The sequence below is a fragment of the Solanum verrucosum genome, unplaced genomic scaffold (genome assembly GCF_900185275.1).
Source record: "Solanum verrucosum unplaced genomic scaffold, falcon-dt-bn FXZP01000207.1, whole genome shotgun sequence".
In the NCBI taxonomy this organism is placed as follows: domain Eukaryota; kingdom Viridiplantae; phylum Streptophyta; class Magnoliopsida; order Solanales; family Solanaceae; genus Solanum; species Solanum verrucosum.
The window spans coordinates 4,752,254-4,824,342 of record NW_026019996.1 but is presented as its reverse complement, the minus strand read 5'-3'; positions in this window follow the sequence as shown (position 1 = coordinate 4,824,342).

The following is a 72,089-nucleotide window of genomic DNA, read 5'->3' as shown; positions in this document are numbered from 1 at the left end:
AACACCAAACCACACCTTCACTATACTAGTTTTTTCGAACTTGACCACTACGAAGAGAAGGAGAAGGAGTGAAAGGCCAAAGAGGAAATGTCTAAGAAGATCATGAAGGAAGATATCGCGGAAACAATAAAAGAACTTAATTACATTTCAGATGTTGTGGGGTTGAACTACGAAAATTTATGCATTCATCCAGATTTGGACCTTTCGGAAGGGTTCAAAGTGCCAAAGTTCATCACTTTTAATGGAATTGGAAATCCTTTAACACATCTGAGAGTTTATTGTGATCAACTCATGGGAATTGGTAAAAATGAAGCATTGTTGATGCGTCTCTTCAGTCGAAGTCTAAATGGAGAAGCTCTGGAGTGACTTACATCACAAGAACTAAAACAATGGACGAGTTGGAATGCACTCGCAAAGGATTTCACTGAAAGATTTGGACATAACATAGAAGTTTCCCCAGATCGCTACTACTTGGAGAAGATCAAATAGAGGTCTACATAAAATTATCGAGAGTATGCTCTTCGTTGCAGAAAAGAGGCCGCAAGAGTTCAACCTCCCTTGTCTGAACGTGAGATCACTGAAGTGTTTATTCGAACTCAAAAGTCTGAGTACTATGAAAGAATGTTGTGCATGATGGGACAAAAAATTGTTGAGATTGTCAAGGTGGGAGAAGATTTGGAAGATGGTTTCAAGATTGGAAAGGTCACAAACCTTATTGCATTGCGAGCTAATGACAAAGCTATCAGAATTAGTGATATGAATATGTCAAAAGGAAAAGAAGAAAAGGTATCTATGGTCACGGCTACCCATATGCAGTCAGTTCCACAAAAGAAATATCGAAACCACATTGTCAATCAGAATCAATTCCCTCATCCAAACTTTGGGAAAGCTCCTAAAGTATTTACACCACTAATGGAATCTCAAAATCAACTTTATGAAAGGTTGAAAGCAATGGGTATGCTCCATCCTATAGAGGGAAGACCAGCCAATCCTTTGGGAAAATTTTACAGGGCTGGCCACATATGTGCTTATCATTCAGGAGCTGTTGGACACGACACAAAGAATTGTTCAACTCTCAAGCACAAAATTCAAAACATGATCAACAACAATTTAATCAATATCGATTAAGCCTCCCCAAATGATAACTTATTGGATGTTAAAGAGTAAGTACAAGACATTTCTAAACAGAGTCATTTGAAGATATTCATTATCAAAGGTTGAAAAGAAGTATGCTCAACGTCGGTCAAAATTCTGCATATGAAGTTATTGTTTCTTTCTTTTTTAAATGCACATTTTATCGTATCATTTTCTTGTATTTGAACTACGCTCTACCTGAATTATCAAGAATGAGTATGTAGGCGGCCTATGTCGGCCTCGGTCATTTCCTTACCAAAATTTCCTACTTTGTTAATCCCTGAGAGGGGGAACTACGTTTGACCTGATTCTTGCCTCAACGGAATACGTTGGCGCCACAACGGGTCGGTCATATTCCTCGTAAGATTTCCATTTCTCCTTATAATAGAAACTGGGACAAATTTTTTGAGAGGATCTCAAAAATTCATTCGAAGATAGACTTCTTTAACAAGTCAAGACAGATGATCAAAATTCAATCGGGTTAGTTTTTGAGTGGATCTCAAAAAAATCAGCAAGATTAAATTTTCTAGAAAATCAAGTTTGCAACTGAAACAAAATTTTTTGAGATCATCTAAAAAAAAATCCACAAAAATGTCATTGGTTAAAGGACTTATACTTATGATTATTGAAGCAAACTGGGACAGAATTTTGAGGAGGGACCTCAAAATTCCAAAATCAGCAACCTCAGAATTAACAAAAGGAAGTTACAAGAGTTTTTCCATATATTAGACCGGGATAGAATTTTTGAGGAGGGTCCTCAAAAATTCCGTCAAGACTATCTTACAAAGGACGGACGAGCGTGTAAGCCAACTGCATGAACGAGCACGAAGACAAGACCAACACAAATCAGTTTTTCAAACTAAGAATTTTTCTTTGGATGCAGGAACATCGAAGTCACAAAAATAGCAATGTAAAGCTGTCAAGTGTGACAAAAGGCGTCATTTACACCCATCGTGGCCTCATCAACATAACATATAAAACTTTTCATCTCATTTCATCTCCATTTCATTATGTTGCCTCAAGTGATTTATAAACAATTTCTTTTTATTTTACAGGAATATTGAAGACATACGCTAATAGATTGTTTCAATGTTTTAAGAAACAATGTGTTGGAGGATCGTTAGTGACAAGTTACGATCAAAGTCACAATTAGGCTCACCAAAGCCTGATCTTGATAAGCCGAATTACTTAATCTAGAGTTTATCCTTAATTTTTTTCTTCACTTCATCATCGATACTAATGTTTGGTGTTAAGCATTGTAGGTGATAGTATGATAAAGTCAGGATCTCCTATGAAATCGACATCAAATCTAAAGATGATCAAAAGCAACACAATATTAGAAGTGTTGCAAGGGAAAATCATCTAGTCCATCGCATCAGAAAAGATGTTAGAGATCACAATATCCTCATAAGTTTTCGATAACGATCGAAGATGTTAGCAACAAACTCAAATTTTGTTGAGTTTGTCAAGAAAGACGGGATGGACTTTAATCTTTGTGTGAAATAATTAATTAATTCACCTCGATAATTCTGTCTTTTACAGAGAGAATCGTAGTTGTGATGTGCATATATGTCGATATAGTTTTTTTAAGTATGATTGGCACGTAGCAATTTAGGCATACGTGTTTCTTGACAATGTCAGGGTCAAGATTTGAAAATTTGTTGGGTATCCACCCCATAAGTGGATTATATGTTTTGATTGATGGATCAAAGACTTGGGTATATAATTTTGTTGGGTGATCCACCCTATAAGTGGTTCGTATATCTGCTTGTCCATTTTAGGTTCCTATTTTGAACTATGTTAGACTATTATCGAGCATCCACCTAGTTACAACTGGACTATTATCGAGCCTCCACCTTGTTATAGTTGGAATATTATCGAGCATCCACCTCATTACAGTTGGAATATTATTGATTCATCCACCTCGTTACAGTTGGAATATTATTGAGCCATCCACCTCGTTACAGTTGGAATATTATTGAGTATCCACCTCGTTACAATTGGAATATTATCGAGCCTCCACCTTGTTACAGTTGGATTATTATCGAGCATTCACCTCGTTACAATTGGAATACTATCGAGCATCCACCTCATTATAGTTGGAATATTATCAAGCCATCCACCTCGTTACAGTTGGAATATTATCGAGTCATCCACCTCGTTATAGTTGGAATATAATCGAGCATCCACCTCGTTACAGTTGGAATATTATCGAGCATCCATGTTGTTACAGTTGGAATATTATCAAGCCATCCGCTTCGCTCCAGTTAGATTATTATCGAGTCATCCACCTTGTTACAGTTGGATTATTATCAAGCCATATGGCTCGTTGCAGATCACCAGAGTTTGCCATGCACAAAGAAAACAATGACATCTCCAAATCCTTAACAAATCATGAGTTGTAATGCACATACGGTTTTCAAGAAAACATCATCTGTATTTTTCAAGGGAGAATTATCTTCATGCATCGCAAGAAAATCAACATCGGCTGCATCATTTTCATTGCAAGAACAACATCAAGAGAATCATCAACAACGATATCAAGAGAACTATCAACATATTACATCAGCCTATTTTATTACTTCGACATCAAAAGGAGAGTACATGGAAGATTATATTACAAATATGAAAAACGAGCGTTATTTGCTTTACGTCAAACTGGAGGAAGCTGACGTCAAATTTCCAAGGAGAGCAATTAGTGACAATACGGTAAAAGACATTATATCCTATTTGAATTACATTTTTATGCTAATGAGTTTTATCTTAGTCTTTATCGAGAGCATCCGAAAGGATGAATTCTCAAAACAAACCACAGGTGCGGACGACATAAAAAAGGATGCAGCACAACATGTAATTTTTTCTTAGCAATGAACTGGGACATAGTCCGAAGAGGAGTATCAAACTCTTAGGACGCGAGCAGAGGAGCAACTTCCACCACAATCAAACCACACCCCTATCGGAAGGCATGTGGGTTTTTCTTTAGGTTTATCGGTTTCAGTTTCGCATCTAGAAAATTTTAATTTTTCCCCAGGAGCAAATTTCCAATCCGAGTGACAATGCACTAAGAGCTTTGGAAATTATGTCCATGTAAGTTCTTACTTATGGATGTAAAGAGATCCACATTCATGGCTAAGGGGTTGCAAGCCTTTTTTTCATACTCGACTCATCTGTCACTCTTCCAGAACCAAAGGTTGTCTTGCATAATGGATTTCCTTTTCAACCGATTGAGTCGAACTACAAACTACCTGATTACTAAGGTATAAGGCTATGTAGGCAGGCTCAATGTTGAAAACTCGGGTGTAGTTCAACATTCTCTCTCAAATCTTATTCTCAAGCATTTCAGTCTCTTCATAATTTGATACTGGGATAACTTTCAAATTCTTTCACAATCGTGCATCAAATCAAGTGTATCAAACTACAAGTGGCTTGAATTCTCAAATGCCTGAGATATGTAGGAAACCCGGTACCAGGGTTCGGCCATAATTCCTAAAGTCCGTATAAAAAATACCTTTCCGAAAGGATGAAGATGTGTTCGGTCAAAATTAGATTCGTCAATTTCGTTTGCCTCGAATTTCTTTCATCAATTCAAGTCAAAATGAGGGATAGTTGTTGACACCCAATTTTGACCCTCCTCGATAATAATTAATTTCCGAGCTTATTAATTATCAAACGATTTACAATAATTAGCCTTATAAAATTCAAATGTTTTTCAAGGTTATTTTAAGAATTTCATTCGATTTTTATAGTTTTAAAACGATAAATATGTTTCATATAATTACGTATATATAATTAGTATATTTTAAGAATATTCGAAAATCATCTCAAAAATGATTTTTGCTTTAATTAAGTATTTGTTTGATTAGTTTAAGTTATGTTTACATTTTTGAGTAAATTTGTTTACAGTAAATTAATTGCTTTATTTCGTTAAGTTTAAGAAGCTCGTTGATTTTTTTTTTTTTAAATTCGCCTTGATTAAGATTTTGCCGAATTTAACTAATTAGCTCAATTTGACTAAATTCCATTTGGCTACAATTTAAATTCAAATGGTTATTTGTTTAATTACAATTTTTGCCAACATCTTAATCCCATCAAAAGATCAAGTTTTGAGCCCCTTTTTATCTTTTCTAGCAGCCCAAACAAATTTTGGGCCTATCACCCATAAGACAAACCCATTAGCCCAATATTCCCTTTATTTCCCAGCCAACAAAAACTCATCAACATTCCCTATTCCAGCAATACCAAAATGCCGCCCCACTGCCCCAATATCATCTTCTTCACGCGACAAACCTAGAAATCCAGCGAGCAAATCACACCAACAATCAGCTCACGTCCCCTTTTCCCCCCTTTTCATGGATTTCCCATCCACTTCCACTATTGTCTTGAAAAAAATCAAAGGAATTGTAATTTGAAATTCAAATTTGCACCATTTTCCCCCTAAATCGACCCCAAAATTCCTCTATATAAACCTCCATCTTCTTTAGTGTTGAGGGGGGGGGGGTGAAAAAAAATATAGTTGGAAGAAGTGGGGAAAAAGGTCTTAAGAGTAGAGAGGGATCAAAATTAAGGAAATTCATCTAAAAATAAGAGATAGTTTGGCCGATTCAGTACTTCTCAGGCGTGTTGGTGGAACCTCCTCGTAGCTAGCTCGTTCTCATTTCAGAACGCTGCCCGAAAAAAAGGTGATTTCTTCTCCTTTCCCTCTTGTTATTTACTCGATTTATTTTGTTATTATTTAGAATTATGTTTAACAGTATATACTTAGTAGTCAATGGAGTTCTGTTATCTTCTCTTTATGGATATTGCAATAAAGTTTAAATATTCAGCTCATTCCTTCACCTGTTGGCACGATAGCATTTGGTTGGTTAGGCTTCAACATTTGCCGTGTATGTTTTATACGTTAATGTATGGTCTTAAATAGTTTTCATGCGCATTTTTATGCTTGTATTATAGAAGGAAAAATGTTTTTCCTTATTCCTTTTAACAAATGCAAAAAAATAAAATAAAATAAATAAATAATGGAGAGAATATATATATATATATATATGAATGCCTTGGCAGTAGTGTCTACCGCGGAGATAATAATAATTTGGTTACTTCATCACATGAATTATGCTTTCAAGAAGGCATTTTGTTTAACTTAGATTTCAAATTACCATGTGATTTCATGTTCTTTCAAGCTTCTTTAACGGGTACAAACATTGGATTGATATATATTGTTATTTGGAGTCAAAACTTACGGTGCTTTTACTCTGCATCAGTGTGCCCTTGCTGAACCATGTCCGGGAACCTTAAATATATTTAGCTGTCTTGGATGACTCATTTGTGGAAATTTTATCCGTTTTAACTAAGATGTGTTATCTCATATTTATCCAATTTAGACATTCTGATCTATTACTTTATGACTCTGTGCTTGATTAGAATGTTTATCTTAGCATGTCACTACTCCCTTTGTTCACTAATAGTGGCCTAATCCATGTCCTAATCCTTAATCTTATCTTTCACGAAGAGTTGTTATTTCACAAATACAAGTGCTAATCTTTCATTTTTGTTATCTTTGCATGTGATACCAATCTGAGTTCACTCTGGACTCCACTCTTGCATATCCTTGAGTCGTTTTGAGTCATCCTTTTATTTGCGGTGAAAGAGAAGCTGAAATAGGGCCCGAAAAGTCCAAAAATGGGTTGTATACCTGTCATATACAACAATATACACTGGTATACATGGATAATATTGATATACAAGTCCAAAAATCAAAATACAGGTGTTGGAAGGTGATGTGGGCTGCATACATTCGGTATACAACCTAAGATACCAAAAAATGGGCTAAAATACAGCATGTATGCATAAGTATACACTCATTGTATATGCAGATTTTCAGGGGGCGGAAATGGGTCTAAGCTTATCCTTTGCACAACAGGTCTAGGCGAAAATGGGCCAAAAGGCCCACCAAATTTGGGAATTTTGGGCAAAAGGCCCACATTCTAACTTACTTATTTTACTCTTATTATTTGTATTAATCCTAACCTTTTATTTAACTTTAAATAACTTAATTAAATTTCTGAAGATGAACTATATTCTTTATGTTAGTTTATTTTAATAAAATTCATTTTTTTTATCAACTCTTATACTTTTATTGAATAACTTTAGTCAAAACTTTTATTTATTCTTCAATTAGATTAAAATAGTTTTTATACCTTAATTAATCAAATTGTTTTAAATTATTATTTTAAAATGATTCAAATCATTTCTAATTAATCTAGATTTTGTCAAGATCCTACTCACTTGCAATTTAATTCAAATATTTTAATTAATATCCTCTTTTCTTAAAATTAAAAATTAATTTTTTGTTTACTATTTTCTCAAATTAAATTTTTTTCTAAAAAATAGTCAAAATATATTTAATCTACGTCGTAGGATAACCGTGTGTTAGCGGGCGCTTCAAATGCCTTAAAAACCTTCTTGAAGCGTAAATAAAAATCTCTTACCCATTTCCTCTAAATTTTTAAAGACTTAATCTGTTAAAGTCTTTTTAAATTAAGTTTTCTTAATTTCTTTAAAAGATTAAGTGGCGACTCTTTTCTAAGTATTTTTCTCAAATTGTTTTATACTTAGAACATTTCAAAAAGTGATTTTTCTAAAGGCTTGTAAAATTACGGCATAACATTCATCCGGAGAGCCTTCTTGGTCCTTTCTAGACCGGAGTGCATAGAAACAATTTTGCTTTTGAGCATTGGGATCCCGACTACTAAGAGAAGCTTGCTTGGCCTCTTTCCCTTTAGCCATGAGCGTTGGGAAATCATGACCAATCTTTTCACACAAAAAGCAACCATCTGTGCTGGCTAGGTACTTACCCACATGTTTCTTCCCACACTCGGCACATGTAGATCTTTCAACAGAAGAACCACCTCTATTTCCTCCTTGAGGTCTAGGGTTAGACACCCTATCCTTATTGACCCTTGGGAAGCATTTGGGAGACCTTGGTTGGAGAATCTTTGTTTTAACCTTGGTTGACCTTGTTCATCAGACCTAGTATTGGAGAAGTTCCCATCACCGGTCCTAGCTCATTTCACCTCCCTATTCTTTTTCTTGAGTTTTGACTCCTCAATTTGTTGAGCATACACCATAAGCCTAAATATATCTATGTCATGAAAGAGCATTGTTGTATGACATTCTTCTTCAACCAAATCAGACGCACCCATCAAAAACCTACTCATCTCATCCCTCGAATCAGCCACCATAGATGGAGCATACTTAGATAATTGGGTAAATTTTAAGGCATACTCCTTAACACTCATGCTACCTTGCCTAAGGTTAATGAATTCTTCCACCTTAGCTTCCCTCAACTCTCAGGGAAAAAACATTTCAAGAAATGCCTTCTTAAACACTTTCAACTCTATGGGACCACTCCTACCAGCCTATTTCTCTTCCATTGATTATACCATACTTGAGCAAGACTTTTCAAATGGTAAGTGGCTAATTCCGCTTTCTCTAATGAAGTCACCCCCATGATATCAAGTATCTTATAAGCCTCTTCCACAAAATATTGATCCTTCTCCCACTTAGGAGCCATGAAATTCGGTAAGGTTCATTCTTGCAAAATCCCCAACCCTTGAAGTGGCCAAATTCACATGAGTCACAACATCTCTATTCGCCTGGGTCGTCATTGCTTGAGCTTGAGTCATCATAGCTTGAGCCAACATTTGAATAGTAGACCTAAACTCCGTATGGGTCATATTCTCAACCACGGGATCAACCATATCTTGATTAGCTTGATTAGCTTTAGGAGGATCTCCTTCATTCAAATTGTCACCCTCTATTTTTCCTGCGTTATCCCTTCGTGTATTCATATGTTGAAGACACAAGGGAAGGATTATGAGAGTGACTTTATAGAGTTAAACTCTATAACACGACTTAAGAGTAATGAAAGAAGGATAGCTTCTTCATAGTCTTATAGCCTCTCATTCATAAATGTGGCGCGCTTCACATTATGAACACGACTCTACTAGATGTGGCTTCTGAGATATCATCCTAGAATCATTCTAAACCTTGTGCTCTGATTACCAAGTTTTTCACGACCTAGGGGTACACCCTAGATGAAACATGGCGCACTACACCCCGAAAGGCCTAACACAAGACACTTAGAATATCATAACATAAAGTAAATAGAAATGATGCGGAAATTTTTAAACTTTTATTTACAATCGAAGTCTTTTATAAAACCAAGAAGAAGTCTAGACTTGTCTCAATATAGCCATCTATTACAATAGTTCAAAAGAAAAGGAACATAGCCCATACAAACATAGTCCGAAAGTGAAAACTACTAGAAATGAAATTCAAGTGAAACTCCCGTCCTCGAATCATGAGGACTCACCACAAGCAAGGAGAATGGTCGAATCCATGCTTCAACCAAATGATGACCGCCTTAAGAACCGGACCCTACACTTGGGGAAAATGTAGGAACATATGGGTTAGTACAAAAATGTACTAAGTATGATAGCCATGCATAAAAACCTTGAAAACATTCTAAAAGGGACATTTCATTTGAATGCATGCACTTTCCTAAGTTAAACAATCATTTTGAAAATAATGGAAAAACACAAGTCATAAGCATAAGAGACATCATAAATAGGCATAGGCTATAACATGGTAGACAACAATCATAACTAGTGAGCATAAGAGATATCATCATAGACATAGGAATAATCAATGTAATCTAGTTGAACATAACATAAGAGAAACATTTCATGAGCCACCTAAAGGCAAGCTTGTGCAATACATAGATAAGATCCCATATTCCCACCCATGCTAAGCAAGTCACTTTAGGTCCTCATTCATGTTTACCATCTTTTGATCTCATTCTTAGCTTAGTTCTCATAGATAATGGAACATTCACTTTTAGACAAGCATATCAAGGAAAGCAACTTATAGCAACAACCCAAGTTAAGCATCAATCATTACAAGTAGTCCTCACATCAATCATACTCAACCATAGTCAAAAGTCTATTCATTACATAATATCATTATAACATAAAGGGAATATACCATAACCACCCTCAAAGCCTACTTGTGCAATATATGTATAAGATCCCATACTCTCATTCATACTAAATAAAATTTCTTGAGTATCCATAGTTCATACTAGACTTGACCTTGTGGGAATTAGCCTTAACCGACATAGACCATGTGAGCTTAACATGGAATCCGGTGTTACCCACACCGAAAAGGGTTGCTCTACTTGCCTAAGGTAGAACCATTAACTTAGCTTTAGGTGGATCCAATAGCTAAATAACCTTCAGAGGAACATAGTTATGGGATAAGTAGATTGTTACTAGATACTCAGGCTTAACTCTTGTGAGGGTATCCATCTCAAGAGATTGCTCCTAGAAACCCGGACACAACTCATGTGAGGGATTCCATCTCTTATAAATATCCATTCGGTGCTAAGCATAATTTCAATGGAGTACATTATTAATTTATAACTTGATTCATGTTTTATCGAAGGATGTCCTTGACAATCAATCCAAAAGAGTTCATTAGGATAGCTCTTAGATCATGCGTGAGAATAACCTTTCACCGAATATGTCTTCATTTAGATTCAATAGGTGAGAAAGTCTTTCAACCTTAGAATCATCATTATGTGAGAAAACCTTTCACTTTTTATTTATTAGGTGTTCATGAGAATAGCCTTTCGATGAATCACTACAACATTACCATAATCATGGACACTTCATTCATAGTCATGCATAAGTGTGTATGTAAGAATATCCTTTCAACAACACCACAATTACATCATAGTCATAATCACTTTACTCTCAAAGCATCATTAAAGTATTTACATAATTCTCATACTTTACTCTTCAAGGATCAAATATCACATTCAATCAACCACATCTAGAATTACTAAATTAGACTTGGATAATAACATGATTCAAATAACTCAATTACTACAAGCATAATCTCACATCCTTCTTCTATCAATTCACCCACATCACATAATCATAATTGGGAATACGAGAATTTCACGGATTCTTTGGAACATTTCATCATAGAAACCATAATAATAATGAATTCAATCATAATATAAAGCAATTAAATCATTAAAATCATTTTTGAAAAGAATCCATGTCTTGGAGTCAAACCCTAGGTTTCGGAGAATTTCTATCTTTAAAATCAAGTTTTGGAGGGACTCTATGGATGAATTCTATCCATGGATCAAGAGCTACCATACCTTAATTATGAATCCCAACAAATTTGAGTAGAAAACCTTGTTCCTTCAACCCTAGCTTCCACTTTCTTCTTCTTCTTCCTTGGAGTTCTAGATAGAAGATTTTGGGGGAAAGTTGGTTTTTGATTTGGGATTTATAATTATGAGAAATATGACTAATTTTAGAAGTCTTAGATCAATATATAGTTAGTCTAAATTAATACAAAATGACGTCAGTTAATAACTAATTAAAGTGGAAAACTTCAAAATGCCCCTAGAGTCAACTGCCAAAAAGCAGTTTGAGGTAACCACCCACGATCCCACTGCCATGGTCCGTGGATGGACCCACGTGGCTTGCTGGTGGTCTGTGGGTTGGGTCCTGCAACTCACTTTCTGGGGTTTTGACCCATGAGGCGTGGGTCTACCTACTGGCCGTGGTTCCCCTCTTGAGGTGGAATGTTTTGGGCCAAATTTTTGGTTCTTCCTCAAGGACCCTTGGTTGGTCCTTGGGGAGTCTTACCTTGACATTCTAACCTAAAAAAATATATATTGAGTACAGGGAATTATTTCCGACTCTAACCCTCACGTCAAGCTCTAGTTTAGCCTACTAGTTTCCGGGGTGTTACCAGTATTTACTGATTTTAATGTTGATTTGAAGTGTGTTCAATTGATAGTTGAATTTTATTTGATGAATTGTAGTTGCAAATACAATTCTAGTCTAGCATTCTAAGCTTGCTTGAGAAAGAAGTATGAGAGTTAAATCTATTGGTTGATGACTATAGTGATTGGGTTATTGTGGACTTAGCTTGAGAGGGTGGGTCTAAATTAAATCTTACAAATCTAGCTTGAAAAAGTAGATTGATTGAGGTATTAGTCTGTTCTCATGTGTTGTGCTTGTCAAGTTTCAAGAGAACTCGCTTGATTCGTGATAGTTGATTGAGAAATAACTATTGCACCTAAGGCCTAGCCTACCCACTGAAGTTCAACGACTTTTAGTAAATATTAATAATCCATTTAGCAAAATTGACATTCAATTTATCACACTCTCAATGATCTATGTCTAATTGATTACTCCTAGTTATTCGTAGTTGTTAATGATTCACCCAATTCCCCCCATTTGACATTGACTGTCAACCCCTTGTCATTTACTCTATTTGTTGCAAAAATGTCTACATCTAAAAACGATTAGACCACCATTTTACTTCTTAATCAATTCTTTATCGTATCACTCCATGTGGGATCGACCCCAACTCTTAGCTGAGTTTATACTTGTTAGCGACCGCCTACCCTTAGAATCATATGAAATGTAGTTGAGCGTTATCACACATCTAAGCCATTGCCACTTTACCTTAAAAGCATCCTTTAGTCATAACTCATCACTTTCTAAAATAATGTACTTGAAATTAAATATAAGAATATTGTCTTGAATATAATGCACTAAAAGTAAAATGTACTTTCTTGAAACTCGTCTAAAATCACACACTTTAAAATAAAGACAATAATACTTTCTTGAAATACTTCTCGAAAATAATGTACTTAAAACTAAATATACTTTCTTGAACTCTTTCTTGAAAGACTTTTTTAAAATCTTGAACATACTTTATTTGTAAAATTAATGCGTATGAAATACTTAGATGAGATTTTTAAATAACTTTGATTAGAAAAGGGTCGATTGGAATAATAAGCATAAACCATGAATCAATAATCAATAATGACATGAATTATCATAGTTTTGATGATAAAATCAAGAATCAATAATAAGAACTAAAGAGAATTCAAAATAATATAATTTTGGGTAAAAACCCTACCTTTGATGTTATAAACATATATGTAGAAGTAGGGCATGAGGAAGAACAAAGTTCCCCACTTTAATAATCTTACATACCTTAAGCGCTTCATGAATCTTGAAGAAGAATTATCAAGAAATCTGTTCTTGAGATTCTTGAATTAGTTTCTTGAAAATCTTATGGCGAAGGGGTAAGATTTCTATTAATAATTCATGATTATCAGAATGCATTTGAATTGGAAAGATTGAAATCCTTGAAGAAGAATCTTAAAAAGGATTTGAATGAATCTTGCTTGAAAGTTTTATGCTTGCTTTTCCTTATATTTTTTCCTTAGGGTTTGAGGGAGGAGTTGAAAGATCGAATTATGATTGTTTAGGACTTTATAGAAGTAGAGAAAATCAGTTTTGAGTTTTCCTAGGGGTATAAGAACAAGAAAATTACATTATTTAGAATTTTCCTCGCAGCTAAAATGGAACTGCACTGCATTATTTAGTAAAATGATGATAACTCTCTACTCCGAACTTGGAATGATGCAAAATTGGTGGCGTTGGAAAGAAGACTCATAAGACTTTAATTTGATAGCTTATGAGCCACTTAACTCTTCATATTCTAAGAGATATTATCTCTTGAAGTTCAACCAAGGTAAAATCTTATACAAAAACTCAATTGATAAGGAAACTTACAACTCAACTTTGTATTAGAGGACTCTTCTGACTTTAATTTATCTCCAATTCTTTTCCCACACTAAATATTTGACCTTAACACCTATTAAAAATTAAGAATCCCTTGGTATGACTCTATACATTTATGAAGAATGATTCAGATCTTTGCTTAGAGATTTTTAGGGTGTTACATTAGATTTAAAAAGTAGAGACATGGACTATTGCAAAATAATTTCTTTGTTGTACAAGGGTGGTTATAACCATAAGTTCTTTTTGAGTTTCGTGAAGAGCTTGGGTTAAATATTATAGAGGAATGTTGTGACTTTTGTCTCTCATGAGCAAGAAGTTTTCCTTACTAAAATACTTATGTTTATTTACTTATTCTACAATTTACCTTCTTTCATAGTTACTCATGTAATATGGTTCTACGAATACTTGGGTGTCATCCAATTTAACTTTTAACATTAGAGTCAAATCATTCAATAAAGGCTAAAATCTTGAAACAGTGAAGATGGTTACACCTTAGAACTCAATAAGGCGAATCAATAACAACATCACAATGCTTCAATGGTAAACATTATGGATGGTGAAAAGTGGTAACGTCCAAAACAACTCTCCAATAGTGGAGGTGTCTACGATCGTATATAAAATAATTATAAAACTATGAGCCGGGGTCGAATCCCACGTAGATTTACCAAAGTTCATTTCTCTACCTACAAAAGTATGCATGTTGTATCAATAATGAATATAATTTGGGGGGTTTTGTTTGTAATAATGCTCGATTTCAGATTTCAGTTGTAAAATGCAACACAAATTTTAATAATCAAGATTGGAAAGACTAAGAGTGTGCATTTTATGTGGTGTCAATTTCTCAAGTTATTGACTAACTATCTTAGAATAAATTACCACATGGACAATATTTGGCCTAAACTACTTTCAAAGTTTTTCAACCCAATGAATGTGTTTGTTTTGGGTTATTTCAAACCCCAAAACCATACCATATAAATCTTTGAACATTACGTTGAGTGGGAATATCACGATCCAAAATGGATGTAATGTCACTCATATATTCCAACCAAGAAAAGTCAACCTTAACCCAACAATACAAAACAAATGCAGAAGTAACACAATAAAACACAAAAACGGAAATTTCATCATTCTAATATAACCCCCAAAACCTGGTTGTCACGTGTACAAGCCATTAATTTATAAATACGGAATTGAAATATAATTACAAGTCTTAATGTATTTATTTGTAGAATAGAACAAAACATGAAGTAAAAGTTTAACACATCAGAATACGGAAAAGAAAGAGAAGAAGTTTTTGGGTTGCATGTTGTGTCTATGGGTCCCATCTACGGACCGTAGAAACTTCTTCGGGCCATATATGGAAACCATTGGAAGGAGGGAAAATAAATTTTTCAATACAAATCCTAGTACTTGTTTTACGGTTCACCAGAACGGCCAGTCATCCTATGTACGAGTCCTAGATAGGTCTCGTAGGTGAGTCATAGACTTAGTGGAATTTTGACGGTTAAAGTTGGTTTCCATACTTGGTGTCTACGGTCCATAGGTTGATCTATAAGCCATAAAAAAGGTCCGTCAAAAGTAGGTCCAAATAATAATTTATAAACTTTTCTATGGTTGACCAGTACGATCCGTAGAAAGTCCCACGAACGGTACGTCTGAACTGTAGGTCGAGTCTGAAAGTTATTTCAAAGGGATTTTGGTTCTTTTCTCTAATTGTTTTAACCCAATACTACATTATTTTATGTTCTACCCTAATCCCTATATAAAACCTTTAAGCCCCAAATCATCATTTTCTATTCATTCTCTTAAATCCCCCCAATTTCTCTCAAGACTAAGGAAGAAGAAGAGCTACAACTAATCTAAATCTCCAATTCACTATTTTTTGTGGGCTTTTAGAATCAAGGTATTGGTATTCACCCTTTGATTCCTTTCCCTCATGGGGTCCCTAGGATTTCCAAATTTCTCAATTCAATTTCAAGTGTTTAAGTTAGGTTTCAATCCAATCTTGTGGGTTTCATTCAATTGTGATTAATGGATGTTAATTAAGTTTTCTAATGCATGATTCAATGTTAATACATGATATTTAGTTGAAATTATGTTGACCCCTGCCTAAATTATGATTTTCATCTATGAACCGTTATGATGAACTCATGAACCTATGAATTTTGGATTTATGAAGATATGTGTGTTTTGATGAAGTTATTATAAATGAACTGATTCTGATTTGAAAGGAAAGTATTAATGTTATTGTGAAAGGTTTCCTCACATGTTATTATGATCATGATTGTGAAAGGTAATTCTCACATGTGGATTCACATTGGTGAAAGGTTATCGCATCTATGTTGAATTATTTTTAAGGAGCTATTCTATGTTTTGATATTGAAAGATATAAGTTGGTATTGGTCATTGAATTTCCTATGTTATAATGATATTTGACTTTTATCTATTCCATTGGGATTTAGACTTAGCACCGCAAGGATTTGAGGTTGAGGATCAAATATGGTAGGCTCTAGTAGCAACCTCTAGTCCCTAACTACGTGCCCTTGTAGGATTGACTTAAATGACCTAGCTAGTAGATCTACTTTAGAAAATGATGATATGTACGAATTCTACCTTGACGAGTAGATTCTCCTTCTTTCGGTATGAGGGATATACCAGATTACATGATATAACTCTCATGGTCTTATTGTTATCAAAGCTAATATCCCACAAAATGATTATGTTTTCATCAAAACTTTCCTCATGTTCTTTATGTTAAAAGTATTTTACCATATTTCATGATGTACATGCTATTCTTCTTTAAAGCATTTAAATGTTTAAATATTGGTCATGCCTCTCATGCTTTAAGTCCTTCATTCCATCATGTCTTTTATGTAAATTGCCCCATATTTAGTACATTCCATTTACTAATGCATACTTTTGCCTATATTATCTAATGAATATAGGGTCTGATGCTGCTACCTCCCATACTCGTGGCTAGTTGACCTCGTTGATGATTCGAAGTTTCAAGAGTTGGTGAGTCCTCATGTTCTAAGGACTATGACACTAATATTGATTTCTTTACTTCTGTCATTAGATTTTGTATGTGATGTATGGGTTACATCCTAATCACTTTTCTTATAATGTATTAAATTGCTTTTGAGACTTATGTTTAGACTTCTGCTTTGTCAAATTATTTGAAATATGAAATTCTTCCTTTTGAGTTCCTTAAATTCAATCATATTTTATGATGTATGCTAAGTGGATTGTGTAGGGCCTCTTGGGGTCCTATAAGCCATGTTATGTCTAGGGTATACTTTTGGTCATGACAAACTTGGTATTTATAGAACATGGTTTAGAAAGGTCCTAAGATGTCTCATAAGCCACATCAAGTAGAGTTTTGTTCATGAGAGTGAAGCGTGCCGGATTTATGTATAGAAAGTTATGAGAAATTTAGGAAATTCCACTTCTTTCATCATACTAAATTCGTGCGATAGAGTTTAACTCTATATGTATTTATCCTAATCCTTATCTAATGATTTTCAGGATATGGACCCTTGAAGAGCATACATTAGAAAGAATGCGGGTGAGAGTGTGTAAAGAGTAGCTCCTCAAGAAGCTCCACAAATTCCAGCCAACCCTTTGGCCGACCAATAGACTTATACAAAGTTTCGAGCTACGTTTTAAGTGTTAGATCAAGCTATGACGCCTCAAGCCAATAGGGAGGTTGTGGTCCTTGTGAATTCAAATGTGGGTACGATATCAACTAGAGTGAGGGACTTCACTAGAATAAATTCCCTGGAGTTTCATGGTTCCAAGGTTGAGAAAGATCCTCAAGAGTTCATTGATGAGGTGTACAAGGTTTTGATGATTATAAGAGTGACGTCGGTGGAAAAGGCGGAATTGGCCACTTATCAACTCAAGGGTGTTGCTCAATTTTGGTTCAATTAATGGAAGGAAGAGAGGGTGGTTGATGCAGGTCATCTTGATTGGGAAACGTGTAATGTTGCTTTCCTTGATAGGTTCTATCCCCTTGAGATGAGAAAGGCAAAGGTACTTGAATTCAGTAACCTCCGTCAAGAGAATATGAGTGTGAATGAGTATGTCTTAAAGTTCACCCAATTGTCTAGGTATGCTCCTACTATGGTTGTCGACTCTAGGGCAAGGATGAGTAAGTTTATTTTGGGTTTGTCTTAAATGGTGGTTAAGGAATGTCGTACCGCTATGCTCATTAAGGAAATGGACATTTCTCGCCTAATGATTCATGCTCAACAAATTGAAAAGGAGAAACTTGAGGAAAAGTCTAAGGAGACAAAGAGAGCAAAGACCGGTGATGGTGGTTTCTCACATTGAAGGTCTGATGGACATTATCATTCTAAGTTTCGACAAAGGTTTTCTGGTTTAGGTTACAATAATGCTTCGGATCTTAAGTTCAACAAAGAAAGAGTGTTTAACCCTAAGCCTCTAGGAGAAAATGGTGGTGGAAATTGTTCTTCGGTTCACGCATGCCCAAATTGTTGTAGGAGTTATTCAGAAAAATGCTTGATGGGTACGAATATTTCTTTGGTTGTGGTAAAAGTGGTATGTGCTTGAGAGATTGTCTGTTTAGAGTTGACAATGGAAAGGATGGTAGGCAAGCTCTGCCTAGTAGTTCTAGTTCAAGTGCTCCAAAGCAAAACTGGTTTTATGCACTTCAAACTTGTCATGAACAAGAGGGTTCTCCTGATGTTGTTACTGATATGTTGAAAGTTTTTAACCTTGATTTTTATTCTTTGCTTGATCCTGGTGCTACTTTGTATTTTTTGTGATCCCATATGTGGCTATGAGGTTTGATGTTCTTCTGGATGTGTTGATAGACCCTTTCTTTGTCTCTACTCCCATCGATGAATCTATTGTGGTTAAGAGAGTCTATAGAAGTTGCCCCATTTCCTTATCTCATAGAGTCACTCAAGTTGATCTTATAGAGCTTGACATGTTAGATTTCAATTTTATTCTTGGTATGTATTGGCTCCATTCTTGTTATGCTTCTATTGATTGTAGAACTCGAGTGGTCAAGTTTCAATTCCCTAATGAGCCCGTCCTAGAGTGGAAAAAGGGAAATTATACGCCTAAGGGTCATTTCGTTTCTTGTCTTGAAGCTAGAATGATGATTTCAAAGGGTTGCTTATACAATCTAAATCAACGAAGTTGTACTTGACCTTGGGTAGGAATTTGCATGATAACTTGGTATAAACTAGTCCAAAACTACCCTTGGAACGATGGTATTTATAGTGTGTTGCTAAGTTTAACTTAATAAAGTGGGTTAGATGTCTAATTGGGTGTTTTGACTTAGGGTTTTCACTATTTGGTTTAATGAGAATTTTAAATGATTGAAACCCTAGGAATGATAGACTACCATGTAATGTGTTGAAATGCATGTTTAGACGTAATATAAGTGTTGCTTGTTGTGTTGACCATGATAATTGAAAAAATGGAAATTTATGTTTGGCACAGTTCTGGGCAACAGATTAAACCAATGGTTTTATGCACAAAACCATAGGTCGTGGTTCGTCAATTTGATGCACAAAATTGTTGGCTAAGTTGTGAACTACGATGTGGACTACGGTCCATCGTTCCATCGACAGACCATTCTGCACATTCGTGGTTCCAACATCAGAGACTTAAAATTTAACTCTCTGACCTACAGAGGGGACCCACGGCCTGCTGTTTAATTGACGGACCGTAGGTACCCATCGTGGGTCACACACCAGCTACTACCTGGAATTTTTTTTATTTTTTGTCTAAGTCCTAATCTTGTTTAAAAAAAATTTCTTGGGTCTTTTGGTGTTCTTTAGGTACTAACAGGTCTTCCAAAGGTACTATGGCCCCGAAACAAGCTCTCGTGTACTCTTAGAAGGAAAATTCCATATCTTTTGCTTCATCGAAATGCCTAATCAATGAGTCCAGGAATGACGAGTACATCCCGGAGACTACCAAAGGCTCCCCCACTGCCCCTTTGACTATGAGGAACAGAGCGACGTAGGTTATTACATCAATTGACGAGGTCGAAGTCACTACCCCCCAGCCTGAAGAGGGGGCCTCAGGTGCAGGTGAGTCGCATTTCGGCTCCGGCTTCGGTTCCAACGGTACTTCCGCTTCTTCTTCCGATGCCGATAACACGGGGGATTCCCAGGAACCCCCAGAGTTGAGATGGTTCTCAGTGCCACAGAGTCGAACAGGTGGTGCGTTAAGGGTCAATACTAGATCTATGATGACTACAAGGTGTTGAATGAGCATAGAAAGATGGATAAAATTATTACTGAGGAGCATCAAATACTGACAGGGAGCCTCCATAATGTGCCTACCATTAATGAGTTGTTCAAGAGGAATAAATGTGAGTGGATGGCACGGAGCCTGGGTAATTTTAGCGAGGAGATGACTTGTGAGTTCTACACCTCCTACGCCGCCACCGTCAGCAATACTATGCCCAAATAGGCTAAGTGACTAGGCCAGCCTCTACTTCATGCCACACTGGTGCAAAACATTTCTGAGGCTACTATTCGTCGTTTTATTTACAGCCTAGACCACACTTTGCCAATTAATACAATAGAGTATGACTACAAGATGGGTATTTTTTAGAGTGGGTCATTTCAGAAGGATGCCGAGTAGAGAGAGCCCTTACTGAGATTGATGGCTCGTCAGATAGCTGAGGATAGATAGGGCACTTAGTGGGTGCGTAATGTTTCACTACCTATCAGAAAGGCAACCTTGAGCTTCATTGCGAAGTTCTTTTGGTCCGTGGTTTGTACTAGATTGCCCCCTACACAGGCGGACAACGTTGTTACTTGGGAAAGGGTTGTGATTTTAGTAGCAATTATGGCTGGGCTGAAGCTTGATTTCTCCCGCATCTTAATTGCAAAGATCCATAAGAGGGCGTTCAAGACTACTAATACTCTGCCCTTCCCCTGCCTTATCTTTCATCTCCACAGGGAGGTTTCAGTGCCTATTTGGCATTATGACAGGTTGTTCGAGGTGACGAAAATTGTTGACGTCGGCTTTATTAAAGATGATGCTAATCCCGCCACACCACGGAAGGGACCACATATTGATATACCACCTTTGGGTTCTAATTTGGATGGAGATGTGGAGCATATTTAGGTTGAGCAGGCTACCGACATGTCCATACCTTTGACTACAACAGATGCACAGGCATCCCTTCCACCGCCACTCCCCCTTCAAGGTCCACTTTAGTTCCTCTAGCCCGAGTCCAGAAGTTGGAGGCCCAGATGGATACCTTGTTGCAGCACATGAGGCCCTGGATGCAAATATATGTTGAGGAGTTCAAGGCTCGTATGGAGTAGATGATGGATGCCAAGATTTAGGCGGGCCACAAACGGTTAGATGTGTTTGAGCTGTGAGTATAGGAGAGGCCTGTACCCACCATTGATGTGAATTCTTTCCAGACGGAGTGGGCTAGGCTCATTTCTAATGCTGATGCTCTACTAGCCCCTACTGAAGTTGTACCGGAGACTGCACATGAGGTTGAGGATGATGAGGTGGTGATGTCTGCACTCTTTGGCGATACTATGCCACCACCCGACCCTTCCTATGCGGTTGGGTAGCACTACCGCCCTTCTGAGCATACTTCTGATATTGAGAAATACGGGGAAGGAAGTGAGAGCGATAGTAGTTGGAGGCAGCCCAGAGGTAGTCTATTGTTGAGAAGGAGATACAACAGTAGAGGGCCTGTGAGATGGCTAGTGTGGGTGCATCAAGTTCGAGAAGCACCACTAATGGTGTTCCCACTATGGATGAAGGTGCTACTGATGACATTCCTATTGCTAATCTAGCAGGTTTTGGGAAACCCGACCCACCCTCTTCTTGATGGGTCATCGGCGCTTATACGCCACAGGTTTGGTTCACCCTATATTTTGTTATTTTGTGTGCATTGAGGGAAATGGCACCATTTTTTCGTGGAGGTGGGGTAAATGGGTTGTGAGTAATAGGGTGAAGTCTGAGTAACCCAACTCATAACCCATCCTTGTGGTTTTCTTGTCTGTATTCTGTTTCTCCAAGGGATTGTTTTACTTTACTGTTGAACCAACATGTGTAGGATTGTATGTGTAGAAGTAGATATAAATAATAAAAGCATATTGGCATAAGAAGTACGAAATTGATACCTACCCAAAAATGTGCTAGATCTAAAGTCTGAATGAGTTGAATGTGTTGGATCTCCATGTGACATGATAGGAACCGGTACTATAGCATGCTTAAGCTAAAACTTGGTCTGGGTGCTTCAATAATCCGATAATGAAACAGTGTGCCAAGTATGTGTGAGGTGATTTTGTAGGTTCGTGTAGTATGTGCCAATCTAGAACTTGCCCTGTTGGTCCTACTAAGATAATCTAGGTTAGGAATTTGGGTGTGATCATAGGCCCTTTTTCACCAAACCCTAAAATGATCTAACCAAAAGAAGTAAATGCTCCCTTTGATCCAAATGTTTGAGACTAATGAATAACAATTTTTTCAATACACCTAACTCGCCTTCCCTAAAAAGAAAACTGTTTTGGCCCCGATCCCTCCTTGGACATGTGCACCTTAACTTAGGCCAAAAGCCTAAGTTGAGGGTGGCTAATTTAGAAGTTACCTTAATCTCGGCCCTGGTCCGACTTAGGACATAGTGCACCTCAAATCATGCAAAATACACAAGTTGAGGGTGGCTATGAAAAAGGAAACTGAAAGAAAAGGGTATGAAAAGAGTTATGCGTAAAAGAAGAAAAAGGATATAAAAAAGATGTGACTGAATTCAAAAGAAACAAACAAAGAGTGATAATGAGGCTGAATAACAGAGAAAAAAAACAAAAAGAAAAAGAGAAGTGAAAAAGAATAATGAACTGTCAAGGAAAAGAGAAGAAATTAAAAATATGTCATAATTGGTTGAGAAAAGAGGTAAATAGTCAATGTAATGTCAAAGAGGGTAGAAAAGTCACTAAAAATACCCAAATGTATCCTACTTGACCCTGAGCCTTCGTTATAATCTAAGAAAGTCATATAGTGATCCTAGTGACTAGTCTGGAGAGTCTGTGCAGTGAAAATAAGGGAAAGCATATGGTATTGAGCACTAATTGTATTTGAATTCACTTCTGAGTGTGAGTGTTTACTGAATCCTTAAGCTTAAATATAAGATTGTTGTGTGAAAATAGGTTTTCTTTGAGGTGAGGGCACTAGTTACATTGTTCGAAAGTTGGTACCTTGGTGATTGTTCAAAGTGTATGTGGTGATATCTATTGGTCGATCTTTGTCATGTTTTGATCCTCATGAGTTAGCTTATTGAGTCTAAATGGAAAGATTTGCACCAAGTGAAGGAACTAATTCAGAAAGCCATGTGATTGCTTGAGTTTGTATGTTTTCTTGTACATAGGTGTCGTTTAGAGTTCTAGTGCGTCGCTTGAGAAAAACATCAATTTAAGTTGAGGGTGTTGATATACCGTGAGTTTACAATATTTTTGATGTATTTCACTTGGAGTTTTGTGTGAGTCTTGAGCATTTTATTAGTAGATATGATGGTGTTTATATGATTTTTGCAGGAAATTGGTTCGGAAGTGGTTGAGAGAAAAATGGATTGAAATAGTAGCTGCAACCATCGAAGAAGCCAACCACAGACTATAGGTCCTTTGATTGGTCGTAGGTAAAGCAACGTTGGTGTGGGTTAAAAGAAGTCTGACCAAATGTGGAACCATGGAGGCAAACGATGCCCCATAGATTGAATGACGGACCGTCCTACACAACCGTCATTTGTGATCAGAAAGTTGAAGATCCAATACTTGAACCACAAAGGAAAGTGACGGACCGTAGTCCAATTCCCAGACCGAAGGTGGCAACCGTCGTCTGAAGACCCTGAAATATATTCCAAGTGCTGATCCACAGAGGGAGACCACGAACTGTAGGTTGACCCACGGTCCGTAGGTCATGTCGTCGATCGAAACCGCATCATGAACTAATTTTCCTTATTTTCCTTTCCTATTATGTTTTGTATTTGTCTACTATAAATGTTAGTTGTAATTTCCATTTTTGAGGGTTAGACAATATTGGGAACCTTTGTTTTGAGCTTAGAGATTTCTTTGCAAACACTTTTGGCAATTTAAATCTTGGAGTTTGGTTTTATGAAATTTGGTTTTTGATATTCAATTGAAGATTCTGGTATTCATCTACTTTGATTGTAAGTTCATGATTCTTCTTAAAAACAACATGAATTGTGAATTATCAAGCATGAGTAGATAAATCCACAACTAGGGTTTTGGGAACCATAAGCAATTAACAACGTATGACTAATAACTAAGTAATTCTTGAATGATGTTTATGCATGTATTGTCAATTCTTTCGTTTAAAGTCTTTCTAGCGGTGTGCAATGTTAGAACTCGCCTTGTTCCAACTTACATTACCAAGGGAGTAATGAATGAGAAAAGAATTAAACAACGGAAATTTAGTTAAAGATTTGCTGCTATATAATAGTCTGACTTTAATCAGTTGACGTGACGGTTAATACCCAACTCAATTGACACGATGACTAATCTGGGGTAAAGGTAAGGGTTAGTGAAGTACACACCCGTAGACTTACCAAGTTGCGAGGTGAAAGTCTATACTTAGATTACCAATCACTTAGGGATACCCAAATTATCAGCCTTGCATGACAAACACTAGGATAGAATTGCTATTATTAGGAATACCGCGTTAAGTGCTTGTAGGGATTACATATACCCTAGTTTTCATCTTATATTGATATCTCAAATTGTGAATCTTGTTTACTGGTTACTTATTAGTTCAAATCAACAATCGGTTACTTTGTTTACAAATCCCCCCCTTTTTGTTACTTTTCTCGAAAATAGTTTGACTAAACGAAGATAAGTGTGAGTTTGCCTAAGTCTAAACCATATTCCTCATGGGATCGACCCTAACCTTAAAGTTAGGTTCTTTACTTGATAACGATCGCTTATACTTCTATCTAGAGGTGTAATTTGAACGCATCAGTGTATGGGCAATCCCTCAATCTGTGACCGGTCTAACCACATCCAAAATATCCACTAGTACCAACTATACACTCTCTCAGATGGTTCTTACCACACTTCTGATAAGCGGGGAAAGAACGTCGACTGGAAAATATGTCCAATGACTTAGAGCCTAGTGCCTTATCCTTACTAAACTTAGGCACTAGAGCATTAGAAGGAGGTGGGGCTGGACCCAAATACCTTTGGCAAAACTGAGATCGACTACCACCTCCTGATTTCTTATAATAGCAGTCCACACTATATGTCCTAGCCCTTTTAGGCCTCATTTGTTTTCATTAAGATTAAGACATCTGAATCTGAATAAGCATTTGAATATTAAGATGTGCATTAAGATCTGGATGTCTAGATCTCAATATTAAGATGGGCTTCAGGATCTGAACATTGAATGATTAAGACTATTTATTTTCAATTTCTGAATGTGCATATGAAATTAAATATTATATTAATAAAATATTATAAAAATTTCATTTCAACATAAATGTATCATTTTTTAATATAAGTAACAATTTAAATGATCATATTTGATAATAAATATAAAATTATATGATATAAAAATAAAAATATATATTAATAAAAATTATTGTAACTTTATTCCCGGTGACCTCAGTCTAATTCTTTAACTTGTGAACCTCTAGCATCATCCATGTTTTTTTTGTAGCGGTTACTTTTATAAAATATAGTAAAAGCTCTATTGTATAATGGTTATTTCCATCCAAGTTCATCTAAGAACTATATTTTTAATCAATAACTCCAAAGAAGTACTCAACTTCTCATCAATTTTCAATTGAGAAGAAGAAAGCTTCTTTTCTTTCAGCCAAAATTGAAGATTGAGATGTAGAATTGTTAGCAGCTCCATCATATTTGTCACCAACTTGGTACAGTTACAACTTGAACTTCAACTATGAACTTCTGTTGCAGTCGAACATTCAAAAAAAACTATACACAAATCTGGAAAGGATAGAGGTGAACTCTTCAATGTCATTTCTTTTAGATGGGCCCCTATTCAAAATATAAAAGATCATAGTTTTAATAGGAAATGTAAACCCCTTTTTGTAGCAAAATGAAGAAAAAATTTATTAAATAATACTACCTTTAATGTACTCATCCCACTCACTATTAGACATTAGAATAGTGAAATCATAATGATATATCTGGTGTAATCTCACAAGTGGTTTGATGATCAGAGTGTTTCAATAAAATTAATGGCGTAAAAGAAAATTTTAATAATAGACCTCAAATATGTATAAATAGTTGTTGTTTTTAATAATGGCTGCTCTTTTTCACTCTGAAACCTTGAGTTCTTGGTATACATTAATACACCCAAACCAAACGTACTTAATGAGCTGAATCTAAATAATTAGAATTCAGTTCTTCATTAAGTACAAACAAATGAGGCCTTAGTCTCTCTAGCACCCTCCTTAAGCTTTTCCACAACAATCTGTTGAGCATGAGTCACCAAATGAGAGATGTCCATCCACTTGATCAATACTACAGTCATACACTCCTTCGCAACTATCTTTTGAAACACCATAGAAAACTTACTCATGCGGGCCTTAGAGTCAACCACAATAGTTAAAGCATATTTAGAGAGTTGAGTGAACTTCAAAGAATACTCCTTCACTATCATGTTACCCTACCTCAGATTTATGATTTCATGGACCTTAGCCACTCTCATCTCAAGTGGGAAAACCTATCTAGAAAAACACCCTTGAACTTTTCCCTATCCAATGAGCCTGCATTAGAAGTCCTTTCCTCCTTCCATTATTTAAACCAAATATAATACACTCCCTTCAACGGATAAGAAAACAAATATGTACTCTCGACTTAAGTGACACTCATAATCTCAGTAATCTTTTGAATACCCTCAATGAACTCGTATAGATTCTCATCCACCTTCAAACCATGAAATTCTAGAGGGTTTATCCAAGTGAAATAGTAGACTCTAGTTGTATCCATGACCATATTCGGGTTGAATGGGGTCACAACTACCTGATTGGAGCAGTCATAGCTTGGTCTAGTACTTGGAAAGCAGTCCCAGACACGTCATGAGTGGCCTTTTCAGCCGAAGGGCCAATTAAAGCTTGAGGTACTTGTTTCTTCTTATTCCTATTCCTTCTAACATATGCTCTTCTAAGAGGCATGGTGCCAAAAAATGTGTAAAATATGAGTTAGAAGGAAACTATATAGAGTTACACTCTATTGCACGATTGACAATATGAAAGAAGTGAAGTATTTCCTAAAGTATTTCATAGCGTCTCATTCATAAATGTGGTGTGCTTCATACCAATAAAAAAGACTCTACGAAATGTGGCTTTCAGATACCCAAAGACATTTGAACCTGATGTTCTAATACAAAGATTGTCAAGGTCTGAGACTACCCCCTACATGAAACATAGTGCTTAGAGCCACAAGTGAGTCTAAGATAACTTTATTTCATGACATGACACTAAAATTAATATATTAAGGCTGAAAAAAATGAATATGGAAATAACATCTAAATAGTCTATCAAGATCACTTTGACAAAAATCTGATATAAGACATAAGCAAAAACTAAATTTTCTGTCTGAAAAGCCTCTATTGATATGAGTGGATGGGACATGCCCCTCTGTCACTCTAACTATCTAAAATTAAAAGTGAAATAGTGAAATAAATGACAAAGGGGTCATCCTAAGATAATGAGGACTTACCAAATGTTGTTGCAATGATGATGGGATCTATACTAATCATGGGTTGGATACTGAGCTTTGGAACCTATATTATCAAATAATATTGGTTAAAAGTGTTTGGTTAGTACTTTTAATGTACTAAGTATGGAGAGTATACATAATAAATATTAAAATTAAACATGATAAATTTGTGAAACATCTTGATGCAATGACCAAGTAATATAATATGAAATTGAGATATACTAATGTGAAATACATAGTACAAGGTCATGCAATAACTGAAGATCTGATTGTGGGAGATACCAAAACCAACATAAACTATGTGATATACTACTTTGAGTTCAATGTACTTCCCCACACCAAAAAGAGGGTGTCCAATACTTTCTATCGTAAGGACCTGATAATTGAGCTAAAAGTGGATCAACTAGATAATATATTTATGAGATAAATCATATGATAACACATAGTTCAGGGACTTAGAATCTACTACTAAAGGTCTACAGATGCTGACTCGAAACCTTCATCCCTAAGGTCACTTTGTTCTAAGTATACTCCTAATAAAAACATGTATAATTTAGAAATAATAATAATCTAATAGTACTGAATTATACTGATAACTGATACATACTGAGTAGTTGATAAATCATGATAACTCAAATTATACTAAGATATACTTTATCCGAAAGAACCTTACATCATGATTTCTAAAAAAAATAGAAAGATACATTATCTAAGAGCATCTAGTTCATGAAAATATGATAATCTGATACATGCATATGCAGTAGCATAATTCTAAGTCATGAAAATACTTGCATGCTATAGTTCATAAAATTATCATTGAAAACATAGAGTTGTACTTGAAATCATGTTATTAGGGACTGTTCATAAAGAAAAATGATTTGCAATGAAAACCCATGAAGATCGTAGAAACACTAAGGTGAAGGGATACCAATTGATGAAATCCCACATACATGGAGTAGAAACCTTGGCTTGATTATTGGAATGGAGATTTGAAGCTTGGAACTATAATGACATGAATGTCATATTTGGAAAATTACCATGTTACCTCTCTCGATTGTTTCCAGAGTCATGTGGGATCAGTGTATGAGGTTAGTTTTGTACCAAGATAATTTTTTTTTGATATTTGGAGGTTTTAGAGTTTTAAAGTCACTTAAGTTGATATAAGTGACTTTAGCCGATATCTGGAGCTACAAGTCTCAAGATGGAATTTTGTCAATTATATCAGCTCTGAAATGCGAAATTTTTTCTAAGAGTGTTTTCAGTTTTAGTTTCAAAGTCTTTATGTTGAATTGAGCCCTTGAGTTGGAAGTTTAAGTTAATTTATTCCTAGAATTGACTTGAGTTAATGTTCAGAGTTCAAATGCTCAGATTGGATTTCGATCAATTTGTTAGATTCAAGAGATAATTATAAGCCTAGGTGAGGTCTTGATTTATTTTTATAGGTACCAAGGGCATTTTGGTGTTTTTGGGTGAAAGTTAATTAATTGTGGTTTTAACATGTGTTGTGGCTTTAATGGGTACCAAGTAAAGGGGACCTTGAATCCATGTTTCAATGGTTTCATTGGGTCTGGAACATCGAATATAGTAGTGTAGAATATCTAGTTTCTGTTCTAGTGATTCCAAATGAATCCCGAGAGTCCATTCTAAGAATTTTAGTGCCTTGGTGTTTTGCTGTTGCAGTTGTATCTGGTTTATGATGAACACCTGTTCTTGATTGCGTGACCCTTCCTTGTGATGGAGTAGTTGAAACTTTCCTATACTTCACGATCGTGAGGAGGGTATTGTGAATGCGTAGCATTGTGCTTCCTGAGTATCACGATCACATAAGCTGAGTTGCGATCGTGAAAGTTAATAATGAGTTGACAATTATATTCCACTTTATGATCCTGTGGCTTGGGTCCAAAATTAGGGTTTTTTCCATTTTCCATTTTTGAACCTTCAAAGCTCGGTGTGGACAATCTCAAAGAGGTTTTTTGAGTTTAAGCATTAGGGTAATTAGTTTTGACTCCCATCCTATGAAAGAGGTGTTTTGAGTTTAAGCATTAGGGAATTAATTTTTACTCCCATCCTTCATTTAATTCACATTTTAATCGTCAAATATTTGTTTTTGAATTTAAGCTTTAAAGACTCTTCATAAACTTGGTATTTAAGTAAATTAAGGTTTTGAGTATGGTTTTAGCTCATTTTTCACATATGATTTCACTTTTGTTTTCCAAATTGGGTATTATGAATTTCTATGAATTTTCTAGAATTACCTTAGCCTAGAGATTGACCTTTATATCGATTTAGACCCGGTTTCAAAAATTAGCTTTATGGGTATGGATATTCATGATTTCCTATGGGGATGCTTTATTTGAATAGATTTTGTGGATTCAGAGACTCGTAGAGGAAAGATTTAAGTGCCAAGTTGATAGGTTCTTTTTTAAGGAATGTAGATTTCTTTGAACTTTCGTTAAGCATATTTGAAGCTTATTTTTCTTGTTATGTGGTAGGAATGATGAGAAATAATAAAGGTCCTCTTCTATTGTAATTGTTGTCGATTTTTGTTCAAGTATTGATAATTATCACGGGGAATAAAAAGAATGAACTTTTGATATGATAATGTGCAATGTGCTGAGTGACTTGACTGCTACATTGACCCAGTTTTGATGATGTGCCATGATAATGTGCATATGAAAATGCTTACTTTCATTTGTTCTGTGACACATGTTGTGTTGAGAAAGAGAAACAAAGTGGATGTACCATTATCAAGGGACGTGTAATATGATGTGGTTGATACTATTCGACTGATGCACTACACGCCATGGTTCATACTCTTCGACTGATGTGCCTCATGCCGTGGAAGGTGTATGGACTGATATATCCCTAATGGGTCCTGTGTTTCGATATAAGGGGTGTGTATCAATAGTGTAGACGTGCATCACTTTATATGATATTTGTATTACATTGCATTGCACCTTATCCTCATTATTTAACCTTGTTAGTGAGTTTCTATGGTTCGTGGTGATTTGGATATGAAAGTTTGTGATATATGGAGATTCTGATATGAGGATTATTGTGTACTGCATGTGCTATCTTATAATTGTGACTTGTGAAATCGTTAAGATGGGCTGGTTTTGATCTCTGTGCAGGTAGTAGTATTTGTGGAGGTACTAATGGTCTATCAGGGTACTTGTGTTCATTATTACATGACTTAGGGTTAGTTTGGGATGCTTGTTGAGTACCATTGTGGTGTTGGTACTCACTTCCTTGCTTTCTACATTTGTGTACGTTACGATCATAGACCGTCTTGATCATTCCTCATACATCTTTGTTCGAGGCTTAGTTTTTGGAGTTTTTGAGGTAACCTTTTGTCATCCCAGTAGTCGTCACATATTCTTGATTATGTCTTTCTACTATTCTAGTATTGTAGACATTTAAACATTTGTTATCTTGGAATCTATTGTAATACTTAGTGGCTTGTACACACACACCAGGTTTTGGGAATATGTTTTATGTTATGTTTTCTGCAATGCTTATGTTATGTTTGGTTCATGATTTCTCTTATTTCCTCTTTTACGCTTATTGAGGGTTGTTTAGGATGACCTGTCTTGGTAGGATAAGACATGTGCAAACACACCCATTACTTGAGTCATGACAAATGGTATTCAGAGCCAAGGTTTCATAGGTCTGACATATCTACAAGCCAAGTCAATTACAGTCTTGAGCATTAGTGCGGAGACATATATTGTTGGCTATAAAGACTGTTAGGAAACTTCTTTTTGTTCATTCATTCTCATCATGTGTGGTTATTTTCGCTAGTACTGAGTTGTCGCGTGCTCTTTTGTAAGATGGCTAGGACATGCACTACTACTGCTAGTAGAGGAAGGGAGGGAGTCTCTGAGCAGGTTAGTAATACACTAGCTAAGGTTAGAGGTAGAACTCATGCGAGGGGGGAGGTTGTGCCCCATGAGCGGCACCATCGAGAAATCATGTCAGAGTTATCTCTCTTAAGCCAGAGATGGATACTAGAGGGGACCAGGTTTCTCTGTTGTTGCACCTATACTTCATGACATCTTGCTTAGAGTTTTGGGTGTACTTGAGGGTTTTACTAGGAGTGAGGGTATGAAAGACACACCGCAGGCTTCTCAGACTAGAGTGGGAGCTCATACCCCAGATCAACATCACGTACAAATTGTTCATGGTTCGATGGGACAGCCTCTGGCAGGTCCTATGTTTGGTAGTGATCCATTACCGATAGTTGGATCCTTTGGTTCTTATCCTAGCAAGCTTATTTCCTTCCTTCGTGCCTAGTGATTGATTTATATAGGGTGCTTGTCTTACTTAGCATTAATTTAAGATACTAGTATCGAACAACCTTCTATAGATTCTATTCTAGTACCTCGGGAGTTATAGAATATATTTCTTGCTTACCTTCCAGATTCTATTGTAGCATTATCGCATGAACCAACAAAGTTGAATGAATTAAAAGATCAATTGTAGGATTTGTTGAGTAGGGGGTTTATTCTTTCTAGTGTTTCACCTTAGGGTGCACCGGTTCTGTTCGTGAAGAAGAAAGATGGTTTTGAGGATGTGCATTTATTATAGACAGTTGAACAAGGTGACTATTAAGAATAACTATCTTCTTTCGCACATTGATAATTTGTTTGGTCAACTTCAGGGAGTAGTGTTGTTCTCCAAGATAGATTTAAGATCGGGTTATCATCAACTAGGGATTAGGGCATCAGATGTCCCTAAGACAACATTTCTGACTTGATATGCCCATTATGAGTTTTTGGTAATGTCTTTTTGGCTGATTAGTGCCCCCAACAACATTCATGGAGTTGACAAATAAGGTGTTTCATCTGTGTCTTGATTTTTTGTGATTGTGTTCATTGAGAAAATCTTGGTGTATTTTAAGAGCGAGGTTGATCATGTTCGCCATTTGAGGACAATGCTTCAGAGGTTAAGATATGAGAAGTTGTATGCGAGATTCTCCAAGTGTGAGTTCTGGCTTGAATCGATGGAATTCTTAGGGATCGTAATGTCCAATGAGGGTATTAAAGTGGATCGAGCCAAGATTAAGGCATTTAGAGGTTGGAAAAGGCCTACTTCTCCTACCTACTTTTGTAGTTCTTTGAGATTGGATGGATACTATAAGAGGTTTGTGCGGAGTTTATTTTCCATTGCAGCCTCATTAACTAAATTGACTCAGAAGATTTTGGGTTTCTAGTGGTTTGATGTGTGTGAGTCGAGCTTTCAAAAGCGCAAGACTTTGTTTACTTCAACTCCAAATCTGACTCTACCCAAGAAGGGTGTGGGTTTTACTGTGTACTATGATGCTTTTGAAGTTGGCTTAGGTGGTGCATTGATATAGAAGGGAGAGGTTATTGCATACACTTCTAGGTAGTTGAATACTCATGAGGAACACCATCCCACTCATGAATTAGAGTTGACGGTGGTAGTATTTGTGCTTAAGTTGTGGCGTTATTACTTGTTTATGTGCATTGTGAGGTTTTCACTGATCATAGGACCCTTCAATACATATTATGTTAGAGGGATCTTAATTTGAGTTCGTGTAGGTGAATTGAGTTGTTCAAGGACTATATTATGACCATTTTGTACCACTCGTGCAAGGCAAATATGGTAGCAGATGCATTGAGTAGGAAGTCTTCTAGCATGGGGAGTCTTGCATCCATCCGAGTTGAGGAGCGACCATTGGCTAGAGATGTCGAGAGGCTAGCCAACAACTTTGTGCAGTTACGAATTTCTAAGGATGGTAGTGTTCTTTCCTTTTTGAGGCCCCGATCTTCCTTAATTAAGCAGATTCAGGAAAGCCAATTTAAGGATGAAAAATTGTATATTATTCGAGACAAGGTGACTAAAGGTGAGGCAAACAAAGCGTACTTGATTCTGAGAGGGTGTTGAGGATTAGAGGTAGTTGGTCATGAAAAGAACCCTAGTTCTTGCTTAAGAGGAAACTTGAGAGAGAAAAAACTTTGGTTTTGGAGAGTTAAGAGAGAATCAGAGGTTAGAGTCATTAGGCATCAGTTAATCCCACTTAGAATAGCTCAAAACGATGTAGTATAGGATTTCAAAAGAGTAGGAAAAGACCAAAATAACCCTGATTTAAATATTGATGGAGGTATTTTTTATGGACACTTTTATGGTTCCTACAACATTCAATGAACAGTGAACGTGTCTGTATAAGGCAAAAAATTATGGGCTCCTAAAAGTCATTCTATGAATGCTTTTATGGTCCTTAGATCGATCCATGGGCCATACAAGTGTCCGTGAAAGACATAGTTTCCAAGGTTTTAGACGGTTGGTTTATGGACTGATCCACGACACGTAAAGCTTCCACGGTCCATTGAATAGTTTCTGAAACTCTCTTAGAAATTTTCCAAATTATGAGTTATGATCTACGAATCACATCACGGCCCGTGGTTACTTTCACAATTTGTGAAAGGGTCCATACAAACCCAATTTGTAAATTTCGGTCTTTTTGATCTTTCCAGGGTTTGATCTAGGCTAACTATCTTTTAGCGTGTTACAATTGTAATCGTAGAGTCACTACAAGAAAGTAGAGATATGACGACATTTATTTGGTGACATTTGAAATAAATTTCAAAAAATAAAGAATTTATTGACATTTATGAACAAATATCGCAAAAAACAATGACATTTGATGCAAAATGTCATTAAAATAATGACATTTGATGCAAAATGTCATTAAAATAATGACATTTGGTCAGAATCGTCACTCTTTTATGACATTTGACATCAAATGTCGAATATATTATGACATTTTGCAACAAATGTCTTTACTTTTAGCAACATTTTGAAAAAATGTTGTTAAAATAATGACATTTTGCAACAACTGTCGTTTCTTTTATTGACATTTTGTGATAATGTTGTTAAAAGAACGGCATTTTATACAAATGTCCAATATAATAAGACATTTGTTGGTAAGTGTCATTATTTTTAATGGTATTTGGAAAACAATGTCGTTAAAATAATGATATTTGCCAACAAAGGTCTACATTACTACAAATGTTTCACATGTCATACTATTAATCGTTAATTACCGTCATTTACATTTATTGTTTGAAATATGAATCTTTTTAAATTTATTTGTCATTCTTTATACGACAAAGATATGAATTCACCCCTGAACTACACGATTAATCACAAATTTACCTTGTATTTAAAAAGTCTCATTTTTACTTTCCTTATTATCAAAACGACTCAATTGCCCTTATGGGTTAATGTATGTACAACAACATATATATATAAAGGAGAAATTCTGACCATTCATAAAGTTCAAGGACCAATTTAAATAATTCGCAAAGTTTGAAGGAAAAATCATTTAAATCCTACACCCTAGCTAACTAAATAGTTTTAAAAAATAACTTATATAATAGTTAAAACAACTTAATAATATTTTTTATAGTTAGGAGGAAAGTAAAATAATTTTCCCACGATCGATGGTTTGCCTCCATAAATATGGACGGATTTCAATAAAAAATAAAGAAAATGTTTATTACAGAAGAAGTATCCAAAATAAGGCAAAGTCAAATATATTAAAGAAATAAAATTGGGTCGGGTCACATGAAGTCCATGTTAAAACTTTGAATGTACAAAGCCAAAGTTTCCTAGTTTAAAATTTCCTTATTCAAAAGATTCATAGTTTAAAAGTTTCTTTATTTAAAAGTTTCTTATTTCAAAAGTTTTATGGTTTAAAAGTTTCTTTATTTAAAAGTTTCTTATTTCAAAAGTTTATGGTTTAAAAGTTTCATAGTTATTATTTCCATAAAACTATAATTTGAATCCCATTCTATTTGGGGATAGATTATCCCTATATATAGGGGTAAATTTTTGTTATTTTTTAAAAGACATGCTTAACATATTCGAGAGGTTTCTCTATACGTACGTTTGGTGACTAAGGATTTATATCTTTCACCCTTATAATTATAATTAGAGGGATTCTTAACGAGGTAAGTGATTCCGGCCAAATTAATTTTTTGGCCTTGATAGTAAGTATTGTAAGGCTACTGTATATATTATTATATTATGTATAAGGAAAAGATGACCCAATGTACCTCTGTACTTTGTCAATTTGAGCTGATATGCCTCTCGTTTTAAAAGCAACTAGCTCACATGTACCCTTTACTATTACAAAAGTGGCTCACATATACCCCTACCATTACAAAAGTGATAAAATTAATTTTAAAATTACTTTTTTTGATTTTTAATATTTAAAAAACTTATGTATTTGATTTTTTTCACAAACAAATTATTTTTTCGACTTCTTTGATTGTTATTATTTGAGTTTCTTATTGTTATTTCATTTTTCTTTCATTATTTGGTGTAAAATAAGAGAAATAAAAGAAAGAAGTGTGAATGAAAAAAAAAAAAAAAAAATATTTTTTGCGGCTTTATTGTAATTTAATTTTTATATATGTGAAGAAAATTTAGGACATATGTAATAAATTTGATAAGAAATAAGCTAAAAGAATAAAAATTTGAACATCAAAATAATGAATTCAAATTAGCCGTTGAATTAAAAAACGTTTTAAAAAATGTGTGAGAAGGATTAAACATACTTATACATGGATTACTTTTTTAATGAATCCATTAGAAGAAAAGTGTATATGTGAGGGGATATATTAGACTTTTTTCTTATTATATAAAATAACAAGTCTTCTGAAAGGTTATAGTAATAAATAAAATAAAAAATTAATTAAATAAAGTTATTAGAATGTGAAGGCCACATCAGATATAGCAAACATTAAAAAAAACCTCCCTTTTAATAAAAAAATCGTTAATTTTGTTTTTTTCTAAAAGTCATTCTTCCATTTAGAAAGAACTCCAACCCTTTGTAAAAACCCTAGCCCATGAGATCTTTGTGCAAATTGGTTGAGTCCTTCCTTCAAATCAAGTTTAATTTGTGTTCAAGTTGGTTGGGTCGACTAAACAACTATGGAAATTATGATTTATCGCAGATTTGTAGCGAAAAAATCTGGAGTACAATATATACAAGGAAAATTAAATTGGCGGTAAGTTTTTTGGCTTCCCTCCTTTTAGTTCCTTTTATGCTCAAAGTTCTTAGGGTTTTAGTTCTTTTGGTTTCTTTTTGGCAGCGCTTGAGGCAAGTTTATTCTCTAATTTAGGTCTTACTAATTGATAGTTGAAGATATAGAATTAATTACAATAACTTGAAGATTGTTGCAGAAATTTGTACCTTAGAACTAGATTTAGTGTTCTTGAAGTACTTCTTATATGGTGTTAACAAATTAAGTAATCATTTCACATATCGCCTTCATACGTTCTATCTATTTTTTGAAGTTTTACCATTGATTTATTGAAACTTCACCATTGATTTACAGTTTGAAGATTAAGAAAAAAAGAAGGCAAGGTGCTAGTAGGAAGATCTTAAGCTTCAGGTGTTTTCATTGTTCTTTTTATGTTCAAATCTTGTGCTTTTTTCCTTTCTATAATATCTACTGATTTGTGGGGTTTGTATATTTCCTTCAGTTTTGGTAGATATTGTGAATCAGTAAAAAAAAGGTTTGTGCTTTAGTGGATTCAATTGTCATTTGGATTTTAACTTGTGCTGCTCTTTTGCTTCAGTTCTTAATGTGTTTTCAGTGTCATTTTTCTTCAAATTTTGTGCTTTTTTTCCTTTCTGTAGTATCTAACCATTTTTGTGGTTTGTATATTTCTTTCAATTTCGGTAGATTTTGACATATGAGTATGTACAGATATGTGTACAAATATGTGCTTTAGTGAATTCTATAGCCATTTGGATTTTAACTTGTGCTCTGAAGCTTCAATTTTAATGTGTTTTCAATGTTCTTTTTCTTCAAGTTTGGTGGTTCATTTTTTTTAAAACTTCTATAGGATCTAATAATTTGTGTGTTTTGTATTTTCTTTTGATTTGGTAGATCTTGACTTCCGAAACTGTAAGAGTGTGTGTTTTTTTTTTTTTGACACTATAGACTTTTGGATTTTAACTTATGCTCTTACGCTTTAGTTTGAATCTGTTCTATTTTGTTTCATCACTTGTGGTCTTAAAATTATGCATTTTAATGGATTCAGCAACATTCTTGGATAGTCCAATCAACTTCGTTTGGCTAATTGTTTTTTTTTTTGAATATTCTATTCGTTATGCATTTGAAGTATTTGCTGAATGTTGCTTGAAACTCCAGTTATTCCACTAGAGGAATAGTTGCCCTCTCTAATACTCCATAAGATATTCGGTTCAGAAAGTTCTTTGATTTTTATTAGTCTTCTCCATGTATAGGATTGATTATTAGTTCCTTTTCTAGCCACGTGATGTTATCTTTTGTAGTATTTGGTTTTGAGGAATTCTCTGAGAAGTAAGTTGTTAGTTCTAATGTTCCACCAGTTCTTCACCGAAAATGAGTCACAAAAACTTTGGATCTCCCTCATTCAAATTCCCCCCTCTGAGTATGTAGGGGTAACATAGATAATCCCATGCTATCCAATGGCGTTTCTTCCTCCAATCAGCTTCAACCCAAAAAGAGATAGCCATGAGACTATCAATTTGTTTAAAGGTGCCTTCAGTAGGTTGTATCACAGAGAAAATATGAAGAACGATAGAGGTCAGAACAGAATTGAGCATAACAGATTTACCACTAGCGGTAAGAGTTAGTGTTTTTTTGCCAAGAAGTAACTTTCTTAGCCACTTTATTAATCACTAGATCAGTAAAATGACATTTTTTGTTTTTGACTTGAAAGATAGGACTTTCTATGTACTTTAGAGGGATCTGGTATGAGAGAAGCAAGTAATAGATTTAAAACAATTTTTATGTGAATTGAGGCTTTAGGATAGACCATGAAATCAAATTTATTCTTATTTATCAGTTGACCTGAAATCTTTTCATACATATTAAGTATATCAATCATCATTATTACAGAGTGAGGGTCACCTAAACAGGGGAAAATAGTGTCATGCTGAACACCAACCATTTAAATGGAGTATCAGTTATTGCTTATGATTCTCCCAATCATCTGAATCAAAATATCATTGAAACCCATATGCCTTAAAACAACACAGAAGCATTCCCACTAAACATCTATCTTAAGCTTTGGTTGTGTTAAGTTTTAATATCTCATTGTTACTAGGATTTCTACCTTTCATATTGTGGTTTCTTATTTTGGACCATCTCTTGAATCAAATTAATATTATCAGCGATACACCCTCCTTTAATAAATCATGAATGGTTACCATAGTCCTACTATGTGGTTGGTTAGCTTATTTTTAGAAGACCAATTTATATGAACTAATCAGTGATATAAAACTACAAATGATTATCAAATGACCAACTTGAGATAATTTTTCTACAATTTTGAGTAAATATATGAAAAATAAATATAAACAGAAGCATAATCTTCATAAAAATTCACTCCATCATGATCATTGTATTATGATTACTGCTTATAATTAGGATCGCTTTCGTTTATTTATTTTATTAATATTGTTAGTTGATTTTGAATGTCTATTTTTTTTATTTGATTTTTGTTTCCTATAGGTATAGGTTATACTCTTAATGGATAACAGTTGGATAAATATAAAGAATAGGCTTGATCCTTTATATGAGAATGGAGCAAACAAATTTCTTCATTTTGCATCATTAGATAGGCCTAATGCCTCTGAAATTTTGTGTCCATGTCGAAAGTGTCGTAATATGATAGTGGCAGTCGCTCATCCCTAGAATAGTAAATATATTCTCATGGTATCTATATATTTCAATATTTCTAGTACAATCACAAGTTTATAATTCATAACATCAGTTAAAAAGACAATTCAACAATTTACATGCTTATTCAAATAAGAAACACTTAATTTAATCATAAACAAACCTATCACGAAAGTATACCCTAGACATGACTTGACGTATAAGACCCCAAGAGGCCTTACAAGAGTAACTTGTGTCACGATCCAGGGGTACACCATAGATGTAACATAGCGTATAGGACCCTGAGAGAACCCATACAAGCTACTTAGCATTCATAACATAAGAAATAGAACAATGGGAGTAAAGACAACATTTCAAGTCCAAACATATTATAAAAGAAAGCGGAAGTCTAAAACACTTCTCTCAATGTCATGACCCAGGGGTACCCCCTAGATGTAACAAGGCGTATAAGACCCCGAGAGGCCTCACACAATTCACTTAGTATATCATAACATAAAGCATTAGTAAATGGTACAAAATTTAATACATTTTCAACAATCAAAAGTCTTTCATAAAATGAGTGGCATTGTAACATCATTGTCTCAAACCATATAGCATAAGAGATAAAAGATCTTGGGATGCAGCCCATACAATAGTCCAACATGAAAAAAAGACATAAAAGGGTGATCCAATCCTCGAATACAATGAGGACTCACCAAAGTTTCATTTCCTTGATCAACTATGAACCTAGCCACAAGTGTGTAAATCGAGAGTGCCGGACGCTACAGTTGATAAGAATGTAGGCAAGAGTATGCGTTAGTACAAAGATGTACTAAATATGATGGCTAGCATATACAACATGGACATCAGCATTAGTAAACATAAGACATAAATCATAAGCATAATCAAGACATCATAAGCATTATAATGAAAGAGAAATACTTCCTTAAGTAACCTCACTTAACCTTTGCCAAAACTTAGGTCAACCACCTCTAATCAAGCTTACATCATGGAAGGCATACCTAGCAAAACTCCAAGACAAACATCTTCACAACATAATCATATTGTTCATACTTACTTTAAAGACATGGGGATTCGCCTCTATGCGTAGCTTATAAAGGCTAATGGGTATTTGCCTCTTGCCTTGCTTACTTTAAGATTATAGGTACTCGCCTCCACAATCACATCATATGACACAGGTACTCGCCTCCATATCATTTCATAAGGATCATGGGTACTCATCTCCATGTCCATTCATCATAATAAGAACATGGGGAATCACCTCTTGTTCAATTCTAAGGAGTATCGGAAATCACCACATATCCTTCATATATGGAGGTCAAGGGTAGTCGCCTCTAGCCTAGTCATTCATTTAGCATTTTAGTCTAGATTCATTTTTGGTGAGTAATCCTTTCAACCTATAATCATTTATGTCAGTAAACCTTTCACATTCATTCAATCATGCTTAGCAACTCATTGTGGGAAGTATCTCTTCCACACCACATCATCAACAATCAACAATTCATAGTCTAGGCTTTACTCTCAAATCACTACATCTCATAATAAATAATTATGCTTCATTCTCAAGCAATTTTATTCACAATTCATCTATCCTATAAGGACATAACTAACCCACAAAGTTTCCCTTCATGGCATCAACCCAAATCATATCAATTCTACCCTAAAATCATAGGATAGGCATGGGTACATGTAATTTCCTCCTAAAAACATTAAATTCTATCGATTCAATTATAAACAATCATAATCGAATTATTTGGATCAACATTTATCATAACCCACAACATTGGAAGAAACCCTAACTAGAATTGCAGATTAAGACTTCACAATTGCGGAATTCTAGGGGATTCCATGAGAGAAAGGATCCCATGGATGAAAATCCATCATACCTTAGTCACAAGGCCCTAAAAAGCTTGAAGATTGGGGGTCTTGAACTTGACCTAGCTTTAATCTCTTATTCTTTTTCCACTTTCTAGAGAGAGAATATTTGAGAGAGAGTTTTGGGTTTTTCTTTTGGGAATTGAGAGAATGACATAAATGTGGAATGTTGGGGGTTAAAAATACTTATATAGGTGTTTTAGACTTAGGCAAAATGACACCAATTCAATTTAATTAAAATCGGAAAGTCCCAAAATACCCTCAACTCAGCCGCCCAGACTCCACCCACGAGACCCTACCAAAGGACTGTGGATGGACCTACGGTCCATCCTGGTCAGGCATGTTTTGATTCATAGAGTCTCTTAGCCACCCATGACAAGCCCAACCACGGTCCGTGGACCCATCCATTGGGTGTGGGTCTTGACGTGGTTTTGCATTAGGCAGTTTTCTAGGGTGTCCATCTACGGGGCCACCTACGGGGCATGGTCTCACCCATGTATCGTAGTTGGTCCCTGGGAGGTGACATCTTGGAATTTTAACATGCTATGCCTTCTACTTGAATACTGGGTGTTACAATATCTCCCCCTTGGAAATATTCGTCCTCGAATGGTATTTTAGGCACTTCTTAAAGGAAACAACTCAAGACTAGAAACCCATTATGCATTAAATACATCTAAATGCACACAACCAAGGAGAAATCATCAACTCCAAGTTAAACATATTCAATGTACCATATGGAAGTAGGAAGTACATCTATCAACCCAATATGCATGAAATCTTAACATTTCTCATGTTCAAGGAGGAACTATCATCTCCAACTCAAAAGTAATGCTCTACATAATCTCATGGTGCCTAAATGCAATTTATACACAAACACTTATTCAAGTAGGAAATCTCCACTCCAAGCTAAGGCATGTTCAAGAACTCATCTCATGAAGTCTATAAGCAACACATACTCAATACTCAACGACATGAGGAAAATAATTCTGAAATGCCATTTTCTTTTAAAACTTAAGCTTTTTCATGAATATGCAAATTTAAGGAAATCATGGAAACACATAAAACACATATGACTTCAAAAATAAGCAAACCAAGAGGAACTCGTTACCTCAAGCTAGAATAGGAGGAAAAATATGAGGATATCGGGACATCATATCGGCTTTGGCCTCCAAAGTAGCATCCTCAACTAGATGGTACCTCTATAGCACTTTTACGGAAGCAACTTCCTTGTTCCTTAATTTCTAAACTTGCCAGTCTAGAATCTCAACCAGTACTCCCTCATTATAAAGGCTTTCATCAACTCCCAACCCTTTTAATAGGGCTATGTATGTTGGATCTCCAACACACTTTTTTAACATAGATACATGGAAAACTGGATGCACCGATGCCAACTCATTAGGCAAATCAAGCTCATATGCAACCTTACCAACATGTCTCAAAATTTGATATGGACCTACAAATCGGGAACTAAGCTTCCCTTTCTTACCAAACCTCATTACACCCTTCATGGGTGAGATTTTCAAGTAAACCCAATCAAGCATATAAAATTCAAGTTCCTTTCTTCTAGCATAGGTATAAGACCTTTGTCGACTTTGGGCGGTTCTCAGCCTCTCTCTAATAAGTCAACTTTATCAATAGCCTCATAAACTAACTCGGGCCCTATCAAGGAAACTTCACCCACCTCAAACCATCCTATAGGAGATCTACACCTTCCACCATAGAAAGCCTCAAATTGAGCCATACCAATACTAGAATGGTAGATATTATTATAGGCAAATTCTATCTAGAGCAAATGGTCATCCCAATTTCCCTTTAAATATATCACGCAAGCCCTCAACATGCCTTACAATGTTTGGATTGTTCATTCTGCTTGCCCATCGGTTTATGGGTGAAAAGCTATCCTAAGCTTAACCTTAGTACGACGACCCTTTTGGAAAGATTTCCAAAATTGAGAAGTGAATTAGGTACCACGATCAAAACTAATGGACAGAGGCACTCCATGTAGCCTTACCATTTCTCTTAAGTACAACTTGTCATAGTCCTCCACCAAGAAGGAGACTTTGACGGGGAGGAAATTAGCCGATTTTATCATCCGATCTACTATCAACAAAATAGAGTCATGTTAGCACCGGGTGCGAGGCAAACCAATTATAAAGTCCATATTCAAGTCTTCCCACTTCCAAGTAGGAATGCTAATATCTTGGGATAAACCTCCCGATTTCTAATGCTAAACCTTCACCTTTTTGCAATTTGGACATTTGGCCACAAATCCTGCAATATCCTTTTTCATCCCATTCCACCAATAGATCTCCCACAAATCACGACACATCTTGGTGGCTCCCGAGTGAATAGAATACCAAGAACTATGGGATTCACTCAAGATTTGTTCCCTCAAGTTATCAACATTTTAAATGCATAACCAACCTTGATATCTAAGGACACCATCTCCCTTTTGGGAGAAAGCCTCAACAGGCTTTCTAAGTACTACTTCTTTCAATTCTACCAAAGTCGGATCAAGACATTGCTTTGCTTTAACATCTTCCATGAAAGACAATTCTGGCCCTTTATGAATCATGACACCACCCTTGGTAGAGTCTAATAATCGTACACCTAATCGAGCTAATCTATGGACATCCCGAGCTAACTCTTTTATATCAACCTCAACATGTTCAACACTACCCATCAATATTAGACTAAGAGCATCCGCTACTACATTCGCCTTACTGAGGTGATATAGGACACTCATATTATAGTCCTTCAACAATTCAAGCCACCTTCTTTGCTGAAGATTCAAGTCCTTTTGGGTAAATAGATATTGCAAGCTTTTATGGTCAGTGAAAATATCCACATGAACCCTATACAAATAATAACTCCAAATCTTTAAAGCAAATACAATCGCCACTAATTCAAGATCGTGGGTAGGATAGTTCTTCTCATGAACCTTTAGTTAACTTGAAGCGTAGGCAATCACCTTACCATTTTGCATAAGCACACATCCCAAACCAACTCTAGAGGCGTCATAATATACAACAAAGCCATCTGTGTCCTCCGGTAAGGTCAACACCGGAGCGGAAGTAAGTTTATCTTTCAGCTCTTGGAAACTTTTCTCACATTCTTCGGACCATATGAACTTGGACTTATTATGAGTCAAAGTCGTCAAAGGAGTAGCAATGGAGGAAAACTCCTCAACAAACATTCTATAATAACCAGCCAAACTGAAGAAGCTTCTAATGTCTATCGGTGATAGAGGTCTATGCCAACTCTTGACCGCATCGGTATTGATAGGATCTACCTCAATACCCTTACTTGAAATAATGTGGCCTAGAAAAGCCACAGACCTTAGCCAAAATTCACATTTTCTAAACTTAGCAAAATGTTGTCTTTCTTTAAGGATTTGCAACACACCTCTCAAATGATTAATGTGATCATCCTCGGTCCTTGAATAAATCAAAATATAATCAATGAACACAATTACAAACATATCAAGGTATTGTATAAACACCCTATTTGTCAAATCCATAAACGACGCCAGTGCATTAGTCAAACCAAAGGACATAACCAAAAACTCATAATAACCATATCGTGTTCTAAAAGTTATTTTTGGAATATCTTTCTCTTTCACCCTCAACTGGTGATAACCCGACTGGAGATCAATTTTAGAGAAATAACTTGCCCCTTAAAGTTGATCAAATAAGTCATCTATTCTCGGAAGAGGATACTTGTTCTTGATGGTTACTTTGTTCAACTGTCTATAATCGATACACATACGAAGAGAATCATCATTCTTCTTAACAAACAACACAGGAGTACCCCATGGAGAGATACTTGATCGGATGAAATCCTTATCCAATAAGTCTTTTAATTGTTCCTTCAACTCCTTAAGTTCTTCTAGAGCAATTCTATAAGGAGGAATATAGATAGGTTAGGTATCTGGGAGAAGGTTAATTCTGAACTCTATTTCCCTTTCGAGAGGAATGCCGAGTATGTCATTGGGAAACACTTTTGAAAACTCATTTACAATAGGGACCAACTAAAAAATAGGGACTTTGGACTCCACATACCTCACCCTTACTATATGGTAGACACAACCCTCCGAGATCATTTTCCTAGCTTTTAGGTAAGAAATAAATCGACCTCTAGGCATAGAATTTCCCCCCTTCCACTCTAGGATTGGCTCATTTAGGAATTGAAATTTGACTACCTGAGTTCTACAATCGATAGAGGTATAACAAGAATGCAACCAATACATACCAAGAATAATATCAAAGTCTAACATATCAAGTTCTACCAAGTCAACAAGAGTAACTCTATGGGATGAAGAAACGGGACATCCTCTATAGACCCTCTTAGCCACCAAAGAATCACTAACATGGAGTAGAGACAAAAAAAGGTTCTAACAACACTTCGAGGAGCACAACAAACCTCATAGCTATATAAGGGGTCACAAAGGACAAAGTAGCCCCTGGATCAAGTATAGCATACACTTCTATATGAAAAACATTTAATATACCAGCCACCATATCCGGAGAACTCGCTTGGTCACCTCTAGTTTGGAGAGCATAAAAATGGTTTTGCTCTGGAGCATTTCCACTCGAGCTCCTTGGACCGGATGAAGGGTAGGGTTCACCCCTACGATGAGTGTCTCCCTCGCTTCTAGGAACCAAAAGGCAGTTCCTTATCTTATGATCTCTTTTATCACACCCGAAGAAAGCATTAGAGCCTGCTAGACACTTACCATAATGATTTCTCCCATATTTAGCACAAGTAGGAATCAAAGGTCTATTACCATATCCTTGAGATATGGGGTTAGACACCCTCTCATTACTTGCCCTCAGAGGAGCATTTGTAGAACCTTCCCAGAGAACTTTTGTTGGAACCTTGAACGACCCTGTCCACCGGACCTAGGATGTGAATAGTTACAATTGTCCATTCTTGCTCTTTTTGCCTCTCTGGATCTTTCCTTGAAATTTTCTTTCTCAATTTGTTGGGCATGCACTATAAGGCGAGAAATGTCCATGTCATGGAGAAGAATAGTAGTGCGGCACTCTTTGAATACCACGTCGGACACACCAAATAGAAACTTACTCATCTTGGCCCTACGATCTGCCCAATAGAAGGAGCATATTTGGATAGTTGAGTGAACCTCCAAGAATACTCCGTTACACTCATATTTCCTTGCCTAACATGAAAGAACTCAAGTACCTTGGCCTTTCTCATCTCAAGAGGGAAGAATTTGTCAAGAAAAGAACTTTTGAACCTTTCCCATTCTATGGGACCCGCTTCCATCAACCTTGCCTCTTTCCATTGATTGAATCAAATATTAGCAACCCCTTTGAGTTGGTAAGCAGCCAATTTCGCCTTCTCTATTAGAGTCACTCCCAAAATAGCAAGTATCTTGTAGACCTCGTCGATAAACTCTTCAGGGTCTTCCTCAATTTGAAGCCATAAAATTTGGGAGGGTTCATCATTGTAAGATCCCTCACTCTTGCTGCTGCCATACCTACATTTGGGTTCACAGGGGTTACCACCTCTCTATTGGCTTGAGTCGTCACGGCTTGAGCCAATACTTGGAAAGCCGACCAAAACTCCGCATTTGTTATATTATCATTCAATGGGTCAACTGTTGCTTGAGGAGGAGCTTGGGGAGGAACTTGAGTAGGAACCTCTTGATCAACATTGTCTCCTTCCATTCTTCTACCATTAGCCCTTCTAGTTTTCATATCCTGAAAACTATCGGGAAAGGATTTAGAGAAAGACTTTATGGAGTTAAACTATGTGGCACGACTTAGAGAAATGAAGAAGTGAGATTTCCTAAACATCTAATAGCCTCTCATTCATAAATGTAGCGCGCTTCACACTTATGAATAAAACTTTACTAGACGTGGTTTGAGACATCCTAGAATCATTCTAATCGTTGTGCTGTGATTACCAAGTTTGTCACGACCCAAGGGTACCCCCTAGATGTAAAAAGGCATATAAGATTGTTACGACCTAGGGGTACACCCTAGATGTAACATGGCGTACTTGACCCCGAAGGGGTCTCATACAAGCCCTTAGCATATCATGAACATAAGATAATAGAAAAATAGGGAAAATTTAAAACTTTTTACAATCGAAGTCATTTTCATAAAAGAAAGCGGAAGTCTTTCTATACATTGTCTCAAACCATCTAATACAACTTTAGAATAAAACTCTTGGGACACAACCCATACAATAGTCTCAAAAACATGAAATAAAGACATAAAGGAAATGGTGGGTTTTGTCCTTAAAGCTATGAGGAATCACCAAGATCTTCAACTCCTTAGCTCCTTAGAAATCGAACTTCAAGATAGCACTCAAGTCTCCAAACCCTACATTTGATTAGAATGTAGGCAAGGTATGCATTAGTACAAAATGTACTAAATATGTTAGCTAGCATAAGTCAAGGGTTAGTCAATATGAGACATAATCCAAAATCATATGAAATACTTCATAAAACATAAACTATAAGCATAAGAGACAATATTATCATAATAAGCAAAGTCTCCAACTTAAGCATCATATAAGCATTATTTGACTCTTAGTCATCTATACCATAATAGAACTATTCTCAACTAACCTAAAAGCATACATGTGCAATGCATGAATAACATCCCATAATACCACCCAAGCCAAGTATCCCTTTTTGGTCATCTTAATCATAGCCCATAAGCATGGTCAAGTCTTAAGCTTTTCTACCATAAGGGCTCTATACTTCTAGGTAACCTCAAAGAACACTTGTGCAATGTATGAAAGGCATCCCATACTACCCTTCACACTAAGCATAACCTTGAAGTCATCATAGTCATATTTAACCTACTTTGGCCTCATTATTAGCTTACTTCATATAGACAATGGAACTATCACCTTTAGTCAATCATCTCATGTCAAGGAAGGCAACTATAGCACAATCCTATCTAAGAATACATCATACAAGAGAAACGCCTCATGAGTCACCTTAAGGCAAACTTGTGCTATGCATGAGCAAGATCCCATAATCCTACCCATGCTAAGCTAGACACTCTAGGTTCATCATTCATGTTCATCATCTCTTAACATCATAAAGACAAAGGTAATAACCTCTTAGTAATGCATGAATTGGAGAGGTATCTAAAAAAAAATCCAAACTAGTCATGCTCATGTTCACAAGTGCAAGGGGAATCACCTCAAGGCATACATGTTTAGTTCATCATGAAGGACAAGGGAAGTCACCTCAAGCCACACATATCATGGAATCATAAAGACAGAGGTATTCACCTCTAGTCATACACACTAATGAGTTATAGAGACAAGGGTACTCACCTCTAGTCATGCAATCAATGAATCATAGGTATTTTCCTCCATGTTCATTATTAGTGAAATATAGGTATTCGCCTCCATATTCATTTTTATGTGATATAGGTATTCGCCTCCATATCCATTTTTATGTGTAATGTAGGTATTCGCCTCCACATCATCACAAAAGGATCATAGGTATTCGCCTCCCTGATCAACATAAAGGCTAATGGGTAATCACCGCTTGCCTTGGCAGTCATGCATAAAAGGTAATCACCTCACACTCCTTATCTCATGACATGAGTAATCGCCTCATGTTTAATTAATTAGAAGTAAGGGAACTCACCTCACATTCCTATCATGTAAGGGTTATTTAGGGGAATCGCCACAAGCCTCATCACATTTTATAGTCCTAGGACTTAGATTCATTTTAGGTGAGAAAATCTTTCAAACTAGAATCCTTCTATGTGAGAGAACCTTTCATGTCACGTCATATTCATACATAATACCATATCTAGAATTCTTCATTAGACATGGATATCATCATGAAGCAAGTGATTCTATCACTTCATACATTCAAGCATTTATTAGGTGATTAGGTGAGTATAGGCCTTTCACCACAATTCTACATATTAAGCTTCTATTCACAATTAGATTTTTACTCTCAAAGCCTTAGCACATCTAGTTTATCACATTGGCTTTACTCTCAAATCCCTAGTGATTAACATTATGACTACAAGCCCTACATTCATGCTTTACTTATTGCAACCTTCATTCATACTTAGATTTCAAGGTATTTTAATCACATTCTTCATTAGTAGGTGATTCTAGTATAATTGATCATAAAGGTTCAAGTTTACTATTTATGATCCTTGATATTCAATAAAGTCTAGTTCAATTCATGAATATATGTTCCGAACCTTGAAAAATTACTACACATAACATTGATTTAAGAAGATCACCTATGAACCTTCAATTTCACCTCTAATGGCATAAACCCACAAAATATCACATTCATTAAATAGACTAGGGTTAACCATATAAATCACATTAATTCATCAAAATATAATATTTCAATGCTAATACAATTATAATTAGGTATTATCCACTAGATTGGAATCATACCTAAACCCTACCCATAATGTAGGAAGAAACCCTAGCTAGTTGGGTTTTGACTTCAAAATTGAGGCAAAACCTAGGGGCTCTATGGGCGGAAGAACCCGTAGATGATTAAGCTAACATACCTCAATTGAAAGCCCTAACCAAGCTTGAAACAATGGAGGAAAATATTCCCCTCTTCCTTCTCTTCTTCTTCACTTCTAGAGAGAGAATTATTTAGAGAGAATTTGGGTTCTTTGAAGAATGAGTTAATTGATTTAGTTTAGGGGTCTAGTAGGCTTATATAGGTGGTTTAATAACTAACTAACCGACCTCCCTTAACCCCTATCTAATTACTAATTAACCCCTAAGTCCCCTAACTAAAACACTTAACTTAAAAACTGCCTTAACCCATAAACCCCCACCCACGGACCGTGGGTGGGTCTACGGGGCGTACTGGTGGTTCATGAATAGGGTACTGGAGCTAAGAATGGCCGGAAAACTCAGGCCTTGACCCACTACCCCATCCCACGGGGCGTGGGCCCATCTACGGCCAATAGGTGGAATCCGTAGGTGCTGCCAATTGACAGCTTTTGGGGGGCTGTTTTCAGGTCCTTCTCAAGGACCCCTTGGGTGGTCCTTGGGTGGTCCTTGGGGGGTCATACCTCGACGTTTTGCCCCTAAAACCCCCATTCTAAGTATGGAAATCATTTTTGTGATTTTTAATCCTCATACCACACTCTAAAACTTTTACGAAAAGCTCTAGAACTCTCTAGTTCAACTTACTAGTTTCTAGGGAGTAATACTATCTCCCCCTTGTGATCATTCGTCCTTGAATGACAATTCTAAACACTTCTTAAAGTCACAACTTTAAACTAGCAGCCCATCATGCATGCACTACATCTAAATTCACATAACCAAGGAAGAAACTTCAATTCCAAGCTAAACACATTCAATGCAACACAAGGGAGTAGAAACTACTTCTACCAACTCCAAATGCATGAAACTCTATATCTACTCATTTTCAAGGAGGAACTAACATCTCCTAGCTAAAACATGCTCAACACAGACACATGGAGCCTAAATGCAAAATACTCTCAAAAAGCATTTATTCAAGGAGGAATCTTTCAACTCCAAACTAAGGCATGCTCATTAACTCATCTCATGAGGTCTATATGCAACTCTATTCAATACACTACAACATGAGGAAAACAATTCATATAGGTTATTCTATTAAGACCTAAGCATTTTCATGAACATGCACCACATAAGAAGATCATGGAAACATACAAATCACACATGACTTCATATAAAAGTAAATCAAGAGGAACTTATCATCTCAAGCTAGAATGGAATATAAGAAAAAAGATGAGGACATTGGGACATCTCATTGGCCCTTGGCCTCCCAAGTAGCACTCTCAACCAAATTCCTTACTAAAGAACACTCCTTACCACTTTATGGAAAAACTTCCTTGTTCTTCTATTTCTTAACTTGCCGGTCTACGACCTTTACCGGTACTTCTAAATTAGAGAGGTTCTCATTAAGGAACTCTAGCTCACAAGAAACCTTACTAACACCACTCAAGATCTCATATGATCCTACCAAACCAGGACTAAACTTCTTATACTCTCTACACCTCTCAAGTTGAGAATTTCAGCAAACCTAGCTCATGATCATCAAGAACACTCAATGACCTTGCTATCTAAGAACATTATCTCCCCCTTTGGAGCATGCCTATACAAACTCTTTTAAGCATCACTTTTTTCAATTCTAAGGCCGGAGCAAGTCATCACTAAGCTTTCACATTATCACAAAAAATGATTCTAAACCATGGTGAATTACACTTCTACCCTTCTTAGAGGAGTCTATTCACTCCACCCATCTAGGCATTATTTAAACACCCTACTCAACCAATCTATCAAAATAACTCAAAACTCATCATCACTAAGTCGGGTTCTACCATCAACTAAACATAACCACACAATAACCTTGCTAGTTAGGCACGCTATCTCCCCCTTTGGAGTAAGCCTACACAAATTCTTCTAAACATCTTCCATATAAAAAAGGCAACAATGAAGCATCATTCATACTAAACACAACATCAAAGTCCATCATCTCAAATCTATCAAGTCATATAGCCATAATTGGCAACACAATGAACTTTTTCTCCCTCAGTCCTTGTAGCATAAGCCATTCGAGTAGTCATATCCTAAAGACAATTGGATAAGGAATATGAGAGAGACCTTATAGAGTTAAACTCTATGACACAACTTAGAGAACGACGAAGTGAGATTTTTTAAGCATTGAACAGCCTCCTATTCATAAATATGGTGCGCTTCACATTTATGAACAAGAATCTATTAGACGTGGTTTGAGACAATCCTAGAACCATTCTAAACCTTTTGCTCTGATTACCAAGTTTATTATAAACCAAGGGTAAACCCTAGATATAACATGGCGTACTTGACCCCGTTGGGGTCTCATACAAGCCCTTAGAATATCATGAACATAAGATAATAGAAAAATAGGGAAAATTTTAAACTTTTTACAATTGATTTTCATAAAAGCAAGAGGAAGTCTTTCTATACTTTGTCTCAAACCATCTAATACAACTTTAGAATAAAACTCTTGGGACACAGCCCATACAATAGTCTCAAAAACATGAAATAAAGACATAAATTAAATGGTGGTTTTTGTCCTCAAAGCTATGAGGACTCACCAAGATCTTCAACTCCTTAGCTCCTTAGAAACCTTGCTTCAAGAAAGCACTCAAGTCTCCAAACCCTACATTTAACTAGAATGTAGGCAAGGTATGCATTAGTACAAAATGTACTAAATATGTTAGCAAGCATAATCCTAAGAGCATAAGACAAGGGTTAGTCAATAAGAGAGATAATCAAAAATCAGATGAAATACTTCATGAAACATAACCTATAATCATAAGAGACAATATCATCATTATAAGCAAAGTCTCCAACATAAGCATCATATAAGAATTCTTTGACTCTTAGTCATCTATACCATAATAGAACCAGCATCCCATAATACCACCCAAGCCAAGTATCCCTTTTTGGTCATCTTAATCATAGCCTATAAGCATGGTCATGCCTTAAGATTTTCTACCATAAGGGATCTATACTTCTAAGTAACCTCAAAGAACACGTGTGCAATGTATGAAAGGCATCCCATACTACCCTTCACACTAAGCATAACCTTGAAGTCATCATAGTCATATTTACCCTACGTTGGCCTGATTATTAGCTTACTTCATATAGACAATGGAACTATCACATTTAGTCAATCATCTCATGTCAAGGAAGGCAACTATAGCACAATCCTATCTAAGAATACATTATATAAGACAAACACCTCATAAATCAACTTAAGGGAAGTTTGTGCCATGCATGAGCAAGACCCCATAATCCTACCCATGCTAAGCTAGACACTCTAGGTCTATCATTCATGTTCATCATCTTTTAAGATCATAAAGACAAGGATAACTGATGAGTCCACGATTTGGACTCTTTTAGGGATTTATTTTGATAGAATTAGTGTCCTCAAATACATATTTTGTTTCAATAATTGATGAAAATCCTTGAGTATTTGGAGTTAGAGACAAAGCATGGACATTATTGGTCAGAAAGGAAGAAGGCAACTGAAAAGAATGAAGGAAACACGGCATAAGGATCACCTAAACCATTAGGCGAGTTGTCAAATGGTTATGGTCTCGCCTAATGTTCTAGTGTGCCAAGCTCTGAAGGAGAAAATGGAGTTAGCGAGATAAAAGAGCAGTCGTCGAGTCGCAGAATGATTCTGCGATGTAGTACTCCATCGTCCAATGTTACAGAACTTAAATTCGTTGAAGGCCAATGCAGAAAGGCGATGAACCAGACCAAAGGGTGGATCGCCGAGTGGATCGGTGATCACGACTAACTATGTTGAGTGGTCCTTCGCAGCATACTTTTTGACAACTATAAATACTTGTTTGAATTTTTAATTTAGTATGTAATCAGTATTAAATTTTATTATCAAACATTATTTTCAATTTTTAGAACTTAATGTTTTGGAGATTTTGTTCCTTAGCTTTGAAGATTTCCATTTCTAAACAATAGGAAGTAGATATTGAAGATTCTTCATCTTAGACGTGTGTAAAGACAATATCTATCGCACCATTTGATGGAACCACTTTTCGGTATCGATTTCTATCTCGTTATTATGTCTAGCTAAAACCCCAATTCTTGCGGTGTGACTATGTGAATATGGGTTGAATTTACTATTGGATATTGCTAATGGATAGTTAATTTGTTGTTTAAAGGTGATTTCATTCAGTAGTTGTGTTTTAATTTAATGGGGTTGTAGTTGCAAATACAATTTTATCTTCGTGTTTTTGACTTGCTCGAGAGAGAGGTTTTAAAACTAAAACTACTGAATTAATAGTCTGTGGTTATTGGGTTGTCGTGGGTTCATATCAAGAGAGTGAATCCTAAACACTCTCCCACACATTCAGCTCGAGAGAGTGAATGGACTAAGGTAAAGGTTGTTCTTCATTACCGCTTATTGGTGTTCGTGAGAAACGATTTGATTCGGGGTAAATTGTTTGAATCAAAATTTACCCCTACTAAAGTCAAGCTTAGTTACAAATTTATAGCGATTTTCTATCAATAGCATTTACCTGGTTGTTTATTTTAGCCCATATTCCTATCATTTCCCACGAATCCCGTCTCCATATTCATATTTCTATATTATTTGCTACTTCTAGTTGATAATTGACTGCAAAAGCCCCTTTAATAATTGACACTTGTGTCACCCTTTAATTTGATATGTTTTTCTTCATATAAGTCTTTAGCTATAATTGACTTGAGCGAAGTTCTTGCTTTTATCTTAATTCTCGATTACAAACCGCTCCCTTGGGACTCGACCCAACGTCACTAGTTGGGTTATATTACTATTGAACGACCATGACTGCTTAGTATTAAATGAAGTGCCCAGATACGTCATATCAAAATGGCGTCGCTGTCGGGGAGTGCTGTTAATTGAGAATTTTTAGTTGAGTTGAATTTTGCTCTCGTTAGTTATAGTTCTACTTACTTTATTTTCAGTATTTTTTTGCTTGTTTGTGTTGAAAAAAGAAAGTATGATCGTAAACGGCAGCAATGGAAGCCAAGTAGGCCATCAAGATGACATTGGAAACCTCAACGATATCAACAAGCCTCATGCTAATGATCCCTATCTCATGGGCGGTATTGGTACCATTCGCTTGCCTCCGGCCAAAGGGAATGTAATATTTCACATCACGAGTACTATGTTGCAACTCTTGCAACTAAAGGGGATTTTCAGTGGCTTGGCTCATCAGGACCCACATGAGCATATTAGAAACTTTGTAGATGTATGCGGACCGTTCTCCTTCAAGAACATTTCCCAACAGTCGGTCCGATTGAGGTTGTTCCCGTTCTCTTTGATGGGAAAGGCGTGCAAGTGGGTGGCTAAATTACCATGTGAATCAATCACTTCGTGGGAGGAGTTGGTTACCACATTTCAAGTGTGATTTTTCTGTCCTTCCAAGATGATGACTCTTCGGGATAGCATTCAGAGCTTTAAGCGTCTAGAAGGTAAGCTAATACATGAAACTTGGCTGCGATTCAAGAAGTTGTTGCTTCAATGCCCAACCCATGGCTTCCCTAATAATGTTTTGCTGCAGTATTTTTACCTGAGTCTTAACTTGGTAAATAAGGGTATTGCTGGCCAACTTTCTCCGGAGGTTTGATGCAACAACCTTATGTGATAGCGGCTCAGCTCTTGGATGGCATGACTACCCTAAAAAAGGCGTGGTATACCGTGAAGACAAGGTCTCCCTTCTCACGTTCAAGTTCACTAAGGAACAGATGGAGAAGGACCAAGAGAGGGACCAAAACATGGCCAAGATCATGATACAACTTTATATTTTGTCTAAAAATGTCATGGGAGATGGTGCTCAAAGTGTCAATGATGTGGGTGTCGGGTATGCTAATCCGGATGAGTCCAAGTTTGAAGCCATGTATAATGAAGAGGTAATTTTCCAAGCTAACCAAGGTAATGGCTATCGTTCAAACTACACGAGGTAGGGTGGTAACCAAGGTTAGGCTAGGGATGAAGGTTGGAAAGATCGAGATCATGAATGAAGAGACCGTAATCCAAACTAGAAGGATGGGGAGAAGGATAGATATGTACCTCCCCATGAGCGCCAAAAGCCAAATGATTCGGAAGGTGGTAGGTCTAAGGATATGCTCTCTCGTATCCTCAACATAGTTGAATGGTCAGACAAGATTTTAATAGAAATGAAAGAAGATGTGTCTACCAATAGCCAAACCGTCACCTCTCATTCAGTGTCAATCAAGCAGTTGGAGACCCAAATGGGTCATATATCATCTCATCTAAACTCTAAACAGCAGGGGGGTTTGCCGAGTGATACTATGGCTAACCCCAAGAATGAGGTTTGAAGGTGGAATTGCGTCGTGCCGTGACGTTAAGTAAGACCCTTCTTAGTAGGCAATCCAAGTTTTCTTATTTGTTTATCTTTCTTTGTTTGGAATAATGGTGTGTTGGTTGTGAAGGTTAACGTGTGGAAACTGTTCGGAAAGACAGAAATTGGTGAGAAAAAGGTCCAGTCAGTGCATCACCGAAAGGGTCGCCGACCCCGACTCAGACCACCATTGGACTCAAGGCAAATTTAACTTGGAGTCTGTAACTTTTGGCAAAAACAAGGAAATTATTGGCCAATCGGCGACTCCGATATAGCCCGTCGTTTGGATCTCCAAATCAACTAGAAGTCCTGTAAATTTCAGCGAGGTAAGTGTCTACTCAGCGCTTCGCCGAGCGACTTAGCGAGTAAGACTAATGTCGCCAAATGGTCGAAAACTGGATGGTTTTTAAGGCCAAAAAATTATATTTTTCAAACTCCTTCACTCTCATTCTCTTTAAGGTTTCACAAACTCACACCTGCACATTATTCTCTATATATTATTTTGCATTCTCTAAGTGTTTTAGTCATCGATTTGTGCTCGGAATTCGGATTACATTGCCGCCTAGCAAGTCAATCTTAACTTAATCAGCATTAAAGGTTGGTTTTTCGATCCCCGAGTTTGTTTTTGACATTTTGAACTCTTATGCAAATGATTTTACCATGTTGTTGTGTGTTGGGCCTCTCTAATAGGATTAGTAAGCTTAAATGCCGATTTCAATTTGAATATCTTGCCCGTAGTGTTTTGATTGTTGAAATCCCATAGCTTGGTGCATTGAAATAGATTTAAATTTTGTGGGTAGTGCTTGTATGTTATGGGACTTGTTTGAATTTGTGTTGTTCATGCTTTAATTTTGTTTGTGGGGGTTGCGGGGTTGATTTCAAAAAGTTGAATTGAAAATAGGCACGTTGGGTCATTTGGCAAGCTGGGTTGAGCTCGTCGAACCACTCGGCGGTTTCCCTAATGTCCCCATCTAACCTTTAATTTCATGCTTTATGTGTTGTTAGATTCTATAACTTTCGATGAGAAGCCTTAGGTCACCGAAGGAACTCGGCGATTCGTCGAAAGACTTCTTGATTGCCCTTAGTCTGCACCCCTATTTCGCACTGTAACTTTCGGTGAGCTAGTTCTTGCTCGTCGAAAGTTGTCGACGATTCGCTAAAAGGGTCTCCCATCGCCAAATTGCCATAGCTTTAAAACTGATTTTCTGTGCTTTTGTTCAAATATTTCCTAACTTTGTCTCAATGCTTTAAAGACATGGCCAGACCAAAAGTTGCTGGGAAAATCGTGCCACCCCGAAAGATAAGAGCACGGAATTTCAAATTAAATAAAGGGATGTTGAATCCTCCCAAGAAGGGCAAGCAAGAACCTTCACTTGGAAACAAAGGCAATGGAAAGAGGCCCATTTATGAAAGGGAGACTACTGCCCGAGACCCCTATATTCCTTCATGGGCCCGGGGACTTTATAAAGTTGTTCAAAAATTATTAGCGGACACACATGTACCCACTCCTGGTGAGTTTGGTGTTATTGTTCCTTTTGAAGGAACTTCGGTTACTGAGGCCCGAGACCAGACTGATGCATCAGGCATCGATGCCCAGACAAATAGAGAGATTGCATAGACAGGATCCCCTATTTACCTCCCTCTCTGTCTTTATTTCTTTTGATTTTTGGGCATTTTACCTTTTTGCATTTGAGGACAAATGCTTTTATTTGTGGTGGGGTGAGGCTCACCTTTTGTGTGACATTCCTAATTCTTGTTGTGTTTATATTTGGGCTTTGAGCTAAAAATTGTGTTTTTAGACTGCTTTTGTGGATGCTTGAGGTTGTGGCTCCTTGCTTTTAATTGTAAATGATTTTTGACCCTTCCAAAAAATTTTGCCACCTCTTGTATGTATTGAATGTGGTTGTTCTCTTGCAAATTTGAGTACCGATTTTGATCAATATCGATGACTCGAATAGTGCTCATAATCAAACAAAAATGAATGCGCAACTACGACGAGGCCAATTAAGGTTACATACACAATATGTGAACTCTTTGCATCTCGTTGTGACTAGCCAAGTATCGAATTTAGTCTCTTGTGATGAACATTGCACACTAGCAAAAATGTGAAGTCTTGTTTGACATTGCTGCCAATGCCTTATGTGATAAGCTTACCGTGAACCATGTGTGATGACACCTAGAATTTGCCCCATTGGTCCGGTTGACTAAGTGAGGCAATTTCTTGAGATGATCTTAGGCAACTTTAAAGAATGCGAACCAATTTAACACTATACCTCTTTTGAGCACCCTTTGAGCCTTAACCTTTTCTTGGAAGAAACTTGATAACATTGCTACCTTTTATTGACCCATTATCCATAATCCTCATGATATGTGGTTTGTTTGAATATCCAACTTAGGCCAAAAGCCTAAGTTGGGGGTGTGGTGAAAAGAGAAGGCAAATCAAGAAAATGCAAAGAAGTCCCTTCTGTCCATGTTTTGAGAAAAAAGTGGAACTCCTCCATATAAAAAAAAGATAAGAAAAGATTGAAAAAGAAAGAAAAAGTTGTGGAAATACAAAGAAAATGGGATTTTCAATGACCCATGGAAGATAAATAAGAGGTGACTTTTGAGCTTGAATGAAAACGATAAAGAGAAGGAAAGAAGGTGTTGTTCACATCATATTTCATGAGGATTTCAGCCTATAAGCTTAAATGACCATACCATTACACTCAGCCCCATTACAAGTCTTGAAAAGACCTTTTTGATCTTGAATGAGCTGAAGCAAAAGTCGATTGGAAAATAAGGGCAAACCTATAGGTGAAATCATGTATTGTGTTTATCTTTGTGAGTGTGAGTGTTGATCTTGATTCCGAAACATTAAACGATTGAACCATTGAGTGAATATGGAATCATTCTTCATGTGAGGGCATTTGAATACCTTTGTTGAGCTTGAACTTGCATTTGAAGCAAGTATAGTGAGCTTGAGATTCTTTGGTAATGGTGAGTCACAACTTGAATCTTTGAGTGCACAATTGATCCTTGCACAAGTAAGTTGAGTCTTTTTGTGTGCATTAATGATTGATTCTTGTGTAGCACTATTTGAGACATCTTTTTTCAAATGTTGAACTTGAGTTTTACTTTAGGACAAGCAAAATTTTAAGTTTTGGGTGTTGATGAGTCCACGATTTGGACTTTTTAGGTCTTTATTTTGATAGATTTAGTGTCCTCAAATGCATATTTTGTCTCAATAACTGATGAAAATCGTTGAGTTTTAGGTATTTGGAGTTAGAGACAAAGCATGGACACTATTGGGTAGAAAGGAACAAGGCTGCTGAAAAGAATGAACAAAAGACGGCTTCAGGATCGCCTAAACCGTTAGGCGAGTCGCCAAATGGCTATGGTCTCACCTAATGTTCCAGTGTGCCAAGCTCTGAAGGAGAAAATCGAGTCGGCGAGATAAAAGAGCAGTCGACGAGGCAGCGAACGATTCCACGATGTAGTACTTCATCACCCAACATTACATAACTTGAATTTGCTGAAGGACAATGTAGAAAGGCAATGAACCAGACCAAAGGGCGGATCTCCAAGCAGATCGATGATCTCGACTAACTGCGTCAAGTGGTCCTTCGCAACACACTTTTTGACAACTATAAATACTTGTTTGAATTTTTAGTTTAGTATGCAATCAGTATCAAATTTTAAAATATCAAACATTATTTTCAGTTTTTAGAACTTAGAGTTTTGGAGACTTTGTTCCTTAGCTTTGAAGATTTCCATTTCTAAGCAATTGGAAGTGGGTATTGATGAGTCCACAAATTGGACTCATTTAGGGCTTTATTTTGATAGAAATAGTGTCCTCGAATGCTTATTTTGTCTTAATATCAGATGAAAACTCTTAAGTTTTAGGTATTTGAAGTTTTAGTGGAAGCATGGACACTTAGGCGCAAAAAGGAACAAAAGGCTGAAAAGAATGAAGGAGCTAAAGCATGAGCATCGCCAAGAACCTTGAGTGATGCGCCGAAAGGACAAACTCCACCCTTTGTTCCAGTATGCGAAGCCCTGAAGGAAGATAATCAAAGAGGCGATGAAAGGAGCAGTCGGCGCTTCGCTGAATAGTCCACGAAGCAGTACTATACCGCCCAATGGTGCAGAACGTGAAGATGCTAAAGGCAAGCATGAAACAGAAGAAAAGTGAGTTGCCGAGTCATTCGGCGGTATTGACTAACTTCACCGAAAGATCTGACAACGCTATCTTCTAAAGTCTATAAATACTAAACTCTTTATTAATTTTATAAGTTTCGAACCATTATTATTTTTTTTAGAATAGAATAGTACGTTTTTATACATTTTCTCTCAAGTTTGAAGAGAGTTTTGTAGGAGACTTGAAGAGAGAAGGATTTCATCTTCCCCAAGTTGGAAGTGGTTCTTCTCCATTCTTCTTCCTTTACTTAAATCAAGGTTTAATTTATTATACCCATTTGAATTTAGTAGCATGTTAGGTGTATTTTGTTATTTCTTGATGTGTGGCTAAAAACCCCTATTCTTGGGGTGTGATTTAGCAATTATGTGTTGATATTTTTGTTGGGTCTTGCTTGCTGATAGGGTAGATGTATTTTAATGGTGATTTCACCTAGTGGTTGTGGTTTAATTTAATGGGTTTGTAGTTGCAAATATATAACCACCCATCTGTTTTCGGCTTGCCCGAGAGGGAGGTCACAAAACCAAGACCACTAGACTGATGGCCTAAGGAGTGGGCCGACATGAGGTTCAGCCCGAGAGAGTAAACCCTACTTCCATATCCTAATACTCAGCTCGAGAGAGTGAGTGGGGTAAGGCGTAGACTGGTCTTCATGCGGTAAATGGGTGTCCGAGAGGAACCCATTTAAAACGGGGTAAGTTGCCCGAGAGGGAACTTATTTTCATCTAAAGCTTAGCCTAGTCACTATTATCTTGCAAATTTACTATTGAAAGCATGTACCCGATGATTTATCTAAACTTGTATTGCGGTCACACCCCAAGAACATTTCCCCATACTTGATTTTCTTGTTAATTTTTGTTGTTTTTACTATTTGTGACAAAACCCCCAATCGATATATGACACTTGTGTGTCACCCCCTTTAATTTACAGTGTTTTTAATCGTTAATGTCTTTAGCTATGACTATTTAGAGCTAAATTTTATTTTTCTATTAATTCTTAAAACCACTCCCTTGGGACACGACCCCAACCTTTTGTTGGGTTACTATACTATCAAGAATCGTATACACTCGAACCGTAGGTTAGTGTCGTTGGTCATGATAAACATCAAAATGGCGCCACTGCCGAGGAGTGGTGTTATTTGAGAATTTTTAGATCAGTACAATTTTTGTACTTCTGAGTTGTTGTTTACTAATTTTACTTTTAGTTTTGTTCTTCATTGAGTTGTCCATTTAGACTACTATGGTTGAGCATAGTAGTGGCAATTTGGTTGAAATGAGCCAAGGAATCCAAAAGGACCTCACGTTGACCGCATTGGCATCTCAGCTAAACGACTTGGCCACCAAAATCTCAGAGGTGGAAGTCCAATGCAATAACAAGGGGAGGTATATACCCCCTCATCAGCGGAGGAAGTATAGAAATGGGGAGAAAAATCGTGTCGAGGACACACTACAAATCATTCTCCAAAAGATCATCGATCAAGATCTGGTGTTAAAAGAAATGAAGGAGAATCTTGAAGTGTTGAATCAAATGATTGGGTCTCACTCTAGATCAATCCAACTGATCCGGTCATTCCTGAGTTTTGTAGTTCCTCATCTCCACCCAAATGACGTATGAGGGTCACCTAGTGACACTGGGGAAAACCCCAATAACGGAGAGTGAGACAGAACTTACGTCGTGCCACGACGTAAAATAAGGCGCTTATTGGGAGGCAACCCAAGGTTTTACTATTTTAATTATTCTATTCGAATAATGGTTGTCACGACCCGGGATCACCCCCTAGTCGTAACCGGCGTACTCGACCTCGAAGAGGTCTAATACAAGCCTCTTAGCATTCATTCATCGCATAGACACTAAAACCATAAGGAATTAAAAACTTTCTTTACCAAGAAAATATTTCATAAAAAAAAACAATAGCAAGCGGAAGACTTTCTAGACTTTATACATGATGTCTCAAAACCATCTAATACTTTAGAGTACAAAATTCGGGACCAATCCCATACACAACTTAAACAATACTAAAAAGACATAAAAGAACATATGGGGTATTGTCCTCGAATATATGAGGACTCACTAAGTCTTCATCTTCAACACTTAGAAACCTATCAAATAGCCATGACAGGTCACCATCTCCAAATCCCTACACATTAGTCAAAAAGGGAAAGAAAGGGGTTAGCACAATTAAGTACTAAGTATGGAAGCCACGCAAAAACATGCTAAAAGGGACGTTTATTGGAGAAACATGCTTTTATGCCATTTGGTAAAACTTTCATGAAAAAAATACAAGTATAAGAGTCACAATATCCAACCATAACCAACATACAAGTCATTAACCACTTTAGCACATACTCCACACATAACCCATTCCTTCACCTTAAACCATCCACCTCAAGTAACCCTTGGACAACACTTTGTGCAATGTATGGATAGCGTCCCATACCACCATCCACACTAAAGCATCATCCTAAGGCCACCAAATGTGAACTTACCACTTATCATGCTTCATATCACAAGCCATCATGCACAACTAGTACCAATGTACAACACATGAACATAATTGACAAGTAAGCCTTTTCATCATTTCTTGACCTCTATCTCAAGTTACCCAAAGCCACACTTAAGTGAAACATGAAGTGACCGCCCATACAATCTCTTCATATACACCTAAGTGTTCCTAAGGGTTACCATAGATAAGGAAGTTTACCATTACAATATAACATACTAAATCAATGTTCACATATAAAACCATAGCCAATTGTGTACATACTCAACATATATTCATATACAACCCATGCTTAACTTTAAAGGAACACATGCCATTTCATTACCATAGGACCTCTACCTAATATAACCTTAAGACACACTTGAGTAATACAAGAAGTGACCGCCCATACAACCTCTTCAAGAACACTTAAATGTTCCTCAAGATTACCTTAGATAAGGACATTTCCTTTACAACATAACATCAATAGACCAACATTCTTTAAGAAACCATTTTTGGAGACATTCAAGCACATAAGGGGACTTTCACATAATAGTCGTTAGACTTAGGGAACTCACTTTAGTATCTTCAAAGCCTACTTGTGCCATGTGTAGATAGCATCACATACTACTACCTACACGTTGTAGAACCTATCCAATAACTAGAGTGCGCATCCCACATGATGGGAATAGGCATAACCGACATAGACCATACTAGCTAGGTATGGAATCCGGAGTCTATCCTACTCCGTGGAGGTTGTTCTACTTGCCAAAGGTAGAACTAGTAAGCAACCCATGTAGGCACATGGTTTAGGGGATGTCCAAGGAAGGTCATTGTGCCTAATCTCATACTCAACTAGGCCACCTTCTTAACCACATCCACTTGGTGCTAGCCTTGTTTCCCATAGAGTATTCAATCACATATGTACTTAGAGAAGGTTCCTTTTCTAGTTCAACCAACTCATAGTACCTCTTCCCAAGAAAGGCCCCATTTCTTAGTCATGGCCAATCAAGGTTCATAAGGATAGCTCATTAAATCCCCCTGGAAGGGTGCCTTAGGCCTACCGATTTTTCATTAAGGGTGCCTTAAGCCTGCCGGTCCAAGGTTCATCATTTCACACATGAGAAGGGCTACCACCATTAGGTCTACCGATTTCATGGTTTTACATTTACTTAGGAAAGCTAGACTTATGAAAGGGCACCATTTCTTAGTTTTGCCGATTCAAGTCTTGGCCTAGAATTCCTCTTTTAGCATTTATAGAAAGGGCACCATTTCTTAGTTCTGCCCATTTCACACATTCATGCATTCAAGACTTTAAGTAACAAGGAGGGACACTTTAGTCTACCAACCAAGTCACAACATTTTCATTTAAGGATACTTCATAATCCAACATCATTTCATATATACATCATGAGAAATCATACTTTAACTCACAATGCTATCCACTTTACATAGGATCATCACAAGATCACATAAAACTCATTCACATCATACCTTCACATATAGATTCATATAAAACTCATTCACATCATACCTTCACATATAGCTTCACATAAAACTTTACATATAGCTTCATATAGGACTTTACATATAGCCTCATTCATATATAATAATATAACAATACAATAGCACTCATATAATGCCCTTCATGGCCTTAATTCACAATAATACAATATTCCAACATTATGCAACAACTTCCCCAATGCCTTCATGGCTACAATTCACAATAATACCACACAAGAAAAAGATATAACACTTCCACCAAAGGTGGATTCAACCTACCAACAACAATTAATTCAATAAAGAGAGTTCAAGCTTTCTTACCATAATTCAAAGCCATAGCCAAAATCACCAAAAATCTAAGCAATCACCAATACTTCACTCATAAGGCTTACCACCCTTAATTCACCCATTATCAACAATTAATCATGAATAAACATTAAACAACACAAGAGATATCAATACAATTCACTTTACACATAATTCCATCAACTTTGAATTTATAGAAATAGACCCACTTCATAAACACATTTTGGGGTTTTGTAGAATACAAGGATTCATGGAGTTTTTTCATCTTAAAACATCAAATAAACATCAATAATATCATAACTTATCATTTGAAATCGTTTCATGCAAGAACCCATAAGTTTGAGTAGAAATTAGGCTTTTTCACAAACTTTGGAAAAGTTGAAAACCATTTGAAATTGGCTCTAGGGTGATAGCTTGCCCTAGATAAAGAAATCCCATACCTTTACTAAGATTCCCCAATAAATTTGATGAAGAAAACGTCTTGCATCCACAACCCTAGCTCCCACTTCTTCTTCTTCTTCTCTTCTTTCTCTCTTCTTCTCTTCTTCACTCAAGAACCCTAACTCTTACTCTTTTAAAATGGAACAAAAATGATCCACAATCAGCCTAACACAACAATATAACCTCAAAAGAAATGATTTGTGAAAAGACCAAAATGCCCTTAAATTTCCGGATGGACTACCTGTCAACTGCCCAACTTTCAAAGGGTATAACTCGCTCATACGAACTCGGAATTGAGTAAACTCGGTGGCGTTGGAAAGATCGTTCCAAGGTCTTTCCAAACATAACTGGAACTACTCCTGGATCATCCTGAGCTAGGAGTTATGACTGCTCAAAGTTGGCCAAAAACTCACTGATTTTCACACTTGGCCGAATTTCCAGATTCTGAATTTTTTTCCAAAAATGACTACTTCCAATTTCAAGCTTCTTCATATTCATTTTAAATTGTCGGATGTTACAATGGTGTGCTGATTTTGTAGGGTAAAATGAGAAAGGTGTTGAGAAATGCAAGTAGGCGAGCCAAGGACCCAGTGGGCGAGTCGTCGAATCTATCAGCGACTCTGACTTAATCCGCCGTTGGGACCCCAAAATAAGGGATGACCTGTAAAACTCAGCGAGGTAAGTATGCGTTCGGTGCATCGCCGATTTTATCGGCGATAAGACTAACGTCGCTGAATGACAGAGAACTGAACGGTTATGTAAAGGCAGAAATTCAAAATGTTTGAATCTCTCACTTTCCCTCGTCTCAAACCCCTCAAAATCACACCAAAGGTACTTTTTCTTAGATTTTTACTTTTCCATTAGTATTTCAATTGGTAAATAGTGCTTGGGGTTGGATCCCTTTGCTGCCTGGTGTTTCCAAAAAAGTAATTTGATCAGCATTAAAGGTTAGCCCATAAAATCCTGAATTTATCTTAAAAGTTTTTGCACTCTTTTGCAACTGTAGTATCAAGATGACGTGTGTTGGGCCTCTCTGATAGAAATAAGTTGATATGCTATGTGTGATTCAAACTTAGTTGCCTGAAATATTTTAATGATGGAATGCCTTGTTGTTTGTGCTTTAATTTGATTGAAATGGGTGATGCTTGATTTTAGTTATATTGGTTGGGTAACACCTATATAGCCCGCATTTGTGCTAAATAACATCGCTCAATGAAGGAATGGGTGACAACATTCCTATGGGTGATCGTAGTTAAATAGCCCAATTTGGCAAGACCGAAAGAAGTCTGAGTATTCCATAGTGATGGAAAGAGTGGGTCTTGTGTGAATTTCGTGTATGAATGCTTTGATTTCGTTTCCAGGGCTTGTAAGGTCGATTCTAAGAAGAGGGTTGAAAAGTAGGCATGTTAAATCAGTCGGCAAGCTAGGTCGAGCTCACCAAACGATTCGGCGGTTCACCTACTAGTCTTAGATCGCCCTTCACTCATGTCCATAGTGCTGAGAGATCTGTAACTTTTGGTGGAGATATCCGTGGTCACCGAAGGTAATCGGCGACTCGCCAATAGGACTTTAGACCGCCCTTTGCATGCTCCATTTACCCTATTTCACTGCATTTTTTTTTTTGCGGACAACTTTGTCATCATTGAAAGTAATCGGTGTCTCACCACTTAGACTCTTTCATCACTTATTTTCATAGATTCCAAGCGAATCCCTTTGGCAAGTTCAACCTAGCTCGCCAAAGTGATGTGGCGATTCGCCGACTAATTAGCGAACTCTCCTGCTTCAGATGTTCAATGTTTTAGTGTGATTGTTCTTCTGACTAATCACAGACTTTTGCAGATATGGTACATACAAACCTAAATGCACCACCGAAAAAAAAGGCAATCGGAATTACATTCAATGAAGTAGGATCACGACCTTCACAGAAAAGAAAGCAAGATCTCCCACCGGGAGATAAAGGCAAACGACAAAAGCACATCGCTAGGAAGGGCACAAATGTTGAACCAACTATTTTTGTGTCGGAGGATGAGCAACTCTTGATAAATCGAAGGGAGTAACTTAGGGCTAAATATCATCCCACTGCTACCGGAACCCCTTCAGCTACCACTTTCCCGACTACCGAAGCAGTGCCAACTCCAGTACCACCTCCAACGGCTCATGCACTCCCTGTAGCTCCACCTCTACCCAGGTTTCCAAACAGACTAAAAGGCGATGGTTTACAAACCATTCTAGAAGAAAAGTTACTATTTGTAGAGGGTTTGGAAGGTAAGCATGCTGAGGTGCTTGACACACTCAGATCTCATGAGTTCAAATAGTTCACCAAGCTGCGGGGCTCTTACATTCCTTCCTGGGTCCGGGAATTCTACTTAGCCTATGGAGAGTTGGTCCTAAAAAATAAGAAAAATGCTAGTGAATTCTGACTAGTGAAGTCGGTTCTAGTTAGAGGTAAGGAGGTGGAGTGTCACATCGAGCATATTAATGTTGTATTAGGTCGACCGCTGCATTCAGTACTGTCCTACCAGGCTTTGTCTATCACTCTATCCCTTGATGATTTGAAGGGTTGGTTAGCCCCGATAATTTCGGACATCACCCCGAGGTGGTTGGGTGCGGGAGCTCCGATTGAGAAGAGGGATATGAACATCGCCTCCTGGTACTGGTTTGGCTTCATCAGCAGCACTATCATGTCATCCCAGAACGAGTCCATCATGCATCATCTTAAGGCAGCTTGCCGTGGTTCTATTATGGCCAGAAGGCAGATCGACTTGGGACTGCTGGTTTCATAGGAGATCGTAATGAGAGCCAAACAAACACAAATATCTCTACCTTTTATGTTTTGATCACCGAGTTATGTCTGTGTGCCGGAGTACCCAGAGACCTTACTAGTGATATAGAGGTCACCCCGTCTTCTTCCACCGATATTCGGCTTATAGAGGCCAAGTTCACGCGAGAGGAGGTTGACAGGAGGAGAACAACCTAGTAGATACTTCCCCAAAGGTCGATGTTGACTCTTGCTAGCAGAGGCACCCTCATCTACTCCGAATTTAGAGCCTTCAGGTATACCCACTCCTTCTTACCCTTCACATACTCCAGGTACATCCTTTTCCTCCCAGCCTGCCAGAATCACTCAGGCCATGATCCTGAAGATAGGGCAGTTGGCCTATTTAGTTGATGTGAGGGCTACCCCATTGGAAAAGTATGTTCCAGGGATGATCAACAGAGCCATACTAGCAGCACTTACCCTACTTCAGATCGATGTTGATACCCTGACAGTGAGATTCACTGCTTGCGAAAGCAGACTGGGAGAATCCTCTAAGTTGGCAGCTTTAAAAGCTGAGATTTCGAGTTTAAGGAAGGACGTAGACTACCTTAAGTCTACTGACTTCACTTCACTAACAAAGAGGGTAGATGATAAGGATGCTCTTGAGACCACCAGAGATGTACAGGGGGATGACGTAGCACATGTAGAGTCGGATGCAGAGATCGATGAGGAGTTGATATCAATGGATGCTGAGGAGACACAGGGGAGCAGAGATGAGGGCATATTCAGAGACTTACCAAATCTTATAAAGACGGTTGTGCAGCCGGTGACCCTGACATTGCCGGCTAAGACGTCCATAGCAGCTCCTAGCGGATCTGGCACTGCTATTCAATCTGAGACTACTCCGGGTACTAATACCCATATACAGACTGCTCCAACAGCCACTAAGACCCCGCCAGTGAGAGACTGCATAGACAGGATCCCTCTTTACCTCTTTCTATGTCTTATCTTTCTTTACTATGCCTTTTGGATTTTGTATTACTTGCATTTGAGGACAAATACTTTTATTTGTGGTGGGGTGAGGCTCACCTTTTGTGTGCTATTTGTGATTCGTGTTTTGTATATATCTGGGTTGCTTTGTTTAAAATTGTTTGTAAACTGCTTTTTGTAGATGTTTGAGCTCATGGCTCTCTTTTGTTTTTAATTGCAAATGATTTTTTACCCTTTCGAAAATTTTTAAATTTTTCACACATTTTTGCCACCCTTCGTGAGTTGAATGTGGCTGTTCTTTCACAAAAATTTGAGTCTCGATTTCAATCAATACCGATGACTTGAATAGTGCTCTCAATTGAACGAACATGAATGTACGGCTACGATGAGGCCAAATGAAGTTGCATAGACAATATGTGAACTCGTTTCATCTCGTTGTGATTAGCCATTTATCAAATTGATTCTCTTTTAATGACCATTGCACATTAGCAAAAATGTGTAGTCTTGTTTGCTTTAAGTGTCAATTCCTTGTGTGATTATCTTGCTTTTAACCATACATGAATAAACCTAGAATTTGCCCTGTTAGTCTGATTGATTTAGAAAGGTGTCCTCTTGATATGATCCTAGGAAATTTTAAAAGAGTGTGGACCAAATTTGACATATACCTCTTTTGTGGCCTACCCGTGAGCGTGTAAAACTCTTTTGAACACCCTTTGAGCCTTACCTTTCTTTGGAACAACCTTGATGAACCCTAGACCTTACTTGACCCGCTACCTATAATCCTCTTAATTTGTGCTTTAGTGAATAGTCAAATTAGGCCAAACGCCTAAGTTGGGGGTGTGGTGAAAGGGAAAAGGAGAAGTCAAGAAGTGCAAGAAAAGTCCCCCTTAACCCATGGTATTGCATAAAAATGGAAACCCTTCAATTCAATCCTATTCAATTCAAAAAAAAATGAAATATGGAATAAAGTACCAAAGAAATCGGGTTTCCCAGCAATCCATGGAGGTGAATAAAAAGATGACTTAGAAGCACTAGAAAAAGAATTGATAAAGGAAAAAAGGGAATGCCTTCAAAGTACCACATCTCATGAGGAAGAATTCACTGAGCCTAAATGACCATACATTTGCATTCATCCCTATTACAAGCCTTAGAAAGACCTTTTTGATCGTGAGTAAGCCGAATCTAAAATCGATTAGAAAATAAGGGAAAACCTATGGGTGAAAACATGCAATGTGCACCTCATATTTGAGTGTTAGCATTGCATCTGATTCCTGATCTTGAATTGATTAACCTCAGTGTGTAAATATGGAATCATTCTTTATGTGAGGGTATTGAGATACTTTTTTTTGAGGTTGAACTTGCACAAGTAGGAAGTATTGCAAGCATGAGAATCTTTGGTAATGGTGTGTCACAACTTGAATCTTTAAGTACACAATTGATCCTTGCATAAGTAATTTGAATCTTGTTTTGTTCATTCATGATTGAATTTTGTGTAGCACTGTTTGAGACACCCTTTTTGAACGGTTGAACTTGAGTTTACTTGAGGACAAGTAAAAGTTTAAGTTGGAGGTGTTGATGAGTCCACAAATTGGACTCATTTAGGGCTTTATTTTGATAGAAATAGTGTCCTCAAATGCTTGTTTTGTCTCAATATCTGATGAAAACTCTCAAGTTTCAAGTATTTGAAGTTTTAGTGGAAGCATGGACACATAGGCGCAAAAAGGAACAAAAAGGCTGAAAAGAACAAAGAAGTTGAAGCATGAGCATCGCCAATGACCTTTCGCTATTCGCCGAAAGGACAGACTCCGCCCTTTGTTCCAGTATGCGAAGCCCTGAAGGAAGAGGATCAAAAAGGCGGTAAAAGGAGCAATCGGCGCTTCACCGAATAGTTTCGCGAAGTAGTACTATATCGCCCAATGGTCCAGAACGTAAAGATGTTGAAGGCAAGCATGAAACGGCGATGAAACGGAAGAAGGGCGAGTCGCCGAGTTATTCGGCGACATTGACTAACTTCGCCGAAAGATCCGCCAGCGCTATCTTCTGAAGTCTATAAATACTGAACTCTTTATAAATTTTATAAGTTTCGAACCATTATTATTATTTTCATAATAGAATAGTACATTTTTAGATATTTTCTCTCAAGTTTGGAGAGGTTTTGTGGGAGACTTGAAGAGAGAAGGATTTCATCTTCCCCAAATTAGAAGTGGGTCTTCTCCATTCTTCTTCCTTTGCTTAAATCAATGTTTAATTTCTTATACCCATTTGATTTTAGTATCATGTTAGGTGTATTTTGTTAGTTCTTGATGTGTGGCTAAAAACCCCAATTCTTGGGGTGTGATTTAGCAAATATGTGTTGATATTGTTGTTGGGTCTTGCTTGCTGATAGGGTAGTTGTATGTTAATGGTGATTTAACCTAGTGGTTGTGGTTTAATTTAATGGGTTTGTAGTTGCAAATACAAAACCACCCATGTGTTTTCAGCTTGCCCGAGAGGGAGGTCGCGAAACCAAGACCACTAGACTGATGGCCTAAGGAGTGGGTCGACATGAGGTTCATCCTGAGAGGGTGAGCCCTAGTCCCATATGCTAACACTCAGCTCGAGAGAGTGAGTGGGGTAAGGCGTAGGGTGGTCTTCATGCAGCAAATAAGTGTCCGAGAGGAACCCATTTGAAATGGGGTAAGTTGCCCGAGAGGGAACTTATTTCCATCTAAAGCTTAGCCTAGTCACTATCATCTTGCAAATTTTCTATTGAAAGCATGTACCCAACGATTTATCTAAACGTGTATTGCGGTCACACCCCAAGAACATTTCCCTATACTTGATTTTCTTGTTAATTTTTGTTGTTTTTAATACTTGTGACAAAACCCCAATCGATATTTGACATTTTTGTGTCACCCCTTTAATTTACAATGTTTTTAATCGTTAATGTCTTTAGTTATGACTTGTTAGAGCTAAATTTTATATTTCTATAAATTCTCAAAACCACTCCCTTAGGACACGACCCCAACCTTTAGTTGGGTTACTATACTATCGACGATCGTACACACTCGAACCGTAGGTTAGTATCGTTGGTCACGATAAGCATCAGGTATTGAAGATTCTTTATCTAAGGCGTGTGTAGAGACAATATCTATCGTACCAATTTGATGGAAACACTCTTCGGTATCGATTTCTATCTCTTTACTATGTCTAGCTAAAACCCCAATTCTTGGGGTGTGATTATGTGAATATAGGTTGAATTTATTGTTGGGTATTGCTAATAGATAGTTAATTTGCTATTTAAAGGTGATTTCGTTCAATAGTTGTGTTTGAATTTAATGGGGTTGTAGTTGAAAATACAATTTTATCTTCGTATTTTTGACTTGCTCGAGAGAGAGGTTTTAAAACCAAAACTATTGAATTGATAGTCTGTGGTTATTGGGTTGTCGTGGGTTC